The 72,089-nt window shown below is 39.8% G+C and overlaps 1 protein-coding gene and 1 long non-coding RNA gene across 2 annotated transcripts; one reads left to right on the top strand and one right to left on the bottom strand.

Annotated features, from left to right (window-relative positions):
• Positions 1-3,677: 3,677 nt before the first annotated feature.
• Positions 3,678-4,452, top strand: LOC134223733 (uncharacterized). Its single transcript, XR_009982690.1, has 2 exons — positions 3,678-3,725; positions 3,798-4,452. It is a non-coding gene; the product is annotated as an uncharacterized LOC134223733 (long non-coding RNA).
• Positions 4,453-34,692: 30,240 nt separating this feature from the next.
• LOC134223736 (MAM domain-containing glycosylphosphatidylinositol anchor protein 1-like) lies at positions 34,693-63,515 on the bottom strand. Its single transcript, XM_062702929.1, has 8 exons — positions 62,532-63,515; positions 49,259-49,402; positions 48,677-49,026; positions 48,429-48,579; positions 48,112-48,269; positions 35,918-36,064; positions 35,421-35,850; positions 34,693-35,350 (listed from the first exon to the last, which is right to left on the bottom strand). The coding sequence occupies exons 1-8, from the start codon at positions 62,602-62,604 to the stop codon at positions 35,175-35,177; spliced, it is 1,629 nt and encodes a 542-aa protein (XP_062558913.1). The 5' UTR covers positions 62,605-63,515; the 3' UTR covers positions 34,693-35,174.
• Between the last annotated feature and the right edge of the window lie 8,574 nt (positions 63,516-72,089).

The raw sequence follows: 72,089 nt of genomic DNA, 5'->3' as shown, positions 1-72,089 counted from the left end.
GCTCGTGGAGGACCAACGCGCACTGGGAGTTTTCGAAAGGAAAGTGTTGCGTACCATCTATGGTGGGGTGCAGATCGAAAATTTCCTCTGTGTTTTCTTTACGAATTCTTTTAGGAATTTCTTTAGAATTCATTTGAAAAATTCTTCGGTAATACCAAAAAAAAGTCCTTCAGGAATTCCTACAGAAGTTGTCTTCGGAATGCCTTCCCAAAATCTTTGAGGAATTTCTCTTAAAATTGACTTAAAATTTTCTGGAAGTATGCAATCCTTCAGAAATTATTCCAGGAACTCCTCCAGGAATTCACTCCAGAAATAATTTAGAAAATTACGTCAGGAATTTCTTTTGACATTCGTTCAACGATTCCTTCGGAAAAATCTCTGGAAAGGACTTTGTAAATTTCTCCGAAAATCCTTCCGAACTTTTTCCAGGAATCTTTCCTTTCAGTAAATCCATACTAAATTCTTTTCGAAATACCTGCTGGAATGATTCCGGAGATTTTGTTGGAAGAATTTTTCCAATAATATATTAAAAAAATTGAATAGAAATTCCTAAAATAAATCGAAAAAATTCCTGAATGAAGTTCTTAAGAAATGTTTAAGGAATAACAAGAATTTCTTTCTAGAGATTCCATAGGATTTTTTTGAGAAATTACTGGTGTGGTAATCTACCACCATTGCCTTACCTGCCGAGGTAGTTTAGGGCAATAAATGCAGGCAGCTGAGCTCATCGATAGGTAAATTATTAGAGATAATTTACCTCTCGATAGTTACCTGATTTGTAAAAATCTGTATATAAATCAAAACTTAGGAAATAAAAATTTAGAGTTAAGGTAGAACCAAAGGCGTTTGGTAACTCTCCCAGATATCACATTCCCAGAGGACGACGGCTTCACTTCACTGGAATAATTGCTGAAGCAATTCCTTAAAAAAGCTTAAAGCAATTCCTAAAGCAATTTCCAGAGTAATTCTAAATATATTATCCTAAAAGAAGTTCGTAAGGTTTTCCAGGAAATTTCCTTAGGTATTGTCGAAGAATTTTCCCTAGGAATTCCGATGAAATTTCCAAAGGAATTTCTGAAGAAATTTCGAAAGGAATTTCCGAAGAAATTTCCAAGACGCAAGTATTCCTTATTCCTAATCCCTTCTTTGATTTTTTAGAGAATATCTTGATGTACACTGGATTTTGTTTTTACGCGATTTACATTTTCTCAATTTTCCATTCATCCTAAATATTTAACGTATATTAATTACCATGTGATTTTTCTTTGATTTATTCTGGATTTTTTGAAACATGTTGCGAAGAGTTTGATGGCAAATTGAAGTCACACGATCAAAAATACGAGCGAAAAAAAATCGTGTAAAAACAAAATCCTGTGTATTTCCAAAGGAAGTTGGGGAACTATCTCCAAAGTAATTTCCTGGAGATTATTCGAAAGAATAGCTGGAGGAAATTCCGAAGGAATTATTGAAGGAATACCCAGAGAAGTTCAAGAATGTCGGACATTCCTTTAGTAAACACCTTCAGAAATTGCTTTAGGAATTCGTCCGGAAATTCCTGAAAAATAGTACGAAGGAATTACGGGAGACGAGGGAATAGTATTTCCGATGAAATACTTGAAGGAATTTTTAAAAATATTGCTAAGCCAGAGCAGGAGCGACGACCTCCTTAAAATACATTGGTATGAAGTAGCCTTGCATAAGAGGTAAAATACCAAAAAATAATACCAAAAACTTAGATGCAGAATACTTGAGGCATAACATGCTCAGGTATTTCAATAGCAAACGAATAATAATTTGTTATGCATTTGGCATTGAAATAGAATTTTATAACAGAATATGTCATGCCTGAAGTATTGTGTATATTATTTTTTGGTATTATTCCTTTGGTATTTTACCTTTTATGCAGAGCTAGTTCATAACAGAGTATGGTATCAATAACAGAATTAGGTATTATTGAGCCAATTCCTCTTGCTCGGGAAGGAATTCGCAAAAGAGTTTCTAAAAAAAATCTCAGCAGAATTTTTGAAGGATTTTCATTTCAAATAATTCCTTAAGGATTTTCTAGACTTTTTTCTGTAGGATTTTTAAAGAAATTCCTTGAGGAATTTTGTAATGAATCACGGGAGGAATTTCCGATGAATTACTTAGAGTAATTTACGATGTTATTCGTGGTGGATTTTTTTGGTAACTAACTAACTAACCGAATTAACTACTGAAGGTACCGTCTAAGACGAATTAAGTACTGTCCATTTAATTCCACTAGTTAATTTTCGTAATCTTTGCAGATACGTATTTCGACCACAACTGTGTGGTCGTCTTCAGTGTCTTGTACTTGACTCGACTTCAAGTCGAGTCAAGTACAAGACACTGAAGACGACCACACAGTTGTGGTCGAAATACGTATCTGCAAAGATTACGAAAATTAACTAGTGGAATTAAATGGACAGTACTTAATTCGTCTTAGACGGTTTAATACATTCCACTAAAAGAGCTTAATATATTTTACTGAAGGTATTTTTTACGAACAATGGCTGTAGGATTTTCCGAATGAGCTTTTGGATGAATTCGTGAAATATCGTCTGGATGAATTGGGGATTGTCCTCGGTTGTGGGCCGACCCCGGTTCTGGGCCACTCTGAATAATTTTTGACACTTGAACTTGACAGATACGACAAATCTGAGCAAAGTCAAACTTGTAGTAGAACACCACACATAATCAGAGCCAATATCGAAGAGGGCACACGCATATGGCATCTTTCAGCAAGAAAACAAAAAAATCGGATTTTTTTTTTGTGTTTTTAAATTTGGTAATTTTTCAAGTGCGATAAATCGAAGCAAAACATTGAAAAGAGGTGAGTTATATATTTTGTAATTTAGTACGTTTAGTGTACTTTATGATGTGATGAAATGTTAGTGTTACGTAAATTTGATGAACAAACGAAAAATGTCTTTCATTCCCAGTAGTGGGCCAATAAATTACCCAAATGTAGGCCACTGGAAACGATCGTCCCGTGTATTTCAAGTGCGCTGGCATGACAACCAGCTATTTCACATGCAAGAATAAGGCCGATACAAATATTTAAAACAAATTATGTCCCCCCCACCTCTCAGATTTGTTTGGCCAAAAATAATACTTCCCCTCAGATAGCAAAAAAAAATTTGGGAAATTTTAAGGATTTTCAAAACATTCTTTAACATATCCGGGGAGTTTTTTTTTATTTTTTCCAATTTTAATATTTATTTTTTATAGTTATCCCCACACGCCCCGTTCGACCTTTCGGGGAGCAGTAGGGCATAATTTCAATATAATATTTGTAACGGCCTAATTTACTTTAATTTTGCAATTCAAGCCCATTATTTTGTCATTTGTGCCACTGAAAGGCTTCTAAAATAGTGTAACCTGCCAAATTGCTTACATTATAAATTTACCTGAATTTACTGTACATAAATAATTATTCATAAAACCTTACTTACTGTTTACATTAACTACTAGTTATTATTGCTCTAAAATTATATTACTAGGAATGAACTTAAAAGTAACGGAATTGAATTAAAAAAAAACTGAACACTAAAACATCGAATACTGAAATACGGAAATCATCCTGCACATCCCTACACCCATCCTGAAACACTCCCGTAACGCACCGTTGACATCGACTGTCAACGCGGCAGTTCACTACGAACGGTAAAAACTACCGGACAGCGAGTCGACGGGTTCTCTTGGAGGTGAACCACGAAACCAACCACCTCGTGTGCGTCTTTTTATTAAAAAGTTATATTTTTCCTTTTGTCCCCTAGGGACCATTTAAGTGGCCGAAGTAAGAGTCGCGTGTGCAATTTCGTACTGTCTCAAATTTTGAGCAGAAAAGTGACGTCGAGTGTTCCTTAGCGGACGGCCGAAAAACTAATCACCGGTGAGCCCTTTCCCACCATTTTGGCCCAGTTGCTGCAGCCAAAAGGAAGCCAGTGCGTGAAGAAGCCATTCGCGTACACGCGGAGTCACCGAAGAGCAACGCCATCGCTTGGCTCGGGAAAAAGTGGCCTTTACCCCGGCGCACGGAAAGTGTATTGTCCGTCATTGAGTGAACCTACGGAGGATAAATGAGCGGTGTGCCATTTTTTTCACCGTCGAGAAGTTTTCGCACCCCCGGGTGTGGTGTCATCGTGGAGGTTACCTTTGACCGTTTACCATCGTCAAGAACTGCCCCTCAACTCTCCCGGATTCTGGAATCGACGCGTTCCGCAGCGGTGTTCCGACAACCCTCTGACCAACGAGAAAAGGCCCGGGAGAATGGAGTGTCGAAGCCTAACAGTCGCCAAAGCCAGTGCCGCTGGTCGATCACCGTCGTCGGGAAGTGAAATGGTATGTCATTAAATTCCTACCTTACTCCTCAGAATGAGAACATGACCAAATAATGTTATTAATAAGAATATAATATGTAAATCCAACCTACATGATTATTAGTTGCCCATCATTTACTATCGATGATTTCCCTTATATTTTTCTACTAGTTTGCTCCACCTCGTGCATTATATTAGGGAAGTCTTTCCGCCCTCCCTCCAATTTCTCCCAAAGAGCTAGAAGTAAAACGACCCTGAGGTCATTAAAGGGCAAACAAAAGTCCCCAGCAAAAAGTTTCTCTAACAATTGGCGCTCAACGCAAAAGAAAATCAAAAGAAAAGGTTTCCACTTTAACCCTAAAGTGGAACCCTTTTCAAGTAAGCTCCGGGAGGAATTGGAATCCTTTATTCCAATTGTTCTTTAAAAAGTGAAAAGGTTTGTATTCATTATAATAATTGCATTCATCAAATGTTCATTTTCTGGTATGGGTTCGGATGATGAGAAATCTTTATAATTGTCGCCTTTCAATCGGCTTTAGAAATTTAATCTATTATACATTGATACATTGTAATTAATTAAGCTTATAATAAGTGATTCTAAATAACATTCTCATTTACACAGTGCTTCAAATTGTAAATTTCTATTTTTATAATTTAGGCTAGGGTTTAGCTTAGGGAAATAGCATAGGTTTATGCTAGTTTCTCCTTGGTCGCATAATTTATGCGACAGCATAGGCTTGAATTTAGCCTTCTTTTTTTATTTTAGCAACTTTTTCTCACATTTTATGAGAATAATAGCTAATTAGGGGTAAATTTTGTAGGTTTAGATTATTTGGTAGAATTTATTGTATATATTTTTCGCATTTAATATATTTTTAAAGCATTTTCGGTTTCGAAAATGGCCGAAGCACTGATGGATTAGTTAGGCAGTCGACAAAATTCTAGAATGGTACCACTCCTTAAGGGTGGACCATTTAATGCCCTATGAGTTCGAACGTGAGCACAATATCCTATCAATAGTAGTTCTTGATGATCCCACCTATTTCCGGAGGCGAAAAAGCCTTCATGGGCATTTGACAAACGAGAATGAACCTCAGAAAATAATTCAGGTAGAATTTGATGTGAATTGGGGAGAAATATTTAGTACTCCGATTTTAAAACCCCCGGTCACTCCCTATCCAGCCACTCATCGAGTCTCTGCGGACTTTAACAATATCAGTGGTGCACTGCTCGAGAATTCGGTTAAATCCACCGAGCATTATGCGTACAGTTCCGCATCCTTTTCACAAGATCATACGACGGCTTCTCACTCGACGACATTACCGAGTCTCACCAGCCTCTCTCAATTCGTCGGTTCGTCAGTTGCGATAAGTTCAAATATCGGATGCATATACCGACCTCCAAATGAAGTGCTGGGCGAAGATAGTGGGTTTCAAGGCTACCCGCTCGTAACTGCCCGCATTGCATAAAAAAATGATAGGGCAGCGAGCCCAAAACCACCGGCCGCTGAACCACAATTTCTTGGCGTAAGCTGTCCCGCCTGTTCCAGGTCGGCTTTAGATAGTTTTTATCACGTATCTTCGACTTCGATTTACCATCTTCCCAACGATAATCGTTCAAATACTTCGGTAATAGATTACGGCATAAACTTTTGCGCGCTTCTTGACAGTATTATCCTGATTAAGGAAGCAGTTCACAATTCCCTCAACCCGAATGGATATTATCATTCCGGGACTTCGTCAGCCTACGTACATCGAGCGAAGAAACGCTCAACGTTCGTTTACAGATTGGTCGACCTTCAACATAGAACGTTACGGTCTATGCGGCTTCAACTCTGATCGTCCCCAACGAGGCCATCAGCTGTAAGTGTGGAATGGATATCTGGTAGATGTTCATAACCATAACCCACAATCAGAGGATGCGCCCTGATCGAGTACACAAAGGAAGAAACAGGCTTCTAGTCGACACTGGCTCCCTCTGTTCTAACTGCTCGAGAGTGGCAGACTATAGAACATAAAAATTGCCGGTGAAACTCCTGTCTTCTTCTCATAGAACTGCCTCTCACCGTGGAAAAACAACTTAAATTTAAAAAAAAATTATTCATGCTTCTTGGTTCTTGTCGTCGTCAGAGTACCGATGGTCATACCGATTCATATCATGTTCGGCTTAATTTTTTTTTATCTCGTCTCTCGGTTATGCCAGAGGCACATTTAGGGAGAATGGTTACTAGAATAGTAACCACTCCCAGGTGGTAAATATCGTCATCCGAATTGCACCAACATCGAGAGGTTTAGCGAGAACGCTAAACCTTCTCAAATTATAGGATTAGGGCCCTAATAATAATTACAGTCGTCAAAACTAGTGTGTATGAGTGTTGTTCTTGGTAGGATGTTTTTTTGACCAGACAACCGTGTGAATGGAAAGAGTGAATGAAAATAGTATGAAAGGTGGGGGAACGAATGAAAGTGTAAATGAGTTTTTTTTAATCCCGAATTTCACTTCGGTGATGATTAAATAAAATGAAGAGGTTTCTAGAATACTTATTTCTCTCTTCTTAGCTTAAGTTAAATTTACAATAAAAGTATCAACAAGTAAATAAAAGCTTAATATTTCTAAAGATTTGATTTCGAGAGGTTGGACCTGCTTTTTTCTGACGAACCCTTATGCCGGAAGGCCATGATCCCCGGTGATGCATATTATTTTGATTCACTTCGTTCACTAGCTGAGCAGCCAGACTCTATGGTTGAGTGTTAAGTGATCTGGTGGAAAAGAGTTCCTCTCATAAGAACGGACAAATCATTCCACCAGATCTAGTCAACTCGTAACCAAAAGAGAGCTGCAACAGCGAGAACTCCTGACCAAGACCTATTCCCTTAGCTAGACTCTATAATTAAACGGTTTGTGATCTGGTGCAAAAGAGTTCCTCTCGTCAGAACGGACAAATCATTCCACCATATCAGTCCACCGCTAAATTAAAAGAGAGCTACTTTATGTTGAACCCATAACCTTTTCCAGTCAGGTAACCAGACTCAATTATGGAAAGGCATGTGATTTCGCGGAAAAGAGTTCCTCTCATAAGAACGGACAAATCATTCCGCCAAATCTGTTCACCCTTCGGTAAAATGAAAGTTACCGCCTCCTGACGTATTCCATTCAGATAGCCAGACTCTATTGCTGATTGGTTTGTGATTTTGCGGAAAAGAGTTCCTCTCATAAGAACGGACAAATCATTCCGCCAAATCTATTCACCATTCAGTGAAAAGAGAGCTACCGTGGTCCATTCTATTCTAATAGCCAGACTCTATCAATGAGAGTTAAGTGATTTTGCGAAATAGAGCTCCTCTCATTGGAACGGAAAAATCAATTCACCAAATCAATCTAACTCTAATTGAAAAGAGAGCTACTATGACAGATTCCTTGACTTTGACTTCCCTAAAAAAAAAAAATGGTATTTTTTTTTACTCGAGGTGGGGGATGAATGTAACCTGCCAAATTGCTTACATTATAAATTTACCTAAATTTACATAAATAATTATTCATAAAACCTTACTTACTTTTTACATTAACTACTAGTTATTATTGCTCTAAAATTATATTACTAGGAATGAACTTAAAAGTAACGGAATTGAATTAAAATAAAACTGAACACTAAAACATCGAATATTGAAATACGGAAATCATCCTGCACATCCCTACACCCATCCTGAAACACTCCCGTAACGCACCGTTGACATCGACTGTCAACGCGGCAGTTCACTACCACTGCATTACAGTGACTATAATAACAGTGTCGTCAAGTGTCAGAATTGGAACAGAATCGTCTGTCAGTTCCATACAAATGCGCGTTCCAAACGAGCAGGAGACCTGTCAAACGTGGCACATGACGTTACTCTTCTTGTAGGACTCTACACTGCATCACTGATCGTCGACCACCACCACCATCACGGACGAACGGTAAAAACTACCGGACAGCGAGTCGACGGGTTCTCTTGGAGGTGAACCACGAAACCAACCACCTCGTGTGCGTCTTTTTATTAAAAAGTTATATTTTTCCTTTTGTCCCCCAGGGACCATTTAAGTGGCCGAAGTAAGAGTCGCGTGTGCAATTTCGTACTGTCTCAAATTTTGAGCAGAAAAGTGACGTCGAGTGTTCCTTAGCGGACGGCCGAAAAACTAATCACCGGTGAGCCCTTTCCCACCATTTTGGCCCAGTTGCTGTAGCCAAAAGGAAGCCAGTGCGTGAAGAAGCCATTCGCGTACACGCGGAGTCACCGAAGAGCAACGCCATCGCTTGGCTCGGAAAAAAGTAGCCGTTACCCCGGTGCACGGAAAGCGTATTGTCCGTCATTGAGTGAACCTACGGAGGATAAATGAGCGGTGTGCCATTTTTTCACCGTCGAGAAGTTTTCGCACCCTCGGGTGTGGTGTCATCGTGGAGGTTACCTTTGACCGCTTACCATCGTCAAGAACTGCCCCTCAAATCTCCCGGATTCTGGAATCGACGCGTTCCGCAACGGTGTTCCGACAACCCTCTGACCAACGAGAAAAGGCCCGGGAGAATGGAGTGTCGAAGCCTAACAGTCGCCAAAGCCAGTGCCGCTGGTCGATCACCGTCGTCGGGAAGAGAAATGGTATGTCATTAAATTCCTACCTTACTCCTCAGAATGAGAACATGACCAAATAATGTTATTAATAAGAATATAATATGTAAATCCAACCTACATGATTATTAGTTGCCCATCATTTACTATCGATGATTTCTCTTATATTTTTCTACTAGTTTGCTCCACCTCGTGCATTATATTAGGGAAGTCTTTCCGCCCTCCCTCCAATTTCTCCCAAAGAGCTAGACGTAAAACGACCCTGAGGTCATTAAAGGGCAAACAAAAGTCCCCAGCTAAGTTTCTCTAACAATAGGGGTACTGCTCCTTGAATTCATCTCATTGCTCCGATTTCCATCCCATGAAAAACAAAGCAATAAAAAGGTATTTTATTTGTTTATTATTTTTGTATTTTTTTTTCAGCATTTGGCACGTATGCTAGCAAATAGAAGCGACGAATTCGGTGCTGTATTTTTTTGTTTCTCGATGCGCTGAATATATATACAGTGAGATGGAAAACGGAAAAGTTCCCATAAATAAACTCTCTTTTTCATCAATTCATCAACATTCACATTTCAAAATCAACACTCTATAAAAGTAGCCGTAACTTTTTTCCGTTTGTTCGAAACAACATAGTACCTTTAGAGAAAAGTTAGCTAAGCTTTCCATTGGTGTTCATTTTGGCAATGAAAGTCAAGGCAGCGGAGGAGATGACTACTTCAGTTCAGCGGACGATGGAAGCCAACCAGCCCCCACCTTGAGGGAAGTTAAGGATGCCATTCAACAGCTAAAGACCAATAAAGCAGCTGGTAAGGATGGTATCGGAGCTGAGCTCATCAAGATGGGCCCGGAAAAGCTGGCCACTTGCCTGCACAAACTGATAGTCAGAATCTGGGAAAACGAACAGCTACCGGAGGAGTGGAAGGAAGGGGTTATATGCCCCATCTACAAGAAAGGCGACAAACTGGAGTGTGAGAACTTTCGAGCGATCACCATCCTTAATGCCGCCTACAAAGTGATATCCCAGATCATCTTCCGTCGTCTGTCACCATTAGTGAACGAGTTCGTGGGAAGTTATCAAGCCGGCTTCGTTGAAGGCCGCTCGACAACGGACCAGATCTTTACTGTACGGCAAATCCTTCAAAAATGCCGTGAATACCAGGTCCCAACGCACCATCTGTTCGTTGATTTCAAGGCGGCATACGATAGTATAGACCGCGTAGAGCTATGGAAAATTATGGACGAGAACAGCTTCCCTGGAAAGCTTACCAGACTGATCAAAGCAACGGTGGATGGTGTGCAAAACTGTGTGAAGATCTCGGGCGAACACTCCAGTTCGTTCGAATCGCACCGGGGACTAAGACAAGGTGATAGACTTTCGTGCCTGTTGTTCAACATTGCGCTAGAAGGTGTCATGCGGAGAGCCGGGTGTAACAACCGGGGTACGATTTTCAACAGATCCAGGGTCAGATGTAGGGTCATGGGTTCGAGTCCCATCGAAGGGAAAGTGGTTACCTCCAATACATTTTTCAAATCAATATCTTCCACATAACGTACATATTCACATATGAGTTTTCATAACATTGTAAATTAACGTCCAAGTCGGGTGGTTTAATCCCCGGAAATAGGCAATTACCTTTGATTGAACTGAGATCCAGTCAATTTATTTGCTTCGCGGATGACATGGACATTGTCGGCCGAACATTTGCAAAGGTGGCAGAACTGTACACCCGCCTGAAACGTGAAGCAACAAAAGTTGGACTGGTGGTGAATGCGTCAAAGACAAAGTACATGTTCGTGGGTGGAACCGAGCGCGACAGGGTCCGCCTGGGAAGCAGTGTTACGATAGACGGGGATACCTTCGAGGTGGTCGAGGAATTCGTCTACCTCGGATCCTTGCTAACGGCTGACAACAACGTTAGTCGTGAAATACGAAGGCGCATCATCTGTGGAAGTCGGGCCTACTACGGGCTCCAGAAGAAACTGCGGTCGAAAAAGATTCGCCACCGCACCAAATGTGTCATGTACAAGACGTTAATAAGACCGGTAGTCCTCTACGGACATGAAACATGGACAATGCTCGAGGAGGACTTGCAAGCACTCGGAGTATTCGAGAGACGGGTGCTTAGGACCATCTTTGGCGGTGTACAAGAAGACGGTGTGTGGCGGCGAAGAATGAACCATGAGCTCGCCCAGCTCTACGGCGAACCCAGTATCCAGAAGGTAGCTAAAGCCGGAAGGGTACGATGGGCAGGGTATGTTGCAAAAATGCCGGACAGCAACCCTGCAAAGATGGTGTTCGCTTCCGATCCGGCAGGTACGAGACGACGTGGAGCGCAGCGAGCGAGATGGGCAGACCAGGTGCAGAACGACTTGGCGAGCGTGGGGCGTATTCGAGGATGGAGAGGTGCGGCCTCGAACCGTGTAGTGTGGCGTCAAATTGTTGATTCAGTGTTATCTGTATAGATGTAGACTAAATAAATGAATGGTGTTCATTTTACTGCATAATGTTGACTTGAAAAAAAGTTATGAGCGAAATACGCAACCCGGCCCACAACCGGAGACACTCCCATACTTTAAGAAATTTCCGAAACAACTCTTGAAGTAAATTCCCAAGGAATTCTTGAGAATATCTGAAGAAATATGATGAAGAATCGACTGCAATTCCCATATTTTTGTTTTTTTTTTCAGATTCAAAACAGCGTTTTGTTTCACGATTGTTCTGAAATTTTCGATTGAAAACCCGGAGAAATTCATGGACTACGAGCAGTCAATCAATCAAGCGAAAACCCGGAGAAATTCATGGAAGAATTCCCGAAGGAATTTATTCAGTTGTTTCTGAAGGAATGCTTGCACGAGTCAAAATGAATTCATGTAGAAATCTAGAAATTTATATGAAAATTTCAATAGTTTTTTGTTTGGAGATTCTATTGAAAATTATTTCATGAATTCCTTTAATAATTTCTTGGGAAATTCCTTCAAAAATTCTTTAAAATTTTACAAAAAAATCTATTTTATTTGTGCTTTAAAATTTGCTTCAAAAAGTCATTCGGAATCTCCTGAAATACATTTGGGAATTCCACCAGGAATTTCTTCCAAAAATTATTTAGAAAATCATACAAAAGTTCTTTCTGGAACTCCTCTAGGAGTAATTTATGAAATTCATCCAGAAATTCCTTAGTAAAACAATATAAAATTCCTTCCGAAATTCCTGCAAGAATTTTGATGAAAATTATTGAAGAGTATCCAGCTTTTTACGCGACGGTGCCATAAATCGTTGATTCACCCCTTTTGACATATGCTGTGTCCACTATAATTCTTAGACAGATGGATCTCAGCAATCTGTGATTTGATTTTTTTTTCGATGTGAACATAAAGCTGTCAAAATGTTGCTGGACATCGAAGCATGGAAAATGGTTTCATATTTTAATCTGAGATTTCATTTCATTCGATCAAATATTTCTATATATTCATAAATACTTTTCAGGCGTTCATAAACATTCTGGAGTACGCATGGCATTCTTTCTCTGGCTGCCGGTATATACGAAGTTGTGGTTATACTGTAGCTGTCTTCGAAGAAATTTTGATGGGGACACAATTCAAATGATGGACTATGTGTGATTCTCCGGAAGGCATGGCAGAGCCTACAAGAATCTTGTTTAAATTGTAATGCCAGTCAAAGTGGTTTAGAGCATTTTATGTGATTTTTGCTGAACAATATCTGACATTAATTTGAGTCAACTCAGTATCAGATGTGTTTTGTGTTACAGTATAAGCTCGAGTAAGTCGCCTTGCTCTGAACCAATAGAGGCACACTATTTCCTATCAATGATTATGTGGCCACAGGATGACCATCTAGAATATTCATCATGTAAGGGCACGTGTAAAATGAAACAATGAGTGCAACAAATTGTTACATAAGGCAAATTTTGGGGAAGGGATTGAAAATCCAAAAGAACACCCTTGCTTATTTAGTATGAAAAATAACGGACGAACTTCCTAAATTGACGATTTTTAGCTCTACTATCAGCCAAGAAGATCTTTTGGTCTTTTGGTGACTATTAGCACAAGAAATAGCTTTACTTTTTAATTTAGCAACAGGTCTTTTTGTAGTAGATGACCTGGTGGTTTCGTATTTCGTAGGATCAATACACAACGACTATAAACCTGCCATCTCGGTACAGTCTACTGCAGATTCAAATCGGAACAGTTCTGTGCTCCGAAGGCGCTGTATTGGACATAAACAGCGAAACTATCTGAAAGTTTCATTTTTCAAGTAAGTGGTTGTTGGCTGTTTATCGCCCACACAGAAATCCTCCTTTCTCCATTGTGGATTGAGACATCTTTATGTTTTTCTTTTTTTTTAATTCTCGAAGCAGTACATATCCCAGTCTGGCCTAAGCTCTGAAATTATAAGAAATTAAGTATATTCATATTTTAGTAAAACAAATGAATCCTTCCACTCATTTTGTACACAAATATGACAGATCCACAAGTGTAGATTCTAATTCATGGCTACTAAGATATTTCAGGACATCACTTCGAATTTTGTCCACAGCACATGTCAAATTCGATTCACCCCTCGTTAATTTATAGCTAGCGTAAAAAGCTGGATAAGGAATTCTCGGAGTAGCTTCAACCGTAAATTTCATACGATTTCCTAGCGGAATTCCGAAAAAAAAGATTTTTTTTGCAGGAATTCCCAAAAGAATTTCCGAAAGATTTTTGAAAGAATTTCTCAATGATTCTGAAAAGATTCCAGAAAACATACTCAAAACAAAATCCGGAGTAATTTCAAAAGAAATCTCCAATGGTCTAAAGATTTTCGGGAAGGGTTGCTGAAAAAATCGCGAGGAATGACGGAAGGAAAACCGAAAAAAAAAATTTGAAAAATTGAGAGGATTTTCTGAAGGGAAATTTGAGAAATTACTGAAAGAACTCCCAAATTATATTCCGAAGAAACACCTAAACCATTTTCCGAAGAAATTCCTAATCCTAATATAATTTTCTTTTGAGAAATGCTTTGAAAATATCTTTGGAAATATCTATTGAAAATCCTTCGGAAGCTCCTTTAAGAACCCTACGGAAATTGTTTCAGAAAAATCTCCCATAATTCTTTTAGCAGAATTCCTTTTATGACTTTCTTTATTAAGGAACTTCTTCCTTTTCTAAAAAAAATCCCTTCCAAAACTCTAGGAGAAAATTCTTGGAACTCCTTTGAACTTCATCCAGGAATTCTTTCAAATTTTAATAAATTCCTTGAGACCTTTGGATATGGCTTAAGAAATTCTTCCAGAAATCTCTTCAAAAATACATTCAGAAATTCTTTTAGGAATCATTCGGAAATTACTTCAAGGGTTCCTTCGAAAATTTCATGCTTAAAATTTCCCTTAGAAACCCTTCCGAGAATTCCTTCACATATTTCAATTTCTAAAAATTCTCAAAAAAAAAAAAATTTCGGCAAAATTTTCGAAAATCCAAAGAATTGCCTGGAGGGATGTTGAAACGAATTTCCTGGGTAAATTCCTATATTATTGCTAGAGAAGTTGAAACAATTTCCAATAGTTTTACTGAAGAAATTGCTGGAATAATTTCAAAAATTGAACAAAAACTTGAAAGATTTTTGAAAAGATTTTTTGAAGGAATTTCTGAAGAAATTCTTACAGAAATTCGAGGAGTCAAAATATTTCATTAGGTAAAATTAACAATTTGGCGGAAAATACTTTTTTTTTATATAACGATTTGGCGTATTTAATTAAATTTCAGGGAAAATATTCGATTTGGTGATCCAGTAATTATAAAAATTGGCGGAAATCAGATTTTTCTTCTCAGAACAATTATAATTTTCTAGAAATCAAAGGGGGGCGTTTTGGCCGGGTGGGGCACATTATACCGTCTTACCCTACCTGCGCAACCAGCCAAGTGTCAGACCCAATATAAACAATTAGTGCCCGAGATATTGTCAGGCAATAAGACCGAGACTGTTGGCTGCATTTTTATAGTCATAAAATTTGAATTCTTAGGATTTCAAAAAAGAATTTTCAATGAAAATTCTACGGAAATCCCATTGGAGTTTCCACAAGAAATCATTCGAAATTTGCACGGCTAGTCTTTTAAAATTCTCGTGAGGAATTTTGCAGAATTTCCTCGTGACATTTTCTGGAATGTGTATTTTAACCTTTCCGTCACTGACGTCTGTTTTGAAATGCTTTTAAGAATTAAAACTGCTATAAAAATCACATTTCTTGACCGATTCCTTCGCAACAACTAGAATTCCATCCGGATGGATCCCAATTTTCGATTTCAAAATTATTCCAGTGCTTAGTTTACAGTATCCATTGAGTAAGTAAGTACAGTGCGTGTTTTAGTCGTCGCAAAACTGAAAAAAAGACTAAAATAAATACTCCTCCTAAACAATTAGAAAATTCCCATAAAAAAATAGAGAATTGCCAATAAAGAAATCATGGTATGAGCAATAAATAAATATAAAATTTCTACAAATAAAACAAAATTTCCATAAACAATTAAATTTTTTTCACAAAACAAAAATAAATAAGCACCTTTAATAACAAAAATTGCAATTATAAAAGAAGAATTTCCCATCAAAAAATTAAATGTTCCACGAAAACAAAATACAAAATTTCCATTAATAAATCAATATTAGCAATAAAAAATTACAAAATTTTCCACAAAATAGATATATTTTTTCCATAAAAAAATAAAAATTTTCCACAAAATGATCAATAAAGAGCAATACAAAAATAAGAAAATTTCCATAACAAAATACAAGAAAGCAATAAAGCTTTTAATTTCTTATGAAAAAAAAATTATTTTGTGGAAAATTTTGTAATTGTTTATTGCTAATATTGATTTATTTATAGAAATTTTGTATTTTTTTCGTGGAACATTTTCATTTCTTTATGAAAAATTCTTCTTTTATAATTGCTATTTTTGCTTTTAAAAGTGCTTATTTATTTTTGTTTTGTGGAACATTCTTAATTGTTTATGGAAATTTTGTTTTATTTGTGGAAATTTTATATTTATTTATTGCTCATACCCTGATTTCTTTATTGGCAATTTCCTAATCGTTTATGGAAAATTTCTAATTTTTAATGGACATTTTATTATGCTGCCAAAAAAAATCAACTTGGTGTTCAGTGGCTCATGCGCTAAGGGGGTCCGAAAAGGATAATTCTACAAAATATCCGCGGATATTTCTTCTAAACTTTTACGGAAATTTACTCGCGTTTTCTGCGGGAATATTTTTGGAATTTCGAAGGAAATGCTTTGGATTTTTCAATGGAAATACTTTGGAATTTTCACTAGAAGTTTTTATTAGTTTTGGAGTCAAATTTTAACTCAAACCTACTACAACTCTCTGTTGACTATCATTATGTAAATGTTCCAGCAGCACACATCGAATGTTGTTCAGGCCTCTACTGATCCATTCAAACGATCCAAAAAATTTGGAAGAACAATGAACCATTACTGTGGAGCCTGGATGACTTCCATTTTGCTGCTGTGTACCAGAAGTGATCATACAAAAGCTACAATTATTCATCGAACGATGTCTACGTTTTATAATTCGGTGCCATCAAAAATCGATATCAACAGAAATTCAAGATCATAAATGGAGGTAAGTCGGCCACACATTACGAAAGGGCAGAAACGAAATCTGTAAACCTGAGTATTGAATTTTACAGTCGATTCCACATAAAATGCAAAAATACAAAATAATACATTTGTTTGCAGTATACCTTAGTTACTTCGACTCAACTGCTCCCAAAAGATAATCTAATTTATTATGAGTGACTGCCTGGCTGATTAACTGTGGATTATTCAATCGTGCTCATATTCTTCGATCCCGCCCCGTTTTCAATTACTCAAAACTCATCCTGGCAAATGCTGCATCGCGACACGGGTTTATCTCACTCAAAATCCCCAACGAGTTAAATCCATAATCCGCATAGCCCAAACAAACATCGCACCGATTCGTTCCAACAACAACGGTTCGGTCCTGCACCAGACAGAGATCCGACTGGAAAGCAACAAGCATTGTCGCTGCGCCCGTCGCGTCGCCGCAGCTCTAATGATGCGAAAATGAGGATTATTGTTCGGAGGAGGATTTTCGATGCAAAATAAATGCATTCGAATCCCATTTTCTGTTGTTGCAATCGTTTCTATCCATATGAATCAGAACATCATGGGTATTTTTTTTTTGCCGAAAGTATTTAAGCTTCAGTTTGGCTTTCGGTTTAGTTTGGGTGTGTTTTGTTCGAAAGAGAAAATGAAAAGCGAAATAAAAGCTAACTCCCTGAACTGAAATTTTCGACCACATATGAATGGCAGCATCGTTACTTGATTCATCCGGAAATGCAATTTTAACATTTATTTGTTTTTGGGTTATGAGATAACCTGATACATTGCCACCCGTAGATAAATTCGTCATTGCACAGTTTTTCAGCTAACAACTTATCGGCAGTGACATATACCGACAACAGTTGTTTGATGAAATACTAAATGCCAATACATGGGGAAAAGGCCCTAGTAGCACAGTAAATATCGAGAGATTTGATTCACTTTATTCTTTCTCGACAATTTGCCTTATACCATAGTTATGTTTCCGACACACATCTATCTTCCACAAATCGATAGCAGTCGGTCCCATTTAGGTAAATTAAGAAACATTTGCTGTAGTTGAGCTAGAAATAATTCGTTCGGTTTTACAACCATGGTATCCAACCCCTGTATGAACTGCTCTCTATTGATAGTTCACGAGATAACTTTACAGAAACTGAAAGATTGCAGCTCATCGCTTGATGCAAATCCAACTCAGATGCATCACACCAGCAATGAAACTCGCTCCGAACTTAACACACAAAGTCTACCCTGACTTTCTCGGAATTTCTACCCATCCATATACTCGGTGCCAAGTGAGCTGCCGGATGGCACCCATCAATTCGGAAAGACACGTTTCCAATTCGCAGTGGTCCGACAACAGGTTTGAATTTAGTACCCTTAGATTGTATCCCATTTACCTCCCAGAAGGAAGCCAATTTCAATGGAATCAATCAAACCGCCTGCCTCAAGGTCCCTGCGGTTACGGAGGAAATTCCAATCAATGGTTCCACATTGTATCCCACCGCAGAGTCCACTGGCAGAGTATGATGTGCACAAGAGAGCAGCACAATGGAATTTGTAATGTCAATTAGATTGGTCCACATTTCGTTGACAACGTTCATTGTTGGAGTTTGAATCGATGATGAAGAGTGTACGTACGGTTCAATTGGCTACCGGGTTGATGAGAAAAATTCCATTGAAGTCGTAAGTAGATTAGGATACAGCATCCGGGAATAAGAATGGAAAAATATTAAATTGGAAATTGATAGTAATACCCAACTTCTTAGATTGTCCCAGTAGATTGGGTCAAGGGTCACTTGAAGTCTAAAAATAGTAGGAATGGAAAATAGGATTTGACAATGTAAGTTTTACAATAGAAAATTCCAATATTATAAACATTATTGCACAGATTTGTTATGCCTTCACAGTAATTGTACTATACCTTCTATCCGCTCTTCTATAAGCACCAACATCAAAACAACTAACATTGATATACTTTGTTCATATCATAAGAAACAATATCGAAATAACTCAATCGATGAAAAACTCTGTTGCGGAAATAATGTATCAATTTCCGATCGGGAAATTCAATTTACTTCCCGTCCTCATCCGCTCTTGCTCAACAGTTTGCTCACATCAGCTCTACCACAATAGGGCAGTGTGGGATGCATTTGCTTTGCAGTACATACACTACCAGCTTCCGTTGTTTGGCATTTCAATCATCGCTGACTTCTCTCCGACGTAAACGTGATGTTTTTGTAAGATCACACTCGGACAAGACTAGAGGGTGATGTCGTATGGAATGAGTAAATGGTCCGGTTCCCCAAGTACGGAGAAGGCTTCTGTTGCTTGTGTAGGAATGTCTTTACCGACCTGAATGCATCGAACAATGTTGAAATTTTTATATTATAAACACATAAACATATTTCTTTCCACAATGTACGAGTGGTAGTGGTTGAGAATCCGGAATGAGTACAATGTGGTGGTCAAACAGTTGAATAAGGCAAGGAAAAGGAAGCTATTATGCGCTAATTCATAAGGCACAAATTCGTAGGTGGTACAAGCCTAGACTATTGTATGAGAGTAGCATCACTTTCATCCGTTATTTGGGACTAATCACTATCTCTTAGATGGAAGTAATGCACTCTCCAAAAGTCGAGATCTGTCCTGGCCACATCCTTCCGAATGCTGTGGAAGGGGAAGGATGATTAGTTGGACACTTACTTAAGAAAGATGTAAAGAACTCTACGACCTCTCATAGGTGCCACGGGAGGTTTTGGGATTGTGTGGGAGGTAGGAATTGTTTTGGTAGAACGTGGAACACAGAAAGAACTAAGATAGAAATACAAAGTAGGAAAGGGACGAGCTGGATTTGAACCCACGACCTCCTGCTTATAAGGCAGAAGCGGTAGCCACTAGACCACCGAGCTCGTCTGGCGGGATAGAAAACCCTGATTAATCCACCTAGCGGTGTTGGTGCCTTTCTCGAGTAAAAAATACTAAAAAATATGAATGAGTGTTTTAGCTTGTTTGCGCATAAAAATAGTGTTTTGGTCCATTGTACGATCTGGCTAATTTTCAATAGCAAACAAAAAGTCAGGAAAATATATTAAGCTCTTTTAGTCGAGTCAAGTACGAGACACTGAAGACGACCACACAGTTGTGGTCGAAATACGTATCTGCAAAGATAACGAAAATTAACTGGTGGAATTAAATGGACAGTACTTAATTCGTCTTAGACGGTTGAAAGAGTCAGGATTCCCCGTCGACTGCAACTTGCTGTAAGCAAATCGGTTTAAGGTAAGTTACTTAAAAATTAGCGAGACTTTTTTACTTTATTATCAATGGATTCCAAAATTTGAAAAGTTATCGCCGATGCAACTCGCCTACTTTTCACACTTAAGAAGTTACTTACTTGATATTTGATAGGCTACCGCTCTTCGATGAACCTACGCCGAGTGGAGTATCCTTCTCCACTGGACTCGATCCTGGGCCAATAGCTTTGTATACATATATTGAGCGCCCTCAGGTCCTCTTCAACTGCAAAAATCCATCGGCCTTCCACGAAGCCTACGGCCTCTTCTGGGTTCTCTACTGAATATTATCTTCGCTTGACGTTCTTCCGGCATACGACCAACGTGTCCATCCCACCGTAGTCTGCCGTGATGTAAAAGCTTAACAATATCCAGCCCTTCATACACCTGGAACAACTCGTGAATCATGCGACGCCGCCAGTTACCGTTCTCCTGTTTACCGTCGAGTATTGTCCGCAGCACCTTGCGCTCAAACACTCCGAAAGCTCTCCGCTCAGCCTCCTTTAACGTCCATGTTTCATGACCGTATAAAGCCACCGGAATAATCAGTGTAGTATACAGCGCGAGTTTTGTTTTCGTTTGCAGACTACGGGACTTAAGCTGGTTATGAAGTCCGTAATAAGCCTTATTTGCAGCTGCAAAACGCCTTTTCACCTAGCGGGTAACATCATTATCGCACGTCACTAATGTTACATGATACACAAATTCTTCTACCACTTTATATTTTTCACCATCTAGCACCATTTCGCTACCATCACCACTAATGAACCCACGTTGATTGCCAGCGACCATATACCTCGTTTTGCTGGAATTGATCGTGAGTACAATCCTCGCTGTCTCCCTCTTAAAAGGCTCAAAAGCTCACGGCACGCCGATAAATCCCGATAATATCGATATCGTCCTCAAATCCCAGGAGCATATGCGACTTTGTGATAATGGTACAGCTTCTTTGCACACCAGCTCTCCTAATCACTCCCTCCGTATGTCCCTCCCTCCTTCATCAATCCGTCCAACGTTATACGAATCAGCCGTATCAGTTTCGCCAGAAAACCATGTTCAAGCTTAATTTGCCATAATTCATTCTGTTTGTAAGAACCACCCTAACCAACTTATTCTGGTTCAACCGCACCGCAGCAGGGACTGTCTGCTTGCCATTGTTCTCCGAGTAGCTCGACGGTCGGCTACATCAAATCACTTTTGCTTTCGGTGAGGATTCAGTGACGTCATTGATGCAGGTGATGGACAGATCGAAGGTAGAACGACGATCATATGGATGCTGAGCGGGAGAGTGTTTCGTGGATTTATATTCGGTTCGGTTGGTGATTTGAGTAATTTTGTAGTTGTAGGTAGAGAGAAGACGAATAGTAATATCCAAGACATGATCGAGAAGGTCCTGCGTGACCCCATAAAAGCCCATATAAGTGTGAATTAAGGCACAATAAATGTAGTTTGTGTAATGTCGCGATAAATAAAGTATTCTTTATGTGAAGTGATTGTGTTGTGCTGTGAACCCTAACATCACCGGCAATTGTAACCGCCAAAAGGACTTTTTCGCCGCCAGTCGACCCCACTGTGTCTGGCCCTAGGAACATCAAGCACCAAGAGAAGGCTTGCTCGGAACGAATCGAGCCCGTCGAACTCCCCCAACCACACACCCTTCATCAACGATCGGTTCAGGTATTCTACACATTCCGTTTCACTAAATCGTACGCCGCCTTGAAATCAGTAAACAGATGATGTGTCTGTAAGTTGTATTCCCGGAATTTTCAGGGTAAACATTTGATCCGTCGTTGATCGGCACTCACGAAAACCTGCTTTGTATTCACCGACGAAGGACTTTTCAATCGGTCTCAATCTGTTGAACAGAATACGGGACATAATTATGTACGCCAAATCAAGGAAGGTTCCTAGGTAATTGGCGCACTCCAGTATGTGCCCTTTCTTAAAGAGATGGCAAATGAGGGCGTCCAATCAGCCAGCAGACATTTCCTCGTCTTCTCATATTGTCGGCATAATATGACGCAAAACTTCATGAAGCTGCTCACTGCCATGTTTGAGAAGTTCAGCCGGGAGCTGGTCCTTCCCCGCAGCCTTATTGTTTTTCAGCTCTTTAACAGCTTTTCTAACCTCATCCAGTGTAGGCGACTCCACAGCTTGTCCATCATCGCCAATATTTATTCTGTTCACCGATGCACCGTCACTTCCACTGTTCAACAACGTCTCGAAGTGTTGCTTCAACCTGGCAGCCACTTCGGTTTTATCTGTCAGCAAATTCCCTTCTTTGTCGTTACACATGACGGGAGATGGCGCTGTCTTTCTCCGCACGCCATTGACAGTTTCATAAAACCTTCCCATATCATTCTGCACCATTCTTTCCTGCGCCTCACAAATAACTTGTTTTTCGTACTCTTTTGTCTTCCTGCGGTGGGTTCGTTTTTCGGCTGCTCTTGCTTCCTTGTACCGATCTCTATTCGATCGGGTACCTGACAGAAACATCCGACTTCTGGCCACGTTCTTCTTGTCTGTCACTCTCTGACACTCCACATCGAACTAACCCGTCCTGGGTCGCCTCTATGCAGTGCCTACTACTTCTCGTGCTGTTGTGCTCACCGCTCCATGGATAGACTCCCATAGATCGTTGATGTTGTCGCTAACGTTGATTGCACTTATCCGTTCGTCGACCTTCTGGCGGCACTCAGCCGATACTCCTTCCGCCGACAATCGCTGGATATTGTAACGCATCGTTCGCTGTGATCTTTCGTTCGATACAGTTGACAACCGTGATCGAATTTTACTGACAACGAGAGAGGGATCAGAGTCAATGTTCGGACCTCTGAATGTCCGCACATCGATAACATCCGAGAAATGGCACCCATCGACCAGAACATGGTCTATCTGGTTGCAAGTTTCACCATTTGGGTGTCTCCAGGTGTGCTTTCTGACGTTATTTTGTGCAAAGTAGGTGCTACTGATGGTCATTCCTCTGGCAGCAGCGAAATTCACTAGCCGTAGGCCGTTGTCATTGGGACGGAAAAAGTCCTCTCTACAGCCCTGAGCGTTAGCGTCTCCGCTATTAATTTTCGCGTCGTGCTTTGGGCACTCACCATAGGCTTTATCAAGAAATTCATAAAACGTGTCCTTCACGTCGTCGGATTTATCATTTGTCGGTGCGTAAACGTTGATTAGGCTGTAACTGAAGAATTTGCCCCGTATTCGGGGAAGGGTCGTTTGGCCGAAACCCATTCGGCCGAAAGCCATTTGGCCGAATTCCACTAGGCCGAATAAACCATTAGGCCGAAACCCATTTGGCCAAAAGGGTCGTTTGGCAGAAAGGATCATTTGGCCGAACGGGTCATTTGGTAGAAAGGGTCGTTTGGCCGAAATAGTCATTAGCCCGATAGGGTCGTTTGGCCGAAAGGGTCATTTGGCCGAAAAAGTCATTTGGCCGAAAGAGTCATTATGCCGAAACGGTTATTAGGCCAAAAGGGTCATTTGGCTGGAAGGGTCATTTAGCCGAAAGGGTCATTTAGCCGAAAGGATCATTTGGCCGAAAGAGTTATTTGGCCGAAAGAATCATTAGGCCGAAAGGGTAATTTGGCTGAAAGGGTCGTTTGGTCGAAAGGGTCATTTGGCCGAAGAGGTCATTTGGCCGAATGGGTCATTTGTCCGAAAGGGTCATTAAGCCGAATGAATCATTTGACCGAAATGATCATTTGGCCGAAAGGGTCATTTGGCCAAAAGGGTCATTTGGCCTAATAGTTTGAAAAAGAAAAAGAAATGAGGAGTGAGAAATTAGACGTCTCACTTCTTACTCTTCATTTTTCTCTTCTCACTGTAAAAAGTGAGAGGCGCGAGAGACGTGAGAATTGAGACGTCTTCCTTCTTGAGTGAGTAGTGAGTCACTTGGCACTTCTCACATTTAAAGCGTGAAGTGATAAAAAAGGAGTGAGAAGTGAGACGTCTTGCCTCTTATGGGCCAAACACAATTGATACGTTTGCGTGCGTTTTGACAGTTGTCCTATTCGGCCAAATGGCCCTTTCGGCAAAATGACCATTTCGGTCAAACGACCCTTTCGACCAAATGAACCTTTCGGCGAAACGACCCTTTCGGCCGAATGACCATTTCGGTCAAACGACCCTTTCGGCCAAAAACCATTTCAGCCAAATGGCCCTTTCGGCCAAATGATCCTTTCGGCCAAACAACCATTTCCGCCAAACGATCATTTCGGCCAAACGACTCTTTCGACCTAATGGTATATTCGGCCAAACAACTTTCGGCCTAGTGGCATTCGGCCAAATGACTTTCGTTCGAATGGGTCTCGGCCAAATGACTCTTCCCCATTATATACAATTTTGATAAGCAACACATTTTTTATATATCCATACTATAATATTACAAAAAAAAATACAGTACCCAACAGGATATTGCACTTCGGCACACCCTTCTAAAAGCGCAATTGCATATTTAAGTTCAATTTCAACTAGCTACATTATAAATCCTCGAATGAATAAACACGATTACAGAAGAATTTTAGCCAAAAATGTCTCTATTTTTGGTTCATGAACCTGTGTCAGAAATAGGACCCTGCAGGAAATACCATTCTTCACTACCAATGTTTTCTCAATTATTGCATTCATACCTACCTGCTGCTAACATTCAGTGTGTGAGAATCAGCATTGGGAGAAGCCAGTAACCTTTCACAGAATAACACTGTTGAGCGCCAACAGTGTTTCGCCCTTGGTTTCACCGAAATGTAATTAAAACTTACCAAACCTTGCATGCGGGAAAGTTATTCCATGGCGCAAGAAAGCATCATTTTATATGGCTTTGTTCGTAGTTGGTTGCATGTCCGTTCACTGACAATCCTATGCACATCATTTTAATTGGATGTACCTACCCGATTGATTCTGACCTTGAGTTTCGTAAGGAATCAAAATAAAATTCAAATTAGATATGAGAAATTGTCCATTAACAATTAGCCAATGCCAATGAATAAATCAGTAAAGGAGAAAAATTCTCGATATCCAAATATTAAAAATTAAAACGTAAAAAGATAATTTCCCATAAAGTAATAAATATTAAACAATGCAAAAAACGAAATTTCCACGAATAAATCAATTTCCAAATTGTCCTCAAAAAAAGCATTTTGTTTCAAAAAGATCAATAAAAAGCAATAAAAGAATATGAAAATTTTCATAAAAAATTGACGAAAACTAAGGAACGAATGTTGCATTTTTATAATTATTTACATTTCTTCATGATTATTTGTTTCTATTTTTCTATTGTTCTCATTCGATTTTTTTTTTAAGAAAATTATTTGAGCTTTTTAGTGGAATGTCATCACTTGTCATAAGACGAGTTTGTACAATCCCATTGAATTCCACCACTTGACAGATACGTATTTCGACCTCAACAGTAAGGCCGTCTTCAGTGTCTCGTACTTGACTCGACTCGAGGCGAGTCAAGTACGAGACACTGAAGACGGCCTTACTGTTGAGGTCGAAATACGTTTCTGTCAAGATACAATTAAGTGGTGGAATTCAATGGGATTGTACAAACTCGTCTTATGACAAGTGATTATTTTTGGTATGGAAAATCATATTATTTATTGCTTATGCTGATTCATTTATGGAAATTTTGTATTTTTTTTTATGAGAAATTTATATTCTTACGGAAACTTCTTCTTTTACAACTGCAGTTTTTTTTTACAATTTAATGGCCTACATATTTTAAATTCCTAGATGTTCAGTGGAAGCTTTTATTCAAGTCTTTCCAGAACGGCAATTGTGCTCATAATGCAAACATTTTTGAGGACTGATAAGGCCAACATTCTATCTGGTAGTTATCAGTTTGATAAAAAAAGATGACTACAGAGAGTATTATCCTTTCAAAATTTCAAAGCTAAATCCAATTGGGGGCAATACAAATATTTAAAAAAATATGTTTCCCCCCACCCTCGATTTTTTTTGCCAAAAATAATATTTTCAGGGGCAATAAAAACTTGTTTATAAAATTATGAGGATTGAGGATTTGCAAAATTTTCTTTCACAAATCCGAGAAGTTTTTTGATTTTTGTTTTTTTTTTTCATTTTAACATTCATTATTTTATTATCTCCCCCAAACCTTTCGGAGATCAGTAGGACATATATTTTATTAAATATTTGCAACGGCCTTACAGCTTTTAAAACATGTTCACGGAATTGTAATACCAATGGAAAGTGAACTATTGTGTTTTCTATTTCCTGGTAGGGAAGTGATACACCACTAGATAAATGTTATACGAATAAGTTTAAGTGTAGGTTACAAAAATATATAGATATTTCATTGATGTTGGCTCTTAGAGTGGTTGAGTAAAACAAATAATTCATAAAACTGACTTACAAATTACATCAGACGTAGTATCCATTTGAACAAATATGACTTTCAAATAGTATTGTATTGCATAATGTATTACATATTACTAAATTGTTGGAAATGACGAATCGTAAAATGTGATAAGATCAATTGAACGGAAATGTTAACTGATTATAGACAGGCGTAGTTTGAAATGTCGTAGGACAGTTGAACCGTTTATTTGAGAAACTGCAAATATAACATTTTTGGCCAAAATGAGATTTATATATATTAAGAATCCTTGTCCAAAAATACGTATTCTGGCAGAAATTGCCATCAAGAACACCTTTATCGCCAATAATCTGGGCGAACTGCGCACCCAGAGAAAACAATGGATCACCGATTAGACCTCCCGGCCAACACAAAGTCGCACAGCTAACAAAAAAGTTTACAAGGAGGAGGCTATATAGGCGCAATCCTCCATTTGATTGCATGCAAAGTGCACGTATGTTTGATTTCAAATGTACCTGAAAACTCCATATTAAGTATCTCCGGAACATGATGTGGTGCTCACCCGGAAGACCTCATCAAACTCTATAGAACGACTATTCTCTCTGTTTTAGAGTATGGCTCCTTCTGCTTCCTCTCAGCAGCTGATTGCCACCTGATCAATTTGTAACGAATTCAGTATCGTCGTTTGCGTATTTCCCTTGGCTGTATGCATTCAACGCATAACGGGAGCCTGAAGGTGTTGCTGTAGTCACTCGCAAGCACCGTTACTGGGAGCTCTCACTTAGAATACTCATCAAATGTGGAACAAGTAACACACTTGTTCTAGATAACTTCGATAAAATGCTTGAACTGACTTGTCGTTCAAGATTCCTCAAAGTTTATCTCAACTACATATCATCAGATCTTTGTCTTCCGTGTTATAATCCACCTCGAGTTCACTTCACCAAAGACAATTCCTCAATTGAATACGATCAATCCATGAAACACGCTTTTCAAGGAATACCAGATCATCTTCCCTCCTTTTTTTCTGAAAAATATGAACATGTCAAATGCAACAACAACTCGCATTAACGGATCCACCTGCTTCGGTGTTTTCAATGTAACTTCAACCACCTTCCGAAAACTTCAGGAGCCGTGTTCGGTTTATGTTGCTGAGCTGGCAACAATTAACTTCGCTTTGGGGATAATTTCCAACCAGCCCGTAGACCATTATTTCATCTTCTCGGATAGTCTTAGTTCTATCGAGGCACTCCGGTCGATGAAACCTGTTAAGCACGCATCTTACTTTCTTACAAACATAAAAGAGCAGATGCGTGTTTTGGTCGAAAGATCATTTAAGATTACCTTTGTTGGGGCCCATCTCACTGGTGAATCTACGGCAATGAGAAGACTGACTCGCTGGCAAAGGTGGGCGCACAGGAAGGTGAGGTTTATGATAGACAATTCTCGAGCAACGAGTTTTTCCCATTAGTCCGTCAGAGTACTCTTCAAGTTTGGCAAAGAAATTGGACACACAACGAACTTGGACGGTGGCTATTTTCTATAGTTCCAAAAGTTTCTGGGCGAGCGTGGTTCAGAGGTGAGGACTTAAGTCGAGATTTCATTCGCGTGATGTCGAGACTTATGTCCGATCACTATTCACCAAACGCACATCTGTACAGAATAAACCATGTCGACAGCAATTTATGTAGCTGCGGAGCCGGTTATGATGACATCGATCACGTAGTTTGGTTCTGCTCGGAAAAAGACGCCTCCAGACAGCAACTATTGGATACCCTTGTGGCCCGAGGTAAACAACCCTTCAGGGAAGTTCGAGGTGTTTTGGGAGATCGTGATGTGGTCTATATGCAGGCCATTTATAGTTTTGTTTGTGCTTCTGGCATCAAAATCTAATAGTTTTTTTTTTCTTTCTTCAAAGTGTTTATTTTGTGTTTAGTCTCTGCTTTCTGTTCCGTAGAGCACCGAAGCTCTTGCCATCCGGAAGATGCTCCCAGTCAAACCATTCCTCGAGCACGACGACGCGCCACATCGTCCCTGACGCCAAATGCCTGGATGAGAAACTTAAAATTCCCTGATCCCAAATCCTTAGTGCCGTCCATCCTTAAACATTGTAAACTAAATTCGAGGCACCACGAGTACGCTGGCTTCTACTCTTACTATGTTAAATTAAATGATATTGATTGTACATATCACAAAGATCCATGGCTCCGAAAAGTGTTATACACGCCTGAGCCTACCAAATAAACGAACTTGGAAAAAAAAGTGCACGTATATGCCTTCACTTTGTACACTTGTTCGCTGTGATATACGATTTTCTGTTGCAGGAGAATAGAGGAGCGAAGAGAAGCAAAAGCCGCGAAAATCAGTCAACGATACTCGGCCCGGCGCTGGAGAAGGAGGAAAAACGTTCATGTCGGCGGGACAAATGAGGGTGGAAAATTGCTTCTCTGGCCAACGAAAAAGAGTGATCCGCAGAAACTGCGGACATTCGTCTTCTCTACGATATCTCACCACGCTTAAGCGGGGCGAAGATGAAATTTGTGAAAAACGCGACAGTGGTTTACATTTCAGAAATGTTCGAAAATTCCAACTCTCATACATATGTCTATCAGCTTCTTTCTGATGATTCAGGGGTCCTGGCAAAATTTCAGGCAATTTGAAGGTGATTTGGGGGTGGCGCAAAGTTAATTTATGTTTATATGGGAATTTACATTAAATTTTTTTTTAATTTGTTTAAAATATCCTACAAATTCCAAATCGTTAGGAATTCAAATAAACAACCCCAATCTATATTTTTTAGGGCATAATAAACTAAACCTGTGGATTGCTAATTCATAATATCGGTTCACACTTGTAGTACCGGTACTTTGGCTGCCAGGTCGAAGTAACCCAGATGTTAGTCACGCGAACAGGAACGACATTAGCAATCTTAGGGCCGATGTACAAGTAGCGGATTTTCAAGCTGCGTTAACACCGTCCGCGTCCACGCAAGGTAACCAGCATCCGATGGAGTAATGCACACGTATACGTGTGCACGACTGCATTGGATGCTGGGAACCTTGCGTGGACGCGGCGTGCACGCAGCTTAAAAAAACGCTTCGTGGGCATCGGCCCTTATACTTTTGAATCAACTGGTCTGGGCTTGACGACCTACTGGCAAATAGCACACACAACCTCTACTTGATCAGTACATTTGCTGATAGAGAATGTGTAGCCGCCAGACAATTTAAATACTCACGCTCACTCTAATGTAAATGTGTACTATACACATGTGGAAGTGCTGGCTTGGGAAATGGATTGTTAGTGCTACGACTATGCGTCCGATTTAGAAATCTCGGGCTCATTCAGTAGCCGCTGCGTTGCGAAGGCCGACGGAGGTCCTACGTAGTTGAGTTGGTTAAAATCACCAGTTTATCGTACTAAGGGTCGTGGATTCGAGTCCCATCGAAGGAAAGTGGTTACCTCCAATGTATTTTGCAAATCGAAATCTTCCACATAATGTACCTACACATTCACATCTGAGTTTTCAGAACATTGTAAATTATTGTCCTGGAAAATAGCCAATGAACTTTAATGGCATTGTTTCGCTCATTCACCGAAAAATGATTTCCCTTCAAAAATCGTCAAGAAATTAGAAAATTTCCATAAACAAATAGGAAATTGTCAATAAAGAAATCAGGGTATAAGCAATCAATAAATATAAAATTTCCATAAACAATTAGGAATTTTCCAAAAATTATCCATTGAAAAAAATTCAAAATGTCCAATAACAAAATTTTCAAATATTTTTTTTTTCACAAAGAATTTAAAAATTCCCATAAAATAACTAATAAAGAACAAAAAAACAATAAAACTGTGCATTTTTCCACCCCTTTCTTAAAAACGTTTATCGTTTATGGAAATTTAATTGTTTTTTTAATTGATTACTTTGTGGAAAGTTTTATTTCTTAATGAAAAAAAAATCATTTTGTGGAAAATTTCTAATTGTTTATTCCTAATTTTGATTTATTTATGTGAATATAATTTTTCTTTTAAGGGACATTTTGACTTCTTTTTGGAAAATTCTTCTTTTATAATTGCAATTTTTGCTTTTAAAAGAGCTAATTTATTTTTGTTTTGTGGAAAATTCTGAATTGTTTGTGGAAATTTTGCATTATTAAGGGGAATTTTATACTTATTTTCCTATACTCTGATTTCTTTATTGGCAATTTCCTATTTTTTTGGAAAGTTTCTAATTGTTTATGTTAATTTTTTTTGCTGCCGCGTCAAAACTCAATCGAAGCGTATTTTATGTTTACACATGGACTTATTATCCATTTATAAGCAAAGAAAGTTAATTCGATGGAATGAAAGAAAAAAAACAAAAAAAAAGTCATGCAATGATGCAAATCTGCAATCGTGGATGAGATGCAAATTCGAATCGTGGATGAGATTTGAGAATTTGAGTTTTCCCAACACTTATGATTCATAATGACCTATTACCCTTATGCATAATGGATCATTCCGGATACGGAGCATGACTGGATCTTCTTGGTCGAAACCTACTGCATGATGTTTTATAATTATAATATTTTTTCGGTTTTCTCTCTAGAATGATGCAAAGGAATTCAAATGGTTTTCAAAATTGTGAACTGCCAAAACGCAGTATTAAAATGATTCCAAAACATTGCACTGAAAAGTTTAGTTGGATTTAAATATGTTTTATCAGTTATTCTACTATCTTTCTTTCTCTTCATGAATAAAGTTTTTAGCCCTGGGCTAGTTTACCTCAATTCTATAATCTATCTATAAAAATCTCTACATTATATGTTATCAACTCTGTACTCGAAAACACTTGGAATGCATGGTATAAAACGCTTTTTTTTGTTTTTCCATATAATACAAATTTTTATGTTGTAGTCTCATATTAAAATTTAAAAAAATCAAACACACTATTTTATCGCATCGTGTTTCCTTAGATCTATTACGAAATATATTTGATATATATAAATATATATCATGAAACAAGGACGACTTTTTGACTTTCTCGTACATCAGAGTTGATAGAAGACCCGGAGACCCATAGTGTTATATACCGATCGACTCAGCTCGACGAACTTAGGTGATGTCTGTATGTGTACAAATTTTGTAGATACACTTTTTGGAACTTAGCATTGTCCGATTTACTCAATTTACAAGGTGCATTCGGCAGGGAATGCGGTCCCATTTTTTGCTATTGAAAATTGGCTCGATTGGACATTGCATTTCGGAATTATTGAAAAATCATTGTGTTTTAGAAAAAAAAATCAAAGCCGAATTTTTTTAAAGGTGGTGACAATGCATTTAAATCAATGCACAAAATGATCGAAAAATGTGATATATTCCCCTAAAGAACTTTTTTGGATTTTCTCATGTGATTGATTTTTTCAATATATTTTATAATGCACGAGAAAGGCATCATCACTGCTAGGTGGATTAATCAAGGTTTTTTTTACATGGATTTAACGTACAGATTTGATTTTTTTCCTCTCGATCCTGCCAAAACTAGTATAGAAAGAATTAAAAAGGTGTTAAATTTCCAAAAGGTTCTGGAGTACATATCCTCGGATGAATCAGAAAATATCTCTAGAAACAAAATGTCCAAAAATATCTATGCAATCATAAGACAAAAAAATTATTGAGTGTGAATTTGCATCTTGCGTATAAGCCAACTGAACCGGATTGCTGGAGTACTTATACTGACGATGAGGGCGATAAATACCGTGGGCTGAACTCCTGAGCGTTTTGGAGTAACATGAGCATCTCGTATTCGGAGAAATAGGCTTTGCACGATGCGTATATGCCTATTGAACCAGATTGGGTGTATACCAATGATCAGGACATTGCAGAAACCTTGGTTTGTCCGGTAGATGCCGCGGGCTGAACTCCAGAACGTTTTAAAGTACCTTAAGCATCTTGTATTCATGAAAATAAATAACAAGCATAAAGTTTAGGATGGCCCAGCTTGTTTGAGTATTCATAACTGTCAAACAATGTGGTTTAGGATTCTAACATGTCAGATTCGTTGCCAAATCAGAAGCCAAATCTTTTCAAGGTTTCGGATATCTGGGTTTTCAGGGTATTGTCAAACTTGACCCTCGATATTTTTCCTACACAGTCAATATCCTGGTGAACAGTTTTGCTGAAGAAAGTGGGGACTTATCTCTCTTCTGCTATTTCACACAGCCAATCTAAAACGCTGGGCATATAGGACCCATCCGTCCTGAAAGGGTTAATGCGATTTTTACTCGCTTACTTGGTATACCTAAGCAAGTTCTCAGATGATCAGAAAAGTACTACTTCACGATATTGGTAAAAATACCACAGACTAACAGACATAACACTCAGACATTTTCCGTCGTTCCCCTTTTCAACGGTGCATTCGAATATTCTTCAGATGGCCAAATGACCACCTGTGGTGCGCGTTTGACCAAGTGCATTGTTTATTATAGATAGTGTGAGTTATTTTTGAACGATGCTTTTTGTGCTCAAAATTTTGAAACAGTTATGTCTGTTGTGCTATGTGGTAGTACTATTGACGTATTTGTTTGTCACAATTTTACTCACGGATGGTCTGATTGGTTTAACAGATTTTCGCATTGTCCGATTGGCCCTAGCCCTGTTGAAAGCTTCCAATATCTTGGTAGCCAAATGGCGATAGACGGCGGTACCAAGACCGACATAGGCGCACGGATAAAGAAAGCAAGGGTTGCCTTTGCGAGTTTAAGAAATATCTGGAAAAACAGGCAGATAAGTGAACGCACCAAAAAACGAATTTTCAACTCTAACGTGAAATCTGTGCTGTTATACGCTAGCGAAACATGGTGTGTATCAGTTGAGAACACTTAACGGCTGCAGGTGTTCATTAACAAATGCCTGCGGTATATAATTCGGGCCTGGTGGCCTCACAACTGGATCTCAAACAACGAGCTCCATCGTCGTTGTCACCAGAGGCCGATAGCAACAGAAATTCGGGTTCGGAAGTGGAGCTGGGTCGGCAACACTCTACGTAAGGGCGGAAACGAAACCTGTAAACAAGCATTAGACTGGAGCCCAGCGAGACATTGCAGCAGAGGCAGACCCAGAGGCTCATGGCGGCGAAGCCTCAATAAAGAAATAAAAGAAGTCGACCGAAATCTAACCTGGCAACAGGTTAAAGCGATAGCCGGGCAACGCTCAGGATGGAGATCTTTCAAGTCGGCCCTTTGCACCACCGGAGGTGTACAGGATCCATAAGTAAAGTAAGTAAGATTAGCCCTGGGCTACATAATAGGTGGGAAAATTCACATGTAGAAATGACAATCATGTTCATCATGTCAAAAGTCATTGAATTATGTCTGAAGATATAAAAAAAGTAAAATGACTAATTCACAAATATGAGAGGTAGAACAATAATGACAGGCGATCGTGAGAGACGAAAGAATCCTTCATTGTAAAGCATAGGTCGGCGGTTTTGAAATGTCCGTCTAAAACTCACAACGAATTATAATTTAATACTAATGGGCACCTTCCTAAAAAAAATCCGTTGGTGCACCTAAAATGTAGCTTTCCAATAATCTGATTCTTCAAAACGCATGGTTGTTTGTTCATCTTAACGAATTGAAAGTGTGAGGTGAAAGAAAAACAAATCGATGTAGGGACACGGCAGGTATTTTCGTCTGTTCGTCAAAGTCTCGAAAACCAATAAAAGAGACGCTTTTTTGTAAAACTCATACGTACCAAATCGTAAGCTCAGGAGAAACGTTCTGCTATAGTGGAGTTCTAGCAAATGTACGTTGCTTTCGTTGTTGGTTTTAGCCCCTACGACGATGGACGGAAATACCTGCCGTGTCCCTATTTTGTACAGAATTTATGCTCGTTTGTTTATTTTTTTCACTGAAAAGGAGCGCAAGCCACCACCCCCCCCCGCACTGGTTATTCAGATCTAATGACGAAGTCGTTTCACCTATGCACACGAAAGGGCCCCTTGGAACCACGGTGAAAATGGAAGGGCTTTTCTCAATATTTTCGTTTCAACTGGATAATGAACAACTGATATTAATTTGTCATAAAAAAAAATTGTCTCAGAAATGTAGTATAATCGATTGTACAATTGATTTTATATGGTTGATCATTTTGCCTCGTACAAGATTTTACACAGTTCTCACCTACTTCCACATGTAGGATTCAGTTGTTTGTGACCATCAGCTGTCCTTTTTCTTACCTCTTGAATTCGTCTACTCTCCACAACTGATACATTACCGTGTGAATGGACATGCAGACGCATAAAGTGCTCACCATTAAGTTCGTATGACGAAAAAGTGACTTTTATTTTTTTATTGTATTTCCACAACGATTTGTCTGATATCTCAATATTTTATGAAAAATTGAATAATTTAAAAATTTAAAATATAATAACAGGAGCCGTTGAAAACCGTCACAGCAAAATTCCAGAAAAACTAATTGTTTCGTGATTTAAGTTCAAATTAATCCTATGGTGTCGTATATTTTCTTGAAAGTAGTACTCTTTGTCTTTTTTCATAACAATAGATTAAAAACTGTTTTGAAAAAAAATGAGTTTTCGGAAACGTATAATTTTCTGAAAATGAAGGGAAATAACAAGAACTGGTCTAATTACTTTCGGAAAGGAACAATTGTGTCAAATATTGCATAAATCGAGATTTTATATCGATTTCACGTGGATTTGCTTAGTGTTCGACATATATGACGCATTAATGGAAACGCATTCTACATTTGTTTTATGATCTTGAGTTGTTGTTCTTTTTTATTGAGCTCATGCATTACGGATGTTTCCAAATAAATACCATTTTATCTTTCCAAGTTTTTTACACTAATTTTCAATCACACTTGATTACTTAGAAAATACTTCAATTTTAAACGCTAAATTATTTCTGAAGAAAAGCCAAGAAATTCAGTCTGCGCCACAGATGGGCAATTAAAATGTTGTCATCTTTACAAAGGTAGAGACTATCAGTCCAAGAGTAAGGGCACACAAGTAAGAAGTTTTATGGAAATAAGAACTGTTGGCTCCGCTCCCAAATATGAGTCGACTTTTGTCGAGCAAGCTGAATCCGTGCACGGCTGGTTGGGCTGATGGTTCCTGTTCTTTTTCTGGAGAAAAAATTAGACATTGTGACGAATCAATTTTCAGCTCCAAACTATCCCAAACCATGAAACTCACCCTCCGTCCGAGTAGAAAAGTGAAGAATACTCGACAGCTGATTCCAACCGTGGCTATTTCTGGCCTGCACACGCGCCTCGTAGTTGCTTCCGGAACGGAGATTCCTCAGTTGAAAACTAGCCCGATGTATTACCTCCGGCTGGTAACCGTACGGATTGTGGTGGTACATCCCCCTCCCGTAAACGCCATCGATGTTGTCCACCAGGTGCGGAATAGAGACGCTCTCCCACAGATCATCGCCAAAGTAGTTCCCCGGATTGTACCCACCGGAACCGTACGTGGCGAACTCCGAGTGCGAGAAGATGTGATTGTCCAGAGCGTGTCGGGTAGGGGATTGCAATCGGAAGAACAGCCGGTACTCTTCGATTGGCGAATAGCTTTCCACCGACCAGGTGACGTTGTACTGATCGCGGTCGTTGCTTATAATTGGCTGTGGTGCAAAAACGACAATTTTGTATAATTGGTTCGGTTGATGACGGTTTCTCGTTATGACTTACCGAATCGAAGTGACAAATTGACGGCAGACCATTCAGATGTAAGGTACCACGGTCAGTGCCCAGAAGGTTGGAGGCTTGACAAGTGTAGTTGCCGAAATCGAAGCGGGATACATTACGAATAATTAGGCTGTGCTTGTTGCCATGGGCCTGGGAAGGATAACAAAAAACAGATTGAAGATTATTACCAATACTGGCTGAAATTAAAGATTTTTTAAAAATTTCTTCAGTTATTCATTCTTAATCTTATTCTTTACTTGTTAATTAATTCAGAAATGTTCATACTGGGAACTCTTTCTGAAATTTATTCCAAAATTCCTTACGAAAACGCAAAAGAAATTGGTTTGCATTTTCCTTCATGAAAAGTCCTCCAAAACTTCCATTGTAAATCCCTCGAGATATTTTTTCTTTCATTAATTCCAGATTTTTCCTAGTAGTTCCTTCAATAATCCCTTCAGCAACTTTTTCGCTACGCTAAGTGAGCAGCAGTCTAGGAAAGACTTTGGCACTATGTACCCTCAGTACGCTCGCTCAAAAAAGTACCGAAAATTCTTCCACGAATTGATCAAGCAACGTTTAACCCGTAAATGTCCAGGACTGACTTTTAATTTTGAAACCATATATCTCGGAGGTTACCAGAGATTCTTGCTTGGAATTTTTATCGAAATCGAGAGGAACAGTTTCACTTTGCTCGCAAGGCTCGAAAAGCAGGCCAATTACTGTTGGAAGGTGGAGCTATTGAAGAAGAAGAAGTTACACTTTTATGTACCTGAAAAACCTCCATCTTTTTATGTTTGACAAAACTAAGTGGCCCAAAAGTGTAATTTTACGCTGTGATATAAAAGCTCGTATAAACAAGGCTATTCAATATAATTCAATTGCATGAGATTTGTGAAAGTAATGTGACAAGAACTATCATCAGGCATCCGCCAATACATCTGGAAGATTGTAATGAAATTGCTCTAAATAAATGAAAACTTTTTGTGCATAAAGCATGAAACTAATAATACGACATGTCTATATAAGTTCCTAGAGCTTGACCATTCAAATAAGTCCGACGCAGATGTTCTAGGTTCTCCAAATTATCTAAGAGTTAAGTTCAAGTGGTCTACCAGATAAAATAAACCTGGTATCAAACCGATAGCAATCCAGCGTGTCCATATAAGTCCTTAGAGCATGGTTTCCCAAACTGTGGGTCCCGACCCCCAGGGGGGTCGCAAGCGGATTGTTGGTGGGTCGAGAAGAACAAATATTAATTGTAGCTCGAATGCCGAACCTTTTGATCCTTTTTTTTTCAGGAACATAATTTCAAGTTCAAACCGCATTTTATTTTAAATATCCATCACCACGCTATTTTATTTAAACACTAGCAGACCCGACGAACTTTGTTTCGCCTAAAATTGATTTATTCTCTGATTAGTTCTCGAGTTAAGCAAAAATGTTTGTTCCATTTGTATGGGAGCCCCCCTTTCCAAAAGGGGGAGGGGTCTCAAACCATCTTAAGAACCTTCACCGACCCCAAAAACCTCTGCATGTAAATTTTCACGCCGATCGGTTCAGTAGTTTCCGAGTCTATAAGGGTCAGACAGACAGAAATTCATTTTTATGTATATAGATTAATGCCTAAAAGCTGTCCCCTCAATGAAGTAAAATAAAAACGCTAACATTTTGACAAACAATACCATGTTCGTCATTTTTTTGCATTTGTACATGTAAGGTAACGTGAATATTTTTTATGTGGAAAAATCCGAATCAGATGACATTCTGATTCAATTAATGCTTAATACTACTTGGTAAAATGCATTTTTTCATAAGTGGGTCGCGAGACATATAGAATTTTACTAGGTGGGTCGCATACCCAAAGGTTTGGCTCTGCCTTAGAGTCCTTGTGAATAATTTAATATTCAAATAAGTCCAATGCACATACTCTAGGCTCCGCGAGCTGCCCTGCAGTTGAGTTTAGTTGATCTACCAGGCCAAATTTCCCATTGTAAAAACCAACAGCAATCCCAATCAGTAATCATGTAAGTCCACAAAGCCCTAACGTATTTTAGTAAACTCTGTGATTCTAATTAATTCTATGTTGATGTTCTAGGTTTTTGAACATTTTATGAATTTTATATCGATTGGTCTACCAGATGAACTACGCATAGTTGCGGATGAAACATTTCTTCAAGAAACTGCATATGTGACATGCGATTATGTAGTTACCGATCTAGAAGTGCCACAGTGCGTTAATCTACTGCTCATCTGTATAACGATTTAGCGCCTGTTTGTTTAAAATCAACTTTTTACTGTTTCTACTTATTTTTTAAAACGGATACATGCAGTTTCTTGAACAAATTATTCAAATCAATAGTAATCCAGCATGTCGATGAAAGGGGGAAGGGCCGAATACTGTTCGGTCGAATGCGTTTTGGCCGAAGGCCACTAGGCCAAAAGTTGTTTGACCGAATATACCATTTTCCCGAACAGACCATAAGGCCGAATAGGACATTTGGCCGAATAGGACATTTGGCCGAATAGGACATTTGACCGAATAGGACATTTGGCCGAATAGGACATTTGGCCGGATAGGACATTTGGCCGGATAGGACAGGGAGCGGGCCATTTGGCATAAAGTCATTTGGCATAAAGTCATTTGGCATAACGCCATTTGGCGTTAAGTCATTTGGCATAAAGGTCATTTGGCATAACGGTCATTTGGCATAACGGACATTTGGCATAATTGTTACCAGCGTCAAAAGTAAGGGTCTTTTGGCATAACGGACATTTGGCATAACTTTTCTTTCTTAGAGATGAGCCAGCCTAGGGCTGAAAATCTCTTTAATAAAGATATAAAAAAAAAACCTTTCTTTGCGTTCGCTGAATGGTGACTAAGTGGTACGGGAAACACCCCGGAATAGTGAATATAACACCCAATACAATATTAAAAAGACATTATCCTCTCGTGGAAAGAATTCATTTGCAATGCAATGCAAAAGTAGGCGCATGCTCGGATTAAAGCAACGATGAATGTAATCCCTTCTTTAGAAGTAGGCGTGTGGGCGGATTATGGCAATGGAGGATATGATCTCTTCTTTGAAAGTAGGCGCTTGCCCGGATTAAGGATTGTGGATGCATGAATTGGATGCATGCATTGTTACAATGGAGGATGTGATCCCTTCTTTAAAAGTAGGCGCTTGCCCGGATTATGACAATGGTGGATGTGATTCCTTCTTTAAAAGAAGGCGCTTGCCCGGATTGAGACAATGGTGGATGTGATCCCTTCTTCAAAAGTAGGCGCATGCTCGGATTATGGCCATGGTAGATGAGATCCCTTCTTTAAAAGTAAACGCTTGCATGGATTATGGCAATGGAGGATGTGATCCCTTATTTAAATGTAGGCGCTTGCCCGGATTATGAAAATGGTGGATGTGATTCCTTCTTTAAAAGAAGGCGCATGCCCGGATTGGGGCAATGGTAGATGTGATCCCTTCTTTAAAAGTAGGCCCTGTCCGGATTATGACAAATGGTGGATGTTACTCCTTTTTTATAAATAGGCGCTTGCCGGGAATAAATCAATGGTAGATGTGATCTCTTCCCCGAGTAGCACAATTGAGATTGATTTGGTTGCAGTAACTCATATGTGACTTGGTTGGTTTTAGTAACTCGTCTACGACAAGTGTATTGCTTGAGTTTTTAAAGTTAGGCGCTTGCCCGGATTAAGGCAATGGTGGATTTGATCCGGTCTTAAGGCGCATGCCCGGATTGAAGCAATGGTGGATATAATCCCTAGTTTTGAAGTAGGCATGTGGCCGGAATAAGTCAATGATGGATGTGATCCCTCCCTCGGAAGCAATTCTGCCGTTTTGTTATTTCATTCTTCCGAAAAATGTCTACCATCAGTCTAAATTTATCAAAAAACAGCCTCGACCTACTTTATCTACGCTAAACATTACATGAAATATCCCTTTCGCTTTCACAGTTCAAAATTATGCCAAATGTCCGTTATGCCAAATGACCCACTCTTTTCTTGCAGTTCCAAATTATGCCAAATGTCCGTTATGCCAAATGACCATTATGCAAAATGGCCTTTATGCCAAATGACCTTATGCCAAATGGCGTTATGCCAAATGACCCAGACTCGATAGGACATTTGGCCGGATAGGACATTTGGCCGGATAGAACATTTGGCCGGATAGGACATTTGGCCGAATAGGACATTTGGCCGAATAGGACATTTGGCCGAATAGGACATTTGGCCGGATAGGACATTTGGCCGGATAGGACATTTGACCGAATAGGACATTTGGCCGTTTAGGACATTTGGCCGTATAAGACATATAGCCGGATAGGACATTTGGCCGATTAGGACATTTGGTCGAATAGGACATTTGGCCGGATAGGACATTTGGCCGATTAGGACATTTGGCCGAATAGGACATTTGGCAGAATAAGACATTTGGTCGAATAGGACATTTGGCCGGATAGGATATTTGGCCGATTAGGACATTTGGCCGGATAGAACATTTGGCAGAATAAGACATTTGATCGAATAGGACATTTGGCCGGATAGGATATTTGGCCGGAAATGACATTTTGCCGAATCGGACATTTGCCCAAATAGGACATATGGCCGAATACGACATTTGGTTGGATAGAACATTTGGCCGAATAGGACATTTGGCCGGATAGGACATTTGGCAGATTAGGACATTCGGCCGGATAGGACATTTGGCAGATTCAGACATTTGACCGAATAGGACATTTGGCCGAATAGGACATTTGGCCGAATAGGACATTTGGCCGGATAGGACATTTTGCCGAATAGGACATATGGCCGAATAGGACATTTGGCCGAGTAGGACATTTGGCCGAATAGGACATTTGGCCGAATAGGACATTTGGCCGATCAGCACATTTGGTCGAATAGGACATTTTACCGAAAAGGACATTTTGTCGAACAGATAATTTGACCGAACATGTCATTTGGCCGAGCAGGACATTTGGCCGAACAGTTCATTTGAAAAGTGAGAAATGAGGTGTGAACAGTGAGACGTCTCATTTCTTACCTCTCATTTTTCACATTTAGAAATGAGGATTGAGAAGTGGGACGTCTCACTTCTACCTCCTCAACCCTCACTTCTCACTGTGAAAAGTGAGAATTGCAAAGTAAGTAGTGAGACGTCCCACTACTCACTTCGTGCTTCTCACTTTTTACAGTCACTGGTATACAGCGAGACGTCTTACTTCTCTCTTCGCAATTCTCACTTTTTACAGTGAAAAGTGAGATGTGAAAATCAATGTGAATGAGAAGTCAGAAGTGAGTAGTGAGACGTCTCACTCCTTACTTTCCACTACTCACTTTTCACAGTAAGAATTGGGAAATCAGTGGAGAGAAGTGAGACATCTCACTTTTCACACCTTATTTCTCAGTTTTCAAATGACCTATTATGCCAAATGTCCTGCTCGGCCAAATGTTCTATTTGGCCTAATGACCTCTTCGGCCAAATGATGTTCGGCCAGATGACTTTCGGCCGAATAGGTTTCGGACAAACGACCCTTCCCCCGATGAAAGTCCTAACAGCCCTTGCGAATGCTTGAAAATTTGATTGTAAATGTTCTATGTCGTTCAAAGTATTCTGGAGTTGAAATTGATTGTTCTGCCAGGTCAACTGTGCCTGGGACCGAACGAAAAGCAACTTCACATGTCAATATCTTGCTCTCAAAACTTTGCCTGTTATTGGCAATCCAAAATATGTTTTTGCAGATGTTTCAAGTTATTCCACATTTTGTCTGGAGCAACAATTATTTGTTATTGGGCGTTGGTTTTTCCTTTATTAAAGAGTTTTTTTTTTTCAAGTAAGTTGTACACTAAATTTGAAAGGATGCTTTCGACTGTTGTGCTCAATTTTGTTTGACTATAATCGGCTCTTTCAGTCTTATAAAGCAGCTAAAACGTTATTGCGTCTATTTTCCGACGTTTCGGTGTAGGTGACGGTGAAATATACACCGAAACGTCGGAAAATAGACGCAATAACGTTTTAGCTGCTTTATAAGACTGAAAGATCCGATAATAGTCAAACAAATTTGTACACTAAACCTAAACTCCTGGGTCTAACTCATTTGAGCAGTGAAGTATTCGTAAGGGCTACAGCAACCAACAACAAGATGATGAATTGTGTTCGGTTATGTAATGACCTTAGTTGGCAGTTAATATCAACTCAAGAGCAATTTAGAGGATCCAGAATAACTGATTTAGGCTAATTTGAACATTTGATCATTTGCCAGGGCTCGGAAGACTTACCACGAGTAGCCCAACTCCCACTGATTTGGTTGCAGCAACCTCAATATACCAAATTTGGTTGTACACGAGCTACTACCATCTCTCTACACAATGTGTGCTACTTGAGTACTTGTACATGCTGGATTGCCATTAAATTGGTATCAGTCCGTGTTGAGCTGGTAAACCAATTGATCTGATCTCCAAAATAATTCGGAGATCCTAAAGTATCTGCTATGGGCTTTTTTCAATAATAAATCCTTCTTTCAGTTTCTAGAGATTTACACGGACATGATTGGTTGCTATCGGTTCGATACCAGCCATGGTTGACTTGTGTCTAGTTTACCTGGCAGACCAATTGAACTTATTTGAAGCATTAGCATGGGCTCTAGGGACTCAAATGGATACGCTGTGTTGTAATCTCGGTTTGACATCAGGCGTACTTAACTTTGTAAAACACAGAAAATTATGTAAGCTTTTTCAGTGAAATGTCTTCACTGTCATTAGACGAGTTTTACGAGATTATAAAACGTGATGGAAATGTTTGGAATAGTATTAAACTCGTCTAATGACACTTGTAGTACAATTGAAATCAACTCCCGGATGATTTGGAGAACCTAGAACATCTGCGTTGGACCTATTTAAATGATAAAGTATTCAAAAGGGCTGTGTGGATTTATATAGACACGCTGGGTTGCTATCGGTTTGACACCAGGCGTAGTTGACCTTGTAGCCCAGGGCTGCCCAACGTACGGCCCGCGGGCCAGATGCGGCCCTCGGCTCCAGTTTTTGTGGCCCGCGGCGCGTTAGAAAAATCAACTCAGATTCGGCCCACCAGCTTTTCTATCTAGCTGTCTGGCGTCTTAGCGCCCTAAAACTAAAACTTTTACCGGTTTTCCATACTGAGGATCAAGATTATTAAACGAGAAAATGAAATTAAACGATTAAAGCCAAAATGACCATTTAAAAGCGAGTGTTCGGAATATAAGTCATGTTCGGAATATGAGTCAAAACGGTAAGTTTTAAATCAAAGCTTGAAGCTGAATATAATATTTTTAATAATTTGAAATGTTTGCATTGAGCAATCTCAGGACACAAAAGGTTGATGTGGAACATTGCGTTTCTAATAAAGATTGGCACGAGTAATTTACGTCCACGTTGAAAAAAGGAAAGCCGTTTAGATAATTTGTTCAGAAAGTTTTGCTATATTGATGGAAAAAAAATCTGAATCCAAGCATTCTATGAAATATGATATTTGAAAAGACTCAGGAAGGAAACAAAAGTTGGTAGAGCTTCAAAGGTAGGGCACTCAATCAATTTATATTTCCATTATTATTATAGAAATTGTCATAAAAACAACAAACTTTCTTCACTCAAGCAAATACGAAGTCAGAAAATGCAGTACGGCCCAGTTTTGCTGTTAGTAAGATTTTGGCAAAACGGATGAAACCTTTCCAGGACAGAGAGTTTATTAAGGAAATAATTTCGGTTGTTGTTTACATCGTGTGTCCAAGAGTCAGTTAAGAGTGGCGACACTTGTCAGAATTCCAAAATTCCAAACTGCTCCAAACGAGCAGGAGACCTGTCAAATGCGGCACATGTCGCCACTCTTAAGTACATACACTTTGGTGTGTCCTAAGGAAATAGCCTCCTTCAGTAGCATTAGTTTGCGCAGAGCACAGTGAAGAATATTACGCATTGCAAGAAAAATTTGGAATCCTGGAAAATTGAAAGCGCCTCTAATGAATATTTTCCTGGCTAGTGATCAAAGGCAGCGTATGCTAAAATTTGCAATGTTTTGTTTTTATCAAGGTTTTTATTCACATCTATGACATTTCTATATTTGAATCTTACTGAAGAATCACTGGTTCAGTGGGGATATTAAGATCTGATTTTTTAATAATGAAGGAGGTGAGAAACAATAAATGAATGAGTTTATTAAACCGGAAAACTCATCCTTCCTCAAAGAACCAAATGGTCACCGAATTTCAATGGAGGGGAAGCAGAGGTTGGAATTAATATTTCCCCATTTCTAATCGCCATGGCGGAGGAGTGAATGAAAAGTTCTGAATTAAAAACGTTCCACTGTCTGAAAGAAAAGATGCTTTAACGAACAAAAACACACATTCTATGAATTTCGAAATTTTTGAGTTTTAGGGAGCGGCAGGGACTATTTGCAAGAGCTTGCAGACATCTCACTTGGCCACTGCAAGTCGCGCGGTTCGCCTACGACGTGCTGTGCTGTGGCTTCACAATGAGCTGTTTTAAACTTACACAAAAAACTGCATGCATTCGCATTTAGACCCTGCCGAAGGTACCGTGTGCCACTCAAATCACACTAGTCCAAATCCTGATGTTGGGCGGGACTCTAAACATACCTGAAAAACGGGGTTAGCGCATAGCCAATAAGCATTATGTAAGATCAATATTATCGAACAACATAAGAATTTTATGACAGAATTATATCAAATTATACGGCACATTTCTCTAAATCTTATTATGAAATATTTCCATGTCTACGTAAGAATGTACACGCCATTCAAATTAGTGAACTAGTGACAGTTCATTTATGTTAATGTTTGAACTCAATTCAACGCACACTATGCATGATTTGTTCTATGCGGGGATTTACCTCTGCGCGTTATTTCCGCGTAGCTATCCAAATTTTTCTTTTTCTCCGTAATAAAAGTTCTCGCTGGAGATTTGAAAGCTATGTTACGTGAAAAAACGCCTGCTTCGTATTCTACTCTCTCGCAAACGACGAAAATACTGGCGTGAAAAACGTGGCTTAAAGGTGAGCCAGGGCTGCAAGCCTCTCTAACAAAGACAAAAAAACGTGGCAAAGGTGACTTTCTTCATATAAGGAATTGATGGAGCACCAGCAATCAATGATAGACAACTCTAAGCTTGGAGAAGCAATCACAAAGGTATGGCGATATTTCCCTGCCATAATGCATATTCACCAAAAGAATCGATATGTGAAAACGATCAATATTCCTCAAGTATTGACGCTTGTTATTAAGACAATCAACTTTATCAACGTTAGGGATCTCACCCACCACCAAAACCATAAATGATGTTGATGGAAATGACGAATACGGATACTTGCTGTATTACTGCGAAGTTCATTGACTAATCCTTGGTAGGGTAACAATGGTATTTTGGACATCTGAATATATTTTGGACTTTTAACTATGTTTTATTCAATTTTTGTTACATCAATATTGTTAAATTGTGATTACGAAAGAAACTAACCAGACACATGATTCCTATTTATTTGAAAGTTAAGCTAAGTGGAAAACCGGAAAAACACGCAGAATAAGTCCAAAATGTATTCAGATGTTCAAAATACATCATTTGCCCTACCATGCTTGAGAGATTTTTTTTAATGCTTGAGAAAAAAACACTGATAATTTTGATAATAATCAAAAAGGTATGTACCGAATATTTTCTGGCCCACCAGCAAGTGTGAATGCTATAAATTGGCCTGTGGCTTGAAAAGGTTGGGAAGGCCTGTTGTAGACCAATTACACTCAACTTCCGGGCAGTTTAGAGAACCTAGAACACATGCGCTGGGCTTATTTAAATTTCACGCTGGAAATTCTTCAAGGATTGCTCTAGTCATTTCTTCGAAAATTAAGGATTTACAGAAGAAACTACCGGATGAATTTTAGAACCCACTTACAAAGGTTTTCTTGAAGCAATTTTGGAAAAAAAGGAGGAGGAGCGTGGAGGAGCTCAGGAACATACCCCACAATTAGATTAGTTAGAATCCAATTAGCGTTAGAATCCATTTTTAAGCTACATCACGCTTTGAGACAAACTACAGTAGAAATCAGTTCTCCTGCTTTTTTTTTCGTTCAGCATGCCCAAAAAAATCGATAGCCTTTTTTTGGTATTAGAAAACTATTCTCACTGTAGATGCTTTGGAGTTTCATTAATTCAAGTCCAATGACAGTGGCGGCCACGACCTCACAGTAAATTTAGGATTAGGATAGGAAAATTAGTTCGATACTCATTGTTACAAGAGACCGTGGATTCTTCCGCATCTCCGTGAATGGCAAGGGAAAGGGCTAGTTTGTAACATGCAGTGGGGAAGTGTGCACTGCATAACGCCTCCTTAGCAGGTTCTATGAAGAAAATGTAAATAAACAATTCCTCAAATTTTACTAGATATCAAATTGATCAATGTTACACTTGCCGAGCAAGAAGACTTGAATTGTTCGTGGATGATAGGCTTGCTTCCCCCTAGTTACATGACAAGGTTACAGGAAATCGCCTTGGTAAGCGACTAAATAAATATTTTGTACTAAGTTATGTCAGGGGCCCTCCTTAGCCGTGCGGTAAGACGCGCGGCTACAAAGCAAGACCATGCTGAGGGTGGCTGGGTTCGATTCCCGGTGCCGGTCTAGGCAATTTTCGAATTGGAAATTGTCTCGACTTTCCTGGGCATAAAAGAATCATCGTGTTAGCCTCATGATATACGAATGCAAAAATGGTAACCTGGCTTAGAAACCTTGCAGTTAATAACTGTGGAAATGCTTAATGAACACTAAGCTGCGAGGCGGCTCTGTCCCAGTGTGGGGATGTAATGACAATAAGAAGAAGAAGAAACTAAGTTATGTCAAAGTAATTTACTAATCTGCACAAAAGAGAACCATCTACTACGATGATCGCGCGATCCTTCTGCGACCGATCGAAAACACAAGCAAACGCGCACTCACCCCTTTTTATTGACATTTGTGCCTTAAAAACAAGAGGTTACGGCTTGGGCGGCCATTGTTACAGCTATTTTTGGACTCTGTCGTGATTTTCCTTGTATTTCAAGAGGTATATTTTCTAAACGAATTTGTGAAGGTGTTCCAAAAGAAATTTGCGATTTCCCTTTCGAAAGAATTGTTTCATATTCGAAGAGGAGTTATGTTCAGAGCAATTTCAGATTCAGCTCTCGTAGCACTTTGCGGAGGAATTTCCAAAACAGACTTAGAGAGAAATCCCCGGAAATTTGCTGAGGAATTCCCATAGTAATTTACAAAATAAGGGACGGAAGTTTTTTTTTTGTTTTTTGCAAACAAGTTTTTGGGTTTTTGTAACTAATTTCTTGAAAAGATCACGAATGAACTCATATGAGAGAATGTGTTGAGAAAATTCAGAAGGAATCTTCGGAGGAATTCGTGTTGAGTTTTCTAGAGGAGCAATTGAAAACAATTTCCTGTTGTAAGATTAGTTTGAAATTTGAGTTCTAATTTGAATTCTAATTTTAACTACAAAATTTGATTCAGAAATAGTCATCTTTTGATATATCTAGGGTAACCGTACCCTTAGTGGAGGTAGCACCAATAGTGGAGGTAGTGGGGTTTTCATGAGATTTATCATATTTATACACTTTACGATGGTTTTAGTTGACACGTCGTGCCTTAAATATCCTGTTAAATGCAACTTATCTTAAGATTTCACATGAAAAACAATTGAAACCAATGATTTTCCTTAACAAAATTGACTCCCTTGCACCTATAGTGGTGCAACTGTACCAATAGTGGCGAGTCTCATAAGAAACCAATGGATAGCACCACTATAGGAACCAAAATTAATTTTTACCGCCACTAAAGGAACAGTGTACCCATAGTGGTGCAAGCAATATTCGGTAATTGTCGATGTTAAATGACATCTATCTCATTGTTGTTAGCAAATTTATTAGTTTATCTATTGACTAAGATATTAAAGCTGTAAATTTTCCATCATTATCAATTTCCAAAAAATATTGTCTTATGTGGATTTACTAATACCTCCACTATTGGTACCGTTACCCTATTATATCTATATTTGTAGATAATTCAAACTCAAGTCGAAAATAAAAAATTGTTTGTTTCTCTAAATGCGGATTCTTAAAATGTTGTTGTTATAGAAGATTTCATACAGATTGAACACATACCTGTTGAGAATGGTGTTTGGTGCTCGTATCCACTTCGGTCATCTCTTTGAGCCAAACTACATTGGCCATAGGTTCAGCATGCACAATACACGTTAGTTGAGCTTCATGGCCAACGCCACTGTGCACAGTTTGTTGCTCTATCTCAATTTCCGGTACATCTAAGTTTTCGATAAAAAAAGAGTTCAACATAAATTGAGAGAATAAATTTGTAAAACATGTTAGTCTAGATATATTTATCAGTTTTTAATGAGAAATAACTTTCTCATAACATTTTTATAGCAGAACGGCTACGGAACTTTAATTCTCTAATTACTCACGCAGTACATTGACTGCAACTTCTCTGGTGTCGGGTTGTCCAACGCGGTTGTCTGCGGTGCACAAATAATGCCCACTGCTGTGACGATTTACATGCGACATTTCGAACACCGATTCGGTTAGGTTTGCATCGCCGGTCGGTAGCAATTTGTTCTGCAACAATGAGAGTAGACGAATATTTTATCAAAAACTGCTGTTCCAAAAAATCTCTCCTTCTCTTGTCTTTGGCCAACCTACCAACACCACTTACCCGTCTAGACCAAATTATTCTCGGCATTGGGTTTCCCGAGCCCCTGCACTCCAGTCGCACCCGTGCCCCCTTGTGCACGTCCACCTGGTGCGCCGGTGAGATGTAATCAATCTTGGCCGGAACCAGCACCTCCAACGTGTGCACAATCTCCTTCACCTCCATCGTGCCGATCTGGCAGATATAGTCCCCGGCGTCACCGATGTGCACATCCTGGATCTCCAAATTATACCCGGGCTGACTTTGCACCATCGGCATCAGCCGAATCCGGGGGTTGACGGTCACTTTGATGGTACCCGCCGTCAGAACCGCAATGCCCCGTTTCCACGCGAGCACATACTGGGCGGATCTCTCTGGGGGGAGGGGGAGACACAAAGAAGTTGATAGAGTAGACTGATTTATTAGAGGAGGACACTGGTCGAGACACTCGTCCAATTATGTGAGCTAGCACTGCGAATAACAGGAGAGAATCTCCCCATATGAAGTGTTGTTTCCGAACGGAAATATAAGAATCATGCTCATCACTTACGAGTGTGGGAAGCTAACCGGCCAACGCCGGTAGCGGGAAAGAGTAATTTCTTTTACCTGTCTCATTAATTTTGCATGGCAGCACCACCGTCGAACCGAGGGCTATGCTGTACTTTTGTCCCAGCGTTAGGAATCCCGGGGAGTATTTATCCTCGTCCAAGTAATTTCGTCCGCCATAGTGCGAGAGTGACGGAGCAGAGCCTGTCAAGATAAGATAATAAAACGGTTATAATGACAAAACTAACTAAAGTAGGAAAGAGATGTTGTATGTTACGATACCATGATTCGGTTCACATTTTCTTAAGCATGAAATAAAAACGTTCATATTTGTGTCATGGCTGGAATACTGAATGAATAGGGAGTGAGTGCTAGTAATGGGCCCCGTGCGTATAATGGACCCCCAGAACAAAATCCAGAATTAAACGCTGGAATTGACTATTTTCTGCAAATTTCTGTCGGGTGCAGTTGCTTCATTTAACAGGACAGCAGTTACATACATGTATTATGTACAGGGAAGCAGGAATTTAGTTATATTAACTAATTTGTAAATGTAAATATACTAAAGGTTCCATTATTAGCACACAAAGAGGGGACCATAATAGGCACAAGGAACATGTGGGAATGGATTATGTAAATCAAATTAGTGGAGACCATCCTTCTTCTTCTTATTGGCATTACATCCCCACACTGGGACCGAGCCGCCTCACAGCTTAGTGTTCATTAAGCACTTCCGCAGTTATTAACTGCGAGGTTTCTAAGCTAAGTTACCATTTATGCATTCGTATATCATAAGGCTAACACGATGATACTTTTATGCCCAGGGAAGTCGAGACGATTTCCAATCCGAAACCGGCACCGGGAATCGAACCCAGCCACCCTCAGCATGGTCTTGCTTTGTAGCCGCGCGTCTTACCGCACGTATAAGGAGGGCCCATTATACGTATATAAACAAACTCGACGTTGCATATTATGGACCCGAGGTGGCCATGGCTTCTCCATTCAGCACGGTCCATGGCTGCACTTCGCCAACCACGCCAAATCGTCCTCCAACTGATCGATCCACCTTGTCCGCTGCGCACCTCGCCTTCTTGTGCCCGTCAGATCGTTGTCGAGAACCATTTTCACCGGATTACTTTCCAACATTCTGGCTACGTTATCTGCCCACCGCAATCTTCCGATTTTCGCGGTGTAGGATGGATGGTTCCCCCAACAGCTGATACAACTCGTGGTTCATTCGCCTCCTGCACGTATCGTCCGCCATCTGCACTCCGCCATAGATTGTCCGCAGCACTTTCCTTTCGAAAACTCCCTGTGCGCGTTGGTCTTCCACGAGCATCGTCTAGGTCTCATGTCCGTAGGGAACTACCGGTCTAATAAGGGTTTTGTAGGTAGTCAGTTTGGTACGTTGGCGAACTCTTTTCGATCGGAGCGTTTTATCGGAGTTTAAGGACATAGTTGGAAGAGTACCACGATGGCAGTCAACATGGCACCGGACCTTCCACGGGTCAACCCCACACCTCCCGCACTCCTCTCCCACCAACATTCGAATGCATCGAACAGCATCGAACAAAAGTTTAATATTCAAATTACTAACCTGTTCATAGCATATTTATTCACTTCCCGTGATAATGAACATGTTTCTCCAAACGGTCCTATGTATTTCGGCTCGAATTATATCATAAATCAGCAGTTTCGTGCCAATTTATTAGCCGTTCGCGATTTGGTGGGGTTATCACTGCACTTCACTTCTTCTCAAAGGGCACTGGAAAAATCAAGTTTTTACTCACTTCTCCGCACATGAGCAGCCCGAAATGTTGATGGAATGCAAATTAAACATCACTTTTTGAAATCAGTCACTTATTTGAACCGAAAACTTTATATAAACTGCTATTTTTGCCCGAAAAAACGATCAAAAACTGATCGCGGAGCGAATGTAAACACCGGTACCGACAGCAGCAGCAGCATAACTAGGGTGGCTCAAAAATGATTTTGCTCCGCCAGGCTCAGTCGATTATGTTTCATATTTTGGGTGTCGTCCGATGGTTTGGGTCAGTTTGAATAAGGGCTTATCGCACAGGTCGTTTCAGGTTTGTATGACAGTTGATATGGCGAGGTCGAATTTTACATTATTCTGATTGTGCAACTCCGTCATTGGGCGATGGCGAGGGGGAGATCATATGAATGGATGAAATATTCAAGTGCTTCAACTCCATAGACAATGCATATTGAATGGCCGTTCCAATAGTTGAAAGTCGGTTTTAATCGAGGTTGCGAGTCTTTAGCATGATAATTAGGCTTCTCAGAAGGCATCAGTGAAACGTGTAATTTAACAAAATACCCAGAATTTGTCTATATCTATCGCACCAGGGGCAGATACTTCAAACAAAAAGTGTGACATGGGGGTGAGTGGGGTATAAAATGCTATTTTTAGCGTTACGTAATCAATGGATCTTTCCTGCGGTGCGATTTTCGTCCAGTGAAGTCTCTGGAATGTTGATTTCAGCTATTTGGATTCTCTTTTCGCCAGGAGGCGCTGTAGCCAGTGTAATGAAAGGTTTAGTTTCCCATACTAGTTTTCATACAAACCGGCTTGTGCTCTACCAGTTTTTGTTCAATTCGGTTTTTGGAGGACACTCGAAGCATGGGACGGAATCGAGTGAGCGTGTTGGAGCTGGGTCGTTTTTTGAACCACCCTACTAATATTTTATGTTTTTTATAAATACGTCACCAATACTACTACAGTTTTGGTACTCAACCCACCTTCACCTTAAAGTACGTACGATTTCCTGCCATGATGCATCTCCGAATTTCTCTGCTGGTGGTATCGGAGGTCACCAGTTAGCCCAAGTACACGAATTCTTCAACCACCTCGATTTCGTCGCCACCGATACAAACTCGTGATGGGTGGCTTACGTTGCCCTCTCTCTTCCTATCATGTACTTCGTCTTCGACGTGTTGATGACTAGTCCAAACCGTTTAGCTTCGCTTTTCAGTCTAATGTAGACTTCCTCCATCACCTCAAAGCTACGTGCCATAATATCAATGTCGTCGGCGAAACCAAATAACTGGACGGACTTCGTGAAAATCGTACGATTTCGCGGATCGAATATCTCTCCAGCCATCTTCAAGAGACGCTGCGCCTAGCTGCTCTTCCGTTGGGAGTGCCACTTCCAGCTGCTGCGCGTATTCTTGGGCTAGTCTACCGTCTTGTAGCCGCCCAATGTTAGGCCGCGGCGTCCGACTTCGACGCGTGTTGTACACCGTCGAGAGTTTTGAGCGCAGGCATACTGCAACGAGGTTGTGGTCGGATTCAATATTCGCACTGCGGTAAGTGCGGACGTTCGTGATGTCGGAGAAGAATTTGCCGTCTATTAGAACGTGGTCGATTTAGTTTTCCGTTACTTGATTAGGTGATTTCCATGTGGCCTTGTGGATATTCTTGCGGGGAAGATAGTGCTTCGGACTACCATTCCGCGGGAGGCTGCGAAGTTTATGCATCGTTGGCCGTTGTCGTTCGATACGGTATGCAGACTATCCGGTTTGATGACCGGTCTATACATTTCCTCCCTTCCTACCTGAGTATTCATGTCACCGATGACGATTTTTAAGTCCCGCAGTAGGCATCCATCGTATGTCTGCTCCAGCTGTGCAAAGAACACTTCTTTCACGTCGTCGGGTCGCCCTTCGTGTGGGCAGTGCACGTTGAAAAAACGGCCTTTTATCCTCAGCTTGCACATTCTAGCGTTGATTGGCTGCCACCCAATCACACGTTGGCGCATTTTTCCCAGCACTATGAAGCCGGTTCCTAGTTCGTTGGTGGTGCCACAACAGAAGGTGGCCGCTCGATGCTCGCTTTTCCACACTTTCTGTCCTGTTCAGCAGATTTCCTGTAGCGCTACGACGTCGAAGTTGCGGGGATGTAATTCATCATTGGGCTTGTGCGCTTTGAGCGGCCTACTTGCGGATACATGCAGCTTTTTATAGAGGTTTAACAGAGCCCACTGTCAAACCCCACCACATTCTAGGCAGGCACCACAGATAGGGTGGGTAGGGATCGTCAAGCCCATAGACATAGTTCCTGCTGCCCCCATATAGGCATATAGGCACTAATCTGAAGGGGAGTCGAAAGGATTTTCTCATACTATCACCACAAAAATCAAATGGTATAAACCGTAGCTCTGATATTGACTCGGTAACAGTGAATGTTAAAACCACAGCGTTGCCCACGACCACAACATTGTCCTACTCCTATCTTGTAAACGCTGAAACATACTCAACTCGCAGCTTGTCCCAAAGTGCAACATAATAGGACAATGATAGTATGCCGTGCATTTAGAAATGTGCCGTAATTCGGGGAAACATTGATAATTTTTTTATTGTTTTGTAAACATTTCCTCCTTTTTTCATATTCTTCTATTTTTATTACGAGTACTGCAACATGCAGAACGTATAAGGTTGTTGTTCTTGATAATTCGATTGTTTCAAACTTGTTGTAAAAAAAAGTCGAGTTTTTCGATTGTGGGGTGACTTCGATAATCAATCGTTTCGATGAATTATATTGATCAATTATAATTACGGTAACCTAGCTGTTTATAGAAGGCTCGAAGTCCCATATTGTTACATGTATGTTGTGAACTCTCCATTACTCCACAGACAAACAGACATAAAACGATATCCATTGTTTTCACTAAGTTGGGTAAATCACGAACCAGATGGCGGTAGTGAGCAAACGTCAAACTCGAGCAAATCCTATGCACGCGTCACGGGCGAGTGATTGGGCAACTAATGGTTATTTAAATTGACCAATAAATCAATGAACGATGAAAATTTTTGCGAGTGTTATATCTGTTTGTCCGTGCTTACTCGATATTGAAGAGACCATCGAGTTAGGGAGGTATCGAGATAGAGAACACATCATTATTTTTTTCCCAAAATATCAAACATGTAGAAAAATGGTTTAGGATCATTTGGCCGAATGTCATTTGGACGAAAGGGTCATTTCCCAACTCTCACTTCACAAGTATTACATCTCATTTCTCACCATTCACTTGTTCGGCCAAATGACCCTTTCGTCCAAATGACATTCAGCCGAATAGTTAAATAGTGAAAAGTGAGTAATGAGAAGTGAGAAATGGGATGCTCGAAGTGAGTACAGAATAGTGAAAAGTGAGAACTAAAAAATGGAAATGAGCGCTGAGTAGTGAGATATATGCAGTAACAAGTAGGAAGGGCAGCCCTTACTTTGCACCGTTACATGTGCAAAAACGATCCATAAAAAATGAAAAAGGATCCCTGAATAACATCTGAATGTCCCATAAAACGCTACCATAAATCCATAAAATAGTTCGGGAGATTCCATAAAGAATAATTTTATGATCCATAAAAACTATATTTTGATCCATAAAATTTCAAATTTGCGCAATTTTTATCCTGATGATGATCCATAATTTCAGTAATATGATCCATAATTTTGGTCATATGATCCATAATTTTGATAATGTGATCCATAATGCTTGGAAAGAAGGCCAATAAAACTATATTAATTGATCCACACATTTTTTTTAATCTATGGATCATTTAGCAATATTTATGGATCATATCACCAAAACTATGGATCATTTGAACAAAGTTATGACCAGAATTATGGATCATATTACTGAAATACAAAACCGGGCTGCAAAATGGTGGGTTGACATCAAGGAAGGAGCGCCCAACAGAGCTCTGGTCCCCACAAGTCCCTATCTCACGCTTCCACAAAAATCGAAATGGTGCTGGATGTGAAAAATTTGAGGTGGTAGAAGAATGTGAAAGAAAAACAGAATGATTCACCTAGCGGTGATGGTGCCTTTCTCGTGTACATATTATAAAACAAGAAAACACATAAGAGTAACAAGAAAAGCTCATAAAAGAGGTCAAAATTGCACTTTAGGGAGAAAAATTCAGTTACAGTCAAACCTCCATGAGTCGATATTGAAGGGACCATCGACTCATGGAAATATCGACATGTGGAATAGGAAATCTTTGGAAATCTGTTTGAAGGGACCATCACAGTAACCCAGAAAACATTTTTTAATATGGGATAATTTGCTTCCATGAGTCGATATCGAGTCATAGAACATCGACTCATGGAGGTTTGACTGTATTTCCATCAATTAACTTTTAAATGCATCGCGTTTATTTAAATGCATTTGCCGCAGTTTAAAAAAAAAATCGAGTTCGAATTTTTTTTTTAAAAGGGGGAAAAATGTAGAAAAATTGTGTGTATTTAATTAAGCAGAAATATTCCTTAAATGACTCATAGTGATCCAAAATATTAATTTATTCAATTGTGAAGAAAATATTTTGATAGAAAACGTTTGATAGCTCGACCACATAGGCGAGAAACTCTTAATTATTGTGTTTGCGCCCAACGAAAAGGTTTATTCACATTTAAGCTAAAGCTATGTCCATTTAGAATCCGGAATTATATATTGTATTGCAGCGGTACGGAAAGTGACCGCTGCAAGAATTCTTTTACAGTTGCTGTGGTATAAATTACGATATTTCGATAAACGATATTTCGTGCAGCGAGTCAAAAATTATTCCAGATGGAAGCCGATAGGAGAGAATAAAATCTGCACACCCACGTTGATAATCCTGCTCATCGACGATGGAACCTACGTCAAAATAGATTTCGGACAGCTTCCTAGCCAAAAATTCTTCATGGTGTCGGCACGAGGAGTAGTTCCTGCGAAGTTTAAGTTTGCTTTTTGGACAAACTTGCAAAAAACAGATGATTTTGGCAAGGGATATGCAGCTGTGGATCAAAGACCTAAGTATTTGTGACGAATAAGACGAGTCTAGAAGCTGTACAAGGAGACAAGGATGTCTCAAAAACCGCGATTTACCTTCCATAAAGCCCATAAAGGTCCCGTAAAGTTTTGGTCAGATTTGGCGAGTTGCCACTACAGCCGTAAAATCATCCAGTGGTACCGCGATAATAACGAAGATTTCATCGATAAAAACATAAATTCACGCAACTGCCCACAGCTCCGGCCCATCGAGACAAATGTGCCAAGGAAGTTGACTCCGGAAGGGGTGCAACTTTTGATGAGAGGAATAAAGAAGAAGGTGCAAATTTTTACTAGAAACAAGAATAAATTATTTGTATCAGTATTTTTTCCTTAAAGTACAGTGAAATACCCTGCATTAACCTTATTTGTACGTCAATCCGTTACCGAGATACAGATGATTTTATTATTCCGGATTCTAAATGGACATAGCTTTAATAACTTACTTACTTATTTATGGATCCTGTAACCTCCGGTGGTGCAAAGGGCCGACTTGAAAGATCTCCATCCTGAGCGTTGCCCGGCTATCGCTTTAACCTGTTGCCAGGTTAGATTTCGGTCGACTTCTTTTATTTCTTTATTGAGGCTTCGCCGCCATGAGCCTCTGGGTCTGCCTCTGCTGCGATGTCCCGCTGGGTTCCAGTCTAATGCTTGTTTACAGATTTCGTTTCCGCCCCTACGTAGAGTGTGACCGACCCAGCCCCACTTCCGATCCCGAATTTCTGTTGCTATCGGCCTCTGGTGACAACGACGATGGAGCTCGTTGTTTGAGATCCAATTGTGAGGCCACCAGGCCCGAATTATATACCGCAGGCATCTGTTAATGAACACCTGCAGCCGTTGAGTGTTCTCCACTGATACACACCATGTTTCGCTAGCGTATAGCAGCACAGATTTCACGTTAGAGTTGAAAATTCGTATTTTGGTGCGTTCACTTATCTGCCTGTTTTTCCAGATATTTCTTAAACTCGCAAAGGCAGCCCTTGCTTTCTTGATCCGTGCGCCTATGTCGATCTTGGTACCGCCGTCTGACGCCATTCGGCTACCAAGATATTGGAAGCTTTCAACATTCTCCACTGGTTGCCCGGCTACTATGAAACTGGAAGGAGTCACCGTGTTTACATCCAACGATTTGGTTTTGTTGACGTTGATGACTAAACCTGCCGAAGAGGAGCGCTCGGCAAGGTCGTTGAGCTTACTCTGCATATCAGAGCGCCGTTGCGCGAGGAGTGCAACGTCATCAGCCAATTCGAAGTCGTTTAGGTGCTCCATGGTAATAGGCTACCATAACAGCCCGCGGTTTGGTTCACGGTCAATCGCATCTACCAGAATCTCGTCGATTACGATGAGGAACAGTAACGGTGATAGAATACATCCTTGCCTCACACCAGCTACGACCCGAATAGGGTCGGACAGGACCCCATTGTGCAGCACTCTACACGAAAAGGCCTCGTACTGTGCTTCGATGAGGCCGATGATTTTCTCAGGAACCCCCTTGCGTCTGAGGGCGCCCCACATATTCTCGTGATTGAGACGGTCGAAAGCTTTTTCGTAGTCAATGAATACCAAGTAAAGGGACTCTTGGAATTCATTGACCTGCTCCAGAATGATGCGGAGCGTGACAATATGGTCCACACAGGATCTTCCGGTACGGAATCCGGCTTGCTGCCGCCGGAGAGCCGCATCGATCTTCTCCTGAATCCGGGCTAGGATAATTTTGCACAGAACTTTGAGAACGGTACACAGCAACATAATGCCTCGCCAGTTATCGCATACAGTCAGGTCACCCTTTTTGGGCACCTTCACTAAGATACCTTGCATCCAGTCGACCGGGAAAGTTGCGGTGTCCCAGATATTACGAAATAAACGATGCAGTAGTTGAGCGGATGTCATGGGGTCAGCTTTGAGCATCTCGGCTGATATGCGTTCGACCCCTGGGGCTTTATTCGATTTCATGCTTTGGATGGCTGTTTGAATCTCTAACAGTGATGGAGCTTCGGTATTGACGCGTGTTATACGTCGGATCCTAGGCAGATCATGCCGAGGTGGTGATGGCCTGTCTGGCACTTGAAAAAGTTGTTCGAAGTGCTCGAACCAGCGTTTCAGCTGGTCAGTTGGGTCGGTCAATAACTGATCATTCGCGTCTTTCACAGGCATCGTTGAATTCATCTTCGCCCCGCTTAAGCGTCGTGAGATATCGTAGAGGAGGCGAATGTCCCCGGTTGCGGCCGCTCTCTTTCCTTCGTCGGCCAGAGAGTCTGCCCACGCTTGCTTGTCCCGTCGACATGAGCGTTTTACTTCCTTCTCAAGAGCCGCGTATCGTTGACGGGCTAAGACTTTGGCTCCTCTGGTTTTCGATCACTCTATCGCGGTTTTGGATTCTCTTCGCTCCTCTATCTTCCTCCAGGTCTCATCAGTGATCCATTGTTTTCTCTGGGTGCGCAGTTCGCCCAGATTATTCTCGCTGGTGGCGATGAAGGCATTCTTGATGGCGGTCCATTGGTCTTCCACGCTGCCACCTTCCGGAATATCTGCAGCACGCATCTCCAGTTCTTCAACGAAGGACCGTTTCACCGTGGCATCTTCCAGTCGGCGTGTGTTGAATCGTCGTCCAACTCTTTCCTCCTGCCGACGAATCCGCGCAATGCGCAGGCGTATTTCGCCGATGAGGAGGTGATGATCAGACGCGATATCGGCACTACGTTTATTCCGTACATCAAGAAGGCTCCGTTTCCATTTTCGGCTGATGCAGATGTGGTCGATTTGATTTTCTGTAAAGCCGTCACGGGAGACCCACGTGACCTTGTGAACCGGTCGATGAGGGAAGAGCGATCACCCGATCACCATGTCGTTATTACCACAAAATTCTGCGAACAGCTCTCCGTTTTCGCTCATTTCGCCGAGACCATGGCGTCCCATAATGCGCTCATGGTTCGAGTTGTCGGATCCGATCTTCGCATTGGAGTCGCCCAAACAGATCTTGATATCACCCTGCGGAATTCTATCTACGACTGTATTGAGTTGACTGTAGAAGTTCTCTTTGTCTTGCAGATCGGCAGCATCGGTTGGCGCATAACATTGGATTATAGTAAGGTTTCGGACCCGTGTTTTAAATCTGGCAACGATTATCCCTTCACTTATAGGTTCCCACTTCATAAGCGCAGAGTGTGCTTGAGCGCTTAGTAGGAAGCCAACTCCGCGATGCCGGGGAGCGTGTTTAGCTTTAATAAGCTTGCTTCAATTTTATTTTAAAAAAATGAATTTGTTTCCTATGAGTTTTTTTATATTAATATTTTACAACTAGAATGATGATTTGCATCAGGGACTTCCGTATCTCAATGGTAAGAAGTGCGTCTAAGAAATCATGCTGAATGTCGTTGGTTTAGAATCGTGTGTATGAGATTGGTATTTTAGAACAGGATGAACAATTTCTTATATATATATTATAAAGACATATCTGTAGTCGAATGTTTTGAGTTTCAAAAGGTTTTTTTCAATTTAAAAGCACATGGTAAAAATCTGTTATTAAAACCAAGAATAGGAGCTGTGAACATTAGACCCCTTCATGCTTTCAAAAAGTATCAAGAATTCAACCGGTCAGCCCAGAATTACAATTCTTATGCTAAAATAAGCCTGCTGACAGATTTTCAGCTAATTCGGATAAAATTTCGAGGTGGCTCAAGTCAATTTAGTGTTTTGGGCTATTTTCAATTTTGAAAAAAATCTAACACGAGATATAAACGCCGAAAACCATCCCAACAACCTCTATATGGAAGATTTTGGTGTGCTCTCCAAGTCTTGTGGACATTGTGTTTCATTCCGTTCATGTTTTGACCATGTTAAAGTGATTTCCAAGCTTATAAGTGCATAAAAACACTGTTTCTACTAAAAGTCGTTATTCTACAAAATTCTTGAATTCATGACAAAGCATTGCTAATTTATTATATTTATTTTCCTCTTTTTTCCCTGGACATTTGAATAATATAAGTTCTAATGTTGAATTTACCGTTAAATTAATAAAAATCAGAAGCTGAACATCAATCATAAATTTGCACGTTGGGATTTCGTCAAACAAGTTGTTCGAACAAAGAAACTTAAATTTAACTTGTTACTACGACGCACTACGTGGTAAAAGCATACAGACATATGGTGAAATTAACCAAATTTGGAAGTCGTTTGTTTTTAAGCATCAAAAATGATATGATTTGATTTATGTTTTGTTCGAATAACTTGTTCAAGGAAATCCTAGCGTTCAAATTGATGGCAAATGTTCAGCTTCTTATTTTTAAGAATTTAAAGATAAATCGAACATTAGCAATTATAATACTCAAATGTCCAGGGGAAAAAGAGGAAAATAAATAGAATAAATAAGCAATGATTTGTCATAAATTCAAGAATTTTGTAGAACAACGACTTTAAGGGGGAAGAGTGTTTTTACGCACTTTAAAGCTTGAAAATCGCTTTAACATGGCCAAAACGTGAACGCCAAAATAAAACGAATCGCAATATTCACAAGACTTGTAGAGCACACCAAAAGCTTCTATATAGAGATTGTTGCGATGGTTTTCGGCGTTTTTATCTCTCGTTAAATTTTTTTTCAAAATTGAAAATAGCCCAAAAACACTAAATCGACTTGAGCCACCTCGAGATTTTATCCGAATCAGCTGAAAATTTGACAGAAGGCTTATTTTAGCATAAGAATTGTGATTCTGGGCTGACCGGTTGAATTTTTGATACTTTTTGAAAAATGAAGAAGTCTAATGAACATGCATGCTTAATTGTTATTATCATCATGAAAGATCCAAAGCAGACACTGTCGGATTGAAACCTTCTATGCATTGCATTTCACGCCATCCAGGTTTGCAAATGTGTTTACATTTTTATTATTGTTTTATGTTGGTTATAAATTTGTTCCGCAAATGTAGAAAATGTAACCTGAGTATGTTTTATATCGACTCCACCTCTTGCGCTTTTTTCGTTTTAAATGAGTTATATAGAAGTCTGTAAACTAAAATCCAAGCATTTGAATTTGTTATAAATGTAGCAGGTAATCATATATATGATGTCTTCGATGCATTCATCACCAGACCAACTTTTGTTGCTTCACATTTCAGGCGGATGTACAGTTCTGCCATCTTTGCAAATGTTCGGCCGACAATGTCCATGTCATCCACGAAACAAATAAATTGACTGGATCTGTTGATCCGGCTCTTCGCATGAAACCGTCTAGCGCAATGATGAACAACTAGCACTTTCACTGGATTTTTTTCATTGCCACGATAAATATCGTTGAGAACAAGGTATTTCATAATGAAGTCATCTACAAAATTGAGCTGGCGTGCGACGACTGTATTAACTTATCGAACAAAAAACAAAAAATAAAAATATCGCTTAAAATACCTCAAGTAAGAAAATATCTATATGTATTTGAAATATCGGAATGTCTCTAATCGGGATGCAGGTCGGTACATTGAGAAGACGAATGAATAATAATATGATTCAAATTTTAACTAAACTATCTTTCGAAATTCAAATAAAACGGATGACTTCAGTGAGCCGAACATATAATCAGAATGTCGAACAATAACTCGTTACAAACGGTACTAAATAGCGGTCCAACTGGAACAGGACTAAATTGTAACAATCTTGTGTGATCGACTCGTTTTCTTGGATTTTTTTTTAACATGGTTTAAGAAAACCATAACGCACATATTGGTATTGCAATCAACTTAACTTTCTGCACTGTATAAAAAGCTTTTGTTATTGTCTGATTTTGGATTCTTAAATTGGGGTCGAAAAGCATATATGATGATGTTGAAAATCATCAAGGGACGGATGATAAAAGGGCTAAATAGCGAAAAATGTGTAACTTATGTAGAGAAAAACAAATGGAATTTTCAGATCGGTAAACTGACCGACAGTAGGCTATTTTGGGAAGTTATGTTTATTTTTTGTGGAAGAATTACTCGATTTTTTTATTCTTCTTAATTAAATAAATTATGAAAAATATAAAAACATTTTAAAAAAAATAATTTAAAAAAATAAAAAATAAAACATTTACTATTTATTTTGGTTATTAAGTTATGAAAAATCTTTTTAACAACAAAATTTCAATGTTTCATTGTATTACTTTTGCATTAAAAATTACTAATTCGTTAGATGTATTGGAAAACTATAATTCTATAAAGTTTGCAATACACCCGATTCTTTTTGACACGGGGATGCGTTCCGTGTAAAAAAAGTTTTCAGTTCAAAATTTGAAAATCCGTGTGAAAAAAGTTTTATGATTTCTCGACGAATCATGCAACTTTGCAAAAATTTTGTATGGTATTTTTTTTTCACGGTCTACACGACATGTGAAAATAAAATCGGGTGTATTCCTATAGAAATTAAATTATTATTCGATTTTAGCAATAGGGTAGTTGTTAAATATTCTTTGTTTCTTAATAGTGACTTAATTTTCCTGCCACAAAAGCCAATCAAAAACATTTGTTACTCACCTTGTACAAACAGTATCAACACTAATTTTGATATCAACCGTAGGCTACAGCATCTGGCTCCTTTATCCATCATATTAGTCCAGTGGCTTTGCCGACGATAAGAGAGAAATCCAATTGTTTTGACGGAGCCGTAACATAAACCGAACCCTTTTCAATCAAAGTCACACTTTTGCGCCAGCCGGGTAGATTGAAATCGTTGAACGCTGACGAGCTTGTACTTGACAGTTTATCCAGGCTACCGGCAATATTCTCAAAATCTCTTTGAAGCGAAGCCACTTTTCAAAGTATCGTTGCCCGGCTTTTCAATGAGCTGTATAAGAAAACTTTTGGCATATTCAACCCAACTGGAATCAAATTAGGGTTAACAATTTCCACTTCGACTGCCTTTTGATTATTTTCTCGTTATTAGTATGATGTTTATAAAATAGAATTATTCTGCACTATTCTTCCCTGCACATCTTCAACAGCCAGCACATTTATCGACCCATCGACATAATTTCAATCTATCGATAATTCCATGTAAATTTATCCTGCCTCTTCAATCAGTGTTAACCCGAATATGCTCACTGTTTCCCGTTAAGCATTGTAGCATGCAGAAGCATCATGCATCACTCAGAAACAAACAATCTTTCACCGCTCCAACGCTCTAATGCAATCAACGGCAACACAAAAAGCGCATCCAATGCACAATGCTCTCTCGCGCGCGATACGGTTGAGCTACGATGAACCGATTTGCTTCTGCTCGCGCGTATCCTCGAACGGTTGCTCAGCCGTACTCACGAACAAACGCACGCACGCACGAACGACCCAAACAACGGCGACCTCTTTAACCAATCCTTGCAACTGCAAAACAAACGTCCGCCGGAGCCAGGTTCCTGGTCACAAGAAAACGCGCCAATTTAGCGAGCTGTTAGCAGCAGCCACCACACCGACCGGTCTGAACGTGGATCCTTCGCGCGGAAGACTGATAGGGAGTTAGCACCGGTTGCCAGCTCGAAGCGGTGTGGTTTGAAAGTGCGTGCGGTTTCTTCACAGCTGTTTTCTAGTCAGGCAGAATTATGGTGCGGTCGGTTTCGATGCGAGAATTAGAAATTGAGAGGAAGACTCGTCGGAGAAATATGGTTGGTGAATGGCAAGAGGGGGAATCAACTGTGGCCGCACGTGGCGACGGAACGAGGAGTTTGGTTTCGGTTTTGGTTAGACGTAGGGGAAGTAAGGATGCGTCGAAAGCGGATGAACACAACTGCTCGACTATGCTGTTGTAAGTTGCGCTTTGTTCATTCGGTGGGTAAAATTTGATGGAACTTGTGTGTTAGTGTTGTAATGGGATATCTAAATGCATGCTATATACATATGTACACATTGAATCAATTGCATTATGGTCAGTTGGTCTCCTTTTGATCATTGGCAATGATGACTTTCTAACTATTTTGATGTAAAAATGCAAGGTATGGCGGTTATTAATCAGGTGCTTCCAATCCTATATTATTCTTGGGCAGTCAATACTTAACAACATAAAAAATAAACAAATATAGCACCAATTGCGTCGCTTTTTTTGCTAACATGCGGGCTCACTGCTAAAAAAAATCAGAAGAATAAGAGACAAACAAACATATCTGGAGCGGCAAGAATCGCGTGCTTAAGGACCAGGTTAGGAATACAATCCGGACCTGGTGCCTTATTTAGCTTAAGTTTTCTTGCAACGGCGAAAGCTCATCGTTAGTCACTAGCGGTACCACGTTCACTGACTCGTATGGTGTGGCGGGCCAGTCCGATGAGCTATGCTTCGGGAACAAACCTTCAACAAGCCTGGCTAACATCTCCGGGGATTTCTCAGGAGATGTGCTGTTGGTCCTAGCCATCACTATCCTGTATACATCCCCTCATGGAGTATTATTGGTCTTCCTACACAGCTCTTCAAAGTAGGCTCTCTTACTACATTTGATTTCGTAATTCAGAGCTCTGCTTTCTGTTTGGAACACCTGGCGTCTTTGTAGCCTTTCCGCTTCGGTTCTAGCCCGTCGTAGCCTTCTTTTAGGTTCTGCGAAGATCAGCTATCGTGCCAGCACACCGGTTTACGGTTGCCAATTGACATAGTCCTTCTGGGCAGTGTTACGTCACATGCTGTGTTAGGAAATCGGATAATACCGTAGAGATGATTCCGAAATACTGATCGACTTGAAAATGAATAGCCGTTCCAAAACCTGAAATCAATGAACAAAAAATCACGGAACGCTCTAGATTAATAAACATTGCGGATGGGATAATGGGGTGCTGCCTAAAGGTTTCTTCTTTCTATCGAACTTGTAGATAAATAACCTTTGGATGCATTAAGCACATTAGATCGAATCCAACAGTCCGAATCGTGAAAAGCATCATTACCACTTGAGTTTTAAAGTGAAATTTTTAAGTTTAAGAAATTTTTAAGTACCGTCGTCGGTCGGGGGAGACAATGGGTCAAATATTATAAGAGACCTTTTTGATCGATTTTGTTATCCGACATCCAGAATGTCGGTAACCCTCGACGATATCTAACAATTTTCATATTTTAAGTTACGTAAAGTTTGTTCATGGTGGTGGATAGTGGTGGATGAAGAATAAAATTAACCCAGAGAGATTTGGTCTGCTCATACAAGGAAAGTGATTGACGAATTCGAGAGACACAAAGAAGATGACATGCGATGATGAGAAACAACTAAATCGTTCATGGCAAAAAAGGTTCCGGAAAAATCACATCGCTTTACGGTGGACGAATTCACCATTTTTAAGGGTGTTCCGAATCTTCCAGGGAACCACCCAATGAACACAATGGTCCGTATATGGGTATAAACACCAATTCCATACGCAGGGTTCGGCAGAAAATGGTTCTAAAAATCAGAACGTTTCTGTACAGGTAGACGCAAGGTAGACGTTGGACAACATAAGGATATTATTGTAACACATTACGGATTGTAGTATATTGTGGTTATGATTTTAGTGTTAACTAAAGTATTATTGTTTTGTTGGTTAAAATATGAGTATGGTCAAGTAGCTAAGACACATTCTGATCACACATTGTGGAATCTTGAGAAAAAATTTCGCTTGGTACGCGCGGGGGAAAGCAGTTGTCTTATAATCAATAAAAAAAAAAAGGCCTATTAGTTCCGCCTCCTTGTTGATCGGTATGAGTGCAAATATTGTGTACCCTAACACTCACCATAACGCGTGCCTACAGGGTTAACTTTATTGATTACAAGAAAGCAGCTTTTCCGACCGCGCGAGCGATTTCGTTCGAGATGTCACGAAGAGCAGACAACGGTCCCACCATCGGCATACAGGGTGCGGCATAAAATAATGCGAAAATGTTTAAACTTAAATATTGGGAGAAAATATATAAAGCTTTTTTAGTGTAATGTATTCAACCGTCTAAGACGAATTAAGTACTGTCCATTCAACTGGTGGAATTAAATGGACAGTACTTAATTCGTCTTAGACGGTTAAATATTGGGTTAATTGAGTAGCTCGTGACTAATTACTGTTGAAAGTATATTTGTTTATGTTTACTTTCAAATGTCGCACCGAGAGTTTGTAATTGTTTTATTGTAATTTTGAAAAAAGGTACACAAAAGAAGTGACTACGTACTAGTTTGTTGCTCGCCCAGAAGACGCCGAAAGTGATTTCTATGGTGATAGGATGTCTCTTGGCCACAGTTTATCGCTTTAAAATGTCTCTACATGATGGATCTAAGCAGCGGAAGCCGGGAAGTGGATGCCCGTGCTTTGCACGTATGCCAAACCTGATCAAGTCGGCTGAAGGTTTCCGCTACCTGTTGATGGTGTGTTGATGTTTGTGTGTGAGAGATTCGTCAAATCGTCGTTTGAATCTTTGTTTACAAAAGCAGATAAGTCGTTTTGAAAATTTTGTCTTGAATTTAGTGGACGTGAGGAAGTTCAATCAGCAGCAGAAGAAACAAATACGGATGCCAATGAAATGAAGATTTTTCAACTAACAGAAACTTCTGGAGACCCTGGTGTATTATAAAATAATTAAAAACCTTCAGAAATAGTAAAATAGTATGTACAGATGGTGAAATACCCTCTATTCTATTTTTCGGTACATGGTCAAAAACCAATGATATCAATGTTATTTTTCCAATACTTCATCGTAGTCGACGTTGGAACACTTCGTTGATTGACATTTAGTCTAATGACATTTCGTCGAAAGGACGTTTAGTCGAAGGCACATTTGGTCGAAGGGTCATTTGGTCGAAAAGAAATGGTTTTCTTATTCTTTTCATTGATACTCTTTCTTTCATTTAATATTTATACAAAAATTACAGCCGTTCTACGCATAATTATTCCATGTTAGCTTTGTTGAAAAAATCCAAACTCGAGTCAATTTGTCCCACTAATTTCAAAATCGATTGAATCTTCAAATTGAACAAATATTTCTGGGATGTTATGAGCGTAGGTAACACTTTTCCAGGACATACAGCGAATCACTACTTATGTAAACGGTTTTCAGTCTCTATTATCATCAAACAACAACTTTATTTTTCAATGGGACGAGTTAGATATTTTTCATCAAAGGTAACATGGAACAATTATGCGTAGAACGGCAGATTAGCTTAGTATAAAATTGTCTTCCAACCATAATTAACCAACGTAAATTAGTGACCGAAAATTTCATTCCACCCAAATAGTCATATAACCTAATCTATTCAACATTATGTCTAATGACAAAACATCATTCGACTAAATTTCTTTTGACCAGGTGGTATAGATTCATTGTAGTCAGTTATAGGAGTTCACCAAAGTCAATATGCAATCGGGAATATTCTCCGAATATTCACCGTTTTTATATTATTCATTCTATTATGAAACCATCATTCTTTGCACAATATTGGAACAATAATTATGTGACTTTTTGAAACAACGCAATAAACCATTTATTTTTTATTTGTTATTGACAAAGTTTTTTTTTTCTTTCGAAAAGCCATTCGACGGAACGTCATTAGACTAAATTTACCAAGATTTTTAATTCTACACTCTAAAATCTTATCTCGAATGAATGTCTTTTCGACCAAATGTCATTCGACCAAATGTCCTGCGTCTCTAAAGGATTAAAAAAACATTTTCGACTAAATGTCCCTTCGACCAAATGTCCATTCGACATAATGTCCTTTCGACCAGATGTCATTCGACTAAATGTCATTCGACGAAATGTCTATCGACGAAATGGAATAGATTCCACTAGAGACGTAGGCAATTTGGTCGAAAATACACTACGGCGAATGAACTTGTGGTCGAATGGACAATATAGTCGAAATCAGATTTTAAAATAAGGAATCTTCGTACATTTGGTTGAATGACGTTTGGTCAAACGGACATTTGGTCAAAAGCGGATTTTAAAACTAATAATCTTAATACATTTAGTCTAATAACGTTCAGTCGAATGGATATTTCAAACCAAAGAACTTTAATAGTCAATAACAATTAAAAAAGAAAGGATTTATTGCGGTGTTTCTAAACGTCACATAGTTATTGCTCCAATGTTGACCAACGAGCGATGGGTTCATAAAAAGAATGAATAATATGAATACGGTGAATATTCCGAGAATATCCCCGAGTGGATATTGACTTCTAACCGACTACAATGAATCTATATCACCTGGTCAAAAGAAAATATAGTCGAATAATGTTTCGTCATTAGACATGATGTCGAATAGCCATAACTGTCGTTATACGTAAAACTGTCCCAGAAAATTCCAGCAAACATGGGACAAATACGCGTATGGAAGCAGATTAGGTCAAATGACCATTTGGTCGAAATTAAATTTTCGACCAATAATTAATGAATTATGGTTGAAAGACAATTTTATACTGAACTAATTATTGAATAAATACTGAGTGAAAGAAAGTGTATCAATGAAAAGAATAAGAAAACCATTTCCATTCAATCAAATGTCCCTTCGACTAAACGTCCTTCCAACGAAATGTCATTTGACCAAATGTCATTCGACTAAATGTGAATCAATGAAATGGTCCAAAGCCGACTACGATGAAGTATATATTGGCAAAATCTATATAATAGAAATGAGTTGAGATTTCCTTCCTGACGATTTAACTCGCGAACGGGTTAACCGTTTTGCAAGATTTTTCCCTAATTGATTCGTTTTAAGATTCGCAAGGTTTGTATATACAAAAAGTTGGTGATTTTAACGGGAAAATGTGAAAAATCATTAGGACACAATTTTGGGTCAGCTGTTGAGAAAAACAAAACAAAATCAAAAAAATTGATCTAGAGTGCGGTGCTGCAAACAGTTCATTGTGACATTTTCAACACCCGGGCAAAGCTGGGTTTCTTTCGCTAGTAACATATAGAAATAATAGAAAAGAGTAGGTACCATCAGTACCTAATATTTTGCTATTTCTGTGAGTGAATTTCAGTGCGTGATTTCTCTTGTTTCAGACAGCAGAACGATCGTGCGATCGGCCGAAACATTGTGTTCTGCATTGCGTGGCCGGTAATACAGCTTCTCCAGTAAGCAGAGCGATCGGCCAGTCGTCGAAATTTTGTTCTGCTTTGTCCGGGTGAGTAAGTTAATCAGAAAGTGTAAATTTAGTTCGCATCCGTGTAGTGCGGTCGATAATTAAAATATTTAGCGTTTCTCGATTGTTTTTTTTTTTTTTTAATTCAAACTACACGCTATACCCGGCAGCCAGTTAACCAAAACGAACCCTGCCACACTCCCTACCCCTTATATTCAACATCCCAGTGATTTCTCGTGGAAGTGCAGATGACTCGTCGGCTTCTATCAACGCAAGTATCACGTCAACAATTTCCTACCTATTCCTTAATTGACATGCATTCGGACACAGCCGGCGCTGGTATTGCTTATTTTTGGATCACCAGTTCTTACACATTGAAGATGATGTTAGTCCCAAATTTCATCTATTGGATCTCTGTGTAATTACAGCTGGCCTGGCAATAACGGAGTAGCAACCGTGGGCGGTCAATCATGCTCATGCTCAATCCACCAGGGTCTCCAAAAGTTTCTGTTAGCTCAAGTGAAAAATCCTCATTGGCTTCTGCATTCGTTTCTTCCGTTGGTGATTGAACTTCGACTATCGACTTCGAACAATCGACTAAATGTTCATTCGTCTAAATGTCCTTTCGACTAAATAACCTTCCGACTAAATGTCATTTCGACTAAATGTCCATTCGACCAAATATACATTCGACTAAATGACTATTCGACTAAATGTCCATTTGACTAAATGTACATTCGTCTAAATGCCCCTTGGACCAAATGTCTTTTCGACTAAATGTCATTCGACTAAACGTCGTTCGACGAAATGTCATTCGACGAACTGTCCCAAAGCAGTCTCCAAGTTATTATGTTTTGCGCTTCAAACGAAATCCGTCTCTGCTAAACCTTCGCTTCCATAAAATTGTGATACTTAAAAAACGATTGATTTCCAATAATTCGCCTTCCCAGACACAAACAGTAACAAAGCCAAATCAGAATCTTGAGAAAATTTCACTTGGCTGCATCTGATGTCATCCATGCGAATAAATACTTGTACCATCTCCCTCCGACGCGCGTTCGTGATTCTGCTATGGACGGTAACTTTCGGTTGTCCCAACGCGATTAATTTAAAATTTAAACAAAATTCTTCACACAACAACTTTCCCTTGTATAACATGGTTGTCCTGAAAAGAACCAATTTATTGGTCCTGCAGCAAAAACAGATACAGAGCCACTCGATAGTTTTCCGCTAAACCGCTACAGATGCAGAAACCACCACTCACCATGGATCATCGTACAGAAATGACGAGCGAGCGCGAATCATGGGCCGTTTTATACCCTGAGAAAATGAAACGGTGGGTCACAAGGCCCATTCTGATGTCCGTGTTGAGAATGTGCATGAACGAGTACGGATGGTTCTGATATTTTTACTGGATAGGAAAAAAATTGAAATTTTTAATAGTTCATCGTAAATAATAAAAAGTTTCAATGAAACTGACAAATTGCTTGAGATTTTCCGAGTCAATTGACATATAAATTTTGAAAATTCATCGATAGATAAAGGCTCTAAGGATATGCGGTATTTCGAAAAAAAAAATCGTTTCGCGGAATTTGACCATGACGAAATAAGATTTTTTGATTTCGCTTCGTTTCGTTAAATTCCATAAATTTCGCCAGAAAAAATCAAATTCCAACGAAATGGAAAGGAATTCCGCGGCATTTTTTGTCACAAATTTCAACAAATACCAAAAGCGGCTGCGCCGCTGAATAAAACCATAATGGTTGTATTCAAGATAATAAGATTCATTCATTTTTTCAGACTAAGGCCGAAGTGGCCTGTGCGGTATATAAGAGTCTTCTCCATTCGGCTCGGTCCATGGCTACACGTCGCCAACCACGCAGTCTACGGAAGGTTCGCAAGTCATCTTCCACCTGATCGATCCACCTTGCCCGCTGTGCACCTCGCCTTCTTGTGCCCGTCGGATCGTTGTCGAGAACCATTTTTACCGGGTTACTGTCCGCATTCTGGCAACGTGCCCGGCCCACCGCAGTCGTCCGATTTTCGCGGTGTGAACGATGGATGGTTCTCCTAACAGCTCATGCAACTCGTGGTTCATTCGCCTCCTCCACGTACCGTCCGCCATCTGCACCCCACCATAGATGGTACGCAGCACTTTCCTATCGAAAACTCCAAGTGCACGTTGGTCCTCCACGAGCATCGTCCAGTTCTCGTGTCCGTAGAGGACTACCGGTCTAATGAGCGTTTTGTAGATTGTCAGGCGAACTCTATTCGTTCGGAGCGTCTTGCGGAGTCCAAAGTATGTACGATTTCCAACCACTATGCGTCTCCGAATTTCTCTGCTGGTATCATTTTCGGCAGTCACCAGTAAGCCCAAGTACACAAGTTCTTCGACCACCTCGATTTCGTCACCACCGATGCAAACTCGCGGTGGGTGGCTCACATTGTCTTCTCTTGAATCTCTTCCTATCATGTACTTCGTCTTCGACGTGTTGATGACTAGTCCGATCCGCTTGGCCTCCCTCTTCAGTCTGATGTAGGCTTCCTCCATCTTCTCAAAGTTACGTGCCATAATATCTATGTCGTCGGCGAAGCCGAATAACTGGACGGACTTATTGAAAATTGTACCACTCGTGTTAATCCCTGCTCTTCGTATTACCCCTTCCAAAGCGATGTTGAACAGCAGACACGAAAGACCATCACCTTGCCGTAACCCCTTGCGGGTTTCGAAGGGGCTCGAGAATGCCCCTGAAACTCAAACTACGCACATCACCCGATCCATCGTCGCCTTGACCAACCGTTTCAGTTTATCCGGAAAACGTGTTCGTGCAATAGTTGCCATAGCTGATCTCGATCGGTTGTACCATATGCGGCTTTGAAATTGATGAATAGATGATGTGTGGGCACTTTGTATTCGCGGCATTTCTGCAGTACGAATGGCGAATGGCGAACACCTGGTCCGTGGTGGAGCGTTCGCCCATAAAACCCGCCTGGTACTGCCCCACGAATTCCCTTGCAATTGGTGCT

Source organism: Armigeres subalbatus, chromosome 3 (genome assembly GCF_024139115.2).
Source record: "Armigeres subalbatus isolate Guangzhou_Male chromosome 3, GZ_Asu_2, whole genome shotgun sequence".
Classification (NCBI taxonomy): domain Eukaryota; kingdom Metazoa; phylum Arthropoda; class Insecta; order Diptera; family Culicidae; genus Armigeres; species Armigeres subalbatus.
This window is presented reverse-complemented; position numbering and strand designations above follow the sequence as displayed.

Coding starts and splice junctions, on each gene's coding strand:
- LOC134223736 (XM_062702929.1), bottom strand. CDS start 62,604: ATGATGGATAAAGGAGCCAGATGCTGTAGCCTACGGTTGATATCAAAA. Junction 35,851..35,917: donor CAATTTGTCACTTCGATTCG/GTAAGTCATAAC, acceptor TTTGCACCACAG/CCAATTATAAGCAACGACCG. Junction 35,351..35,420: donor CTTTTCTACTCGGACGGAGG/GTGAGTTTCATG, acceptor TTTTTTCTCCAG/AAAAAGAACAGGAACCATCA.